The 72,089-nt window shown below is 36.1% G+C and overlaps 1 protein-coding gene across 1 annotated transcript; it reads right to left on the bottom strand.

The window, feature by feature from the left end:
- Positions 1-13,668: 13,668 nt before the first annotated feature.
- Positions 13,669-64,399, bottom strand: LOC114913798 (probable LRR receptor-like serine/threonine-protein kinase At1g56140). The gene is made up of 24 exons (XM_073251519.1): positions 64,230-64,399; positions 62,897-63,086; positions 42,997-43,068; positions 40,192-40,263; positions 40,019-40,090; positions 39,513-39,584; positions 39,348-39,419; positions 39,202-39,267; positions 38,578-38,649; positions 38,276-38,347; positions 38,110-38,181; positions 37,899-37,970; positions 37,687-37,752; positions 37,394-37,459; positions 35,838-35,882; positions 35,681-35,745; positions 35,223-35,605; positions 20,443-20,644; positions 20,192-20,359; positions 19,979-20,097; positions 15,428-15,638; positions 15,051-15,282; positions 14,732-14,882; positions 13,669-14,347 (listed from the first exon to the last, which is right to left on the bottom strand). Exons 1-24 carry the CDS (start codon positions 64,342-64,344, stop codon positions 14,054-14,056), a joined length of 3,021 nt encoding a protein of 1,006 aa, XP_073107620.1. The 5' UTR covers positions 64,345-64,399; the 3' UTR covers positions 13,669-14,053.
- Between the last annotated feature and the right edge of the window lie 7,690 nt (positions 64,400-72,089).

Genomic DNA, 72,089 nt, shown 5'->3' with positions numbered 1-72,089 from the left:
CAGAATTGGAAGAATCGGACTGCTCAGGAGTACACGCACACACTCAACCGTGAGTCTATGGCCAGTCATGTACATAGAGAGGTAATAAATTCTGACCTTTTAGTTTACAAGTTATTGAATTATTATTTTTGTGTGTTTCTAACAAACTGATTGATTGTTATAGCTAACGAGAGAGGGGGTGATGTCCAGCTATAGTGCCATCTCCCGATCGAGTCGTACGGATAAGAAGGATAGGCCAATGAATGCTGCGATCGGAAGGATTTTTGTAAGTAATAACTGGAGTATAATTAGTATGATAGCATTTTTTTATGAGATTTTATTTAAATTTGCAATTACAGGAGCAATAGATGTGCTTGCGAGCGAGGGTCTGGACACCTCTGGCCCCCATGACCATCTGTCTCAGGTCTTGAGACTGGAGCACTCTGGAAGGATTCGTTGTAGGCCTGAACATACGCCGACGAGCTACTGGTCGGAGGTGAGCGTCTCCTCACATGCTTTTGGGGTTATCATCTGGAAGCAGCTTGATGAGGCCTTAGCACAAGCAGCTCAAACTTAGGAGCACGCATCTCAGGCTGAGGAGTGCACATCTCAGCTACAGAGCATCATGTCCGCTATAGTAACACAGCTGTCCCTTCTTCTTGAAGCTGATTTTTTAAGTATTTAGGACATGTTGGCTAGCGTTTCAACTCCAGCCCCTCCAGCTCCTGCTACAACCCCTCCTGCTCTTACTACAGCCTCTTCCGATCCTGTTTCAATCCCTTTCGATGATGACAAGATGCTTGGAGAGGAGGATTTTGATTTGTCTAATTTTAGATATATTTTATTTTTATTTGAGAAATATTGTAATACAATTTGAGTAATACAATTTGAGTATTTGAGAAATATTATGCTTGTTATTGAGTTTTATGTGAATTTTTTGGTTCTTGCAAGTTTTAGTCTGAGTAATTATATTTTAAACTGTATCTATCAGATAAAAAAAGAGCAAAAATTGATAATTTTAATTTTTTTTGTTGGTCAACAAGCTATGGCAGCGGTTGTGCAACCACTGCCATAGCCGTGCCAACTGCTGCCGTAGCTCTGTGCCAACCACTGCTAAAATTTATGATAGTGGTTGATAAATTACTGTCATACATCTATAGCAGCAGTTGCAAAATCGCTGCCGTAGTTTGAAATATGACAGCAATTTCCTAATCGTTGCTATAGATGGCTATAGCAGCGATTTCATAACCGCTACTTTATCTTCTATAGCAGCGGTTATAGAACCTCTGCTATAGATGGCTATAGCAGCGGTTGTAGAATCTCTACTATAGATGGTTATAGCAGCAGTTGGATAACCGCTGCTATAGCCAATCTATAGCGGTGGTTGAAAAATTGCTGCTATACAGTTTGTTATAGTAGCGGTTAAGTAACTGCTGCTATACCCTATATATGGCAGTGGTTGTAGCAATAGCTGCAACTACCGCTGCCATAGACCTACGGTGATGACGATAGTAACAGTGGCTATGGTGGTGGTTTTTTTGGATACGGTAGTGGTTAGGACATGTATTTGATCAGAATCCTCCAATGTTACCAAACCATCCTAGTGCTGAGCAAAGAATAGCATTTGATAAATGGATGGATGAAAATAGTTGGGTTAAGTGCTATGTACTGACTTTCATATCAAATGAGTTACAGAGTCAACATGAGCATATGCCCACTGTCAGGGCCATGATCACTCATCTATAAGAGTTATATGGTGAGCATAGCCGAACTGCACACTTCAAAGTATTTAAGAGACTCTTCAATATGAAGATGCACGAAGGACAGTCGGTCCATGAGCACTGTATGATAGTAATCAAGGACCTTGAGGAGCTTGAGAAGCTCGGGCTTAATATACAAAGAAAATTGCAAGTGGATTTGATCCTCCAATCTCTTACAAGTTCATATAGTCAATTTATTATAAATTTTCATATGAACAAACTGGATTGCACTATATCCGAACTGATCAATATGTTGGTCACTATTGAAGGAACCTTAAAATATTCAAGAGGTACTATTCTTACTGTGAAGCGATCTTCTTCATCCAAGAGAAAGTCTGGTTGGAAGAAAAAAAATAAACCCACAAAGAAGTAGAAGAAGGATAGCAAGCCAAAGAAGGACGTTTCGAAGAAGGTTGCAGTGAAGAAAAAGTATTTTCACTGCGATGCTGATGGCTATTGGAGAAGGAACTGTCCACTCTATTTGGAGAGCTTGAAGATGCAAGAAGGACGACACACCTTCGGAAGGTATGTCAAATATGCTCGTAATTGAATCTAACCTAATGATTTCTTCTACTTCTAGTTGGATATTGGACTCTGATTCTAATGCTCATATATGTACTTTAATGCAAGGTCTAATAGAAAGTAGGAGATTGAGAGAAGATGATATGATCTTTCGGATTGGCAATAGCGCAAAAGTTGCTGTAGAAGCTGTTGGTACTTATCCTCTTCGATTATCATCAGGATTTAGATTAGATTTAAATGACTATTATTTTGTACCTATAGCTAGTTGAAATTTGATTTTTGTATCTATACTAGCACAGAATGGCTTTGATTTTAATTTTAATAAAAAAATTTATTTTATTTATTTACGAAATAAGTTGGTTGCACATGGTCTTTTGATTGACAGTTTTTATCACTTACATGTTAATGCGAATGTGAATATAAACAAGCAAGTAGTGAGTGTCATAGGTCAAAAAAGATCCAAAGATGAAATTAATCAGAAGTACTTGTGGCATCATAGACTAGGTCATATTAGAGAGGATAGGATAAACAAACTAAAAAAAGATGGGATCCTTGACTCTTTTGATTTTGGGTCGTACCTAACTTGTGAATCTTATTTTTGAAGAAAAATGGTCAAGTTATCTTTTGTAGGACATAGAGAAAGAGCCACTGAGCTACTTATCTTGGTACACATCGATGTGTATGAGTCATTTAATGTGCAGGTCAGAAGTGGTTATAGCTACTTCATCACCTTTATCGATGATTTATCATGGTACGGTTATGTATTTTTGATGAGATACAAATCTAAAGTCTTTGAAAAGTTCAAAAAATTCAAAAATAAAGTAGAAAAATAAATACATAAATCTATTAAGGTTCTTCGATATGATCAAGAAGGTGAATATCTTAGTCAAAAATTTTTGAAATATCTTAAGGATAACAACATAGTCTCTTAATGGACTCCTTCAGAAACACCTTAGCTCAATGGGGTATCTGAAAGGAGGAATAGGATCATATTAGATATGATCAGATCCATGATGAGCTTCATTGATTTATCTTTATATTTTTGGAGACATGCCTTATTAATTACAATATATTTATTGAATAAGATTCTATCAAAATTTGTTTCTACCACACTATATGAGATATGACATGATAAGAAGCCAAGTCTAAGTGATATGAAGACTTGGGGATATCTAGCCTATGTCAAAAAATAGATGGCTGACAAATTTGATGATAGATTTATTATAGCTCATTTTATAGGGTATCCAAAGAAACATATGATACTACTTTTATCTTTCATAAATCATAATGTGATTGTGAGTCGTCATGCCAAATTTTTAGAAAAATAGTTTATCAAGGAAGGAGGCAGTGGAAGATTAATTGAGCTTGAAGAGAAGATCTCTGAAGAGTAACGAGTTATAAATCTTAAGAAATTTATTATTAATGAGTCAGTAGTTGATGTTCCACCACCACCTCATAGATCTAGTAGAGTCTCCCATCCTCTTAAAAGGTACATGGATATGCTTATGGAGAAAGTAAAAAAAATATTTCTTATGGAAGATAAGAATCATGAAGATAATCCTATACCTTTGATGAGACGATGTCTGACATCGATTTCAAAAAATAGTTAAATGCAATGAAGTTAGAAATTGACACAATGCACTCAAATCAAGTATGAACCTTGATGGATCTATCTCAGGATATCATACCCATTGGGTGTAAATAAATTTATAAAAAAAAATAGGTGCTAATGATAAGGTAGAGACCTATAAAGCTAGGCTCATAGTAAAAGGTTATAGTCAGCGTGAAGACATTGACTATCAGAAAATTTTCTCGCTCGTAGTCATACTAAAATCCATTCACACTCTGCTTGCTATTGCAGCTTGTTATGATTATAAAATCTGATAGATGGATGTGAAAACTGTCTTCCTAAATAAATATCTTGAGAAAGATATCTATATAGAGTAGCCTTTGAATTTTACATCTAGTGATGGTGATCATCGAGTCTGTAAGCTGCAAAGATCTATATACGGATTAAAGTAAGCTTCTCGGAGTTGAAATATTCATTTTGATGATGCAATCAAATCGTCTGGTTTCATCAAAAGTGAGGAGAAATCCTGTGTATATAAAAAGATCAGTAGGAGCGTAATAACATTCCTCATATTATACGTAGATGATATTCTCCTCATTGAAAATGATATTCCCATATTGACCTCGATCAAAAGATGGTTGTCCAAAGAATTCTCCATGAAAGATCTAGGAGAAGCATCCTATATTTTAGGAATAAAGATCTATAGGGATAGATCTAAAAGGATGCTAAGTTTGTTACAAAAGCTGTATATAGAGAAAGTACTGAAGAGGTTTAGCATGAAAAATTCTAAAAGAGGACTTTTACCTTTTAGGCATGGTATTCATCTTTCCAAGTTGATGTGTCCGACCACATCTGAGGAAGTTCAGCGCATGAGTAGGATTTCTTATGTCTTGGCCATATGGAGCCTAATGTATGTCATGTTATGTACTCGACCTGATATTATCCTTACGTGAATGTTACAAGCAGATATCAGTCGAATCCAGACGAAGAGCATTGGATAGCTGTGAAGAACATCATTAAGTACTTGAAAAAAACTAAGAATTTATTCTTAATCTTTGGAGGAGGGTCTAAGTTACAAGTTGAGAGTTACAATGATTCAGACTTTATGTCTAATCCTGATAATAGAAAGTCTACATCAGGATATGTGCTCGTATGCAATAGTGGCGCAGTCAGCTGGAAGAGTTTCAAGCAACCCATCACAGTGATTCGACTACAGAAGCTGAGTACATCGCTACTTTGGATGCTGCAAAGGAAGGTTTCTAGTTTAAGAAGTTTGTCGCAGAGCTTGAGGTAATGACATCAAATGCCATACCACTGTTTTGCGATCATAATGGAGCCATAGTACTTGCCAAAGAGTCGAGATCTTATTAGAAATCAAAGTACATCGATTGGTAGTTCCATATCATATGCGACTATCTTGAAAAAATATATTAAGATGCGAAGAGTAAATTTCACGAATAACGTGACAGACCTATTGACAAAGCAATTAAGCCAGCCAAAGATGAAAGTCTACCTTGAGAAGATGGACTTAGATTAGTGGCCAATTGGCTTTAGTCAAATAGGAGATTGTTGGATGTATGTTCTAGAAGACAATATAGCTGACACATTGTAATAACTCTAGAATATAATTTTATACTTAAAATATTGATTTGATCAATAAAAAGATAAATTTTATTTTCATTCAAGTATGATGTGTCCTTGAATCGTCTATGAAATTAATACTTACGATACATATTCTCAAGATGTTAAGAATTAGAGGCATATATAATTAATTTTAAATTACTCCTGATCATAGTATCATCATAAGGATAGTGATCGATTCGGATAGACTGATACATAGATCACTTCCTTCGAATAGATGAGTCTCTGATCTATAGTGTAGAGACACTGAATGATAAATACGGATAGTTGTTAGAGAACAACTAGTACTAAACGTGAACATACGAGAGATCACGTAGATTTTTACTCAATTATCAGTGATTGTCTCGATGTTGTAGTTGTGTGAATGATTCTTTGACCTGTGATGGCATGGTTGCTCACAATGAGGCTGTTAGAGTTTGACTGATACATAAATATTGCCTCATTGAGTCTTTGTAATGGATGTTGACGATAGTTGATCTATTATAGAAGTAGGGTGTGTATCTAGATAGAATCTATCGATCTTGATAGATAGGAGTAGTTTTATAAAATTTGAGAGGCTAAGTCCATGAGTCTATAGCCACAGCAATATGATTGATAGAAAAGAATTTTTATGAGGATCACAATTAAACTTGAGCTAATGAATCTATCACATGACTAATGGTGAGGTTTAACGATTTATCCATAACCTGCCATCTAATCAGAACTCACGATAGAGAGACTGAATCACATGAAAACTACATCTTAAGATTTTTTTTTGATTCTACTGGATTGCCACTACATACTGCTAGGTGTCACTGATGGATTGTGAGAGCTCACTAAGGTTGTTCAGAATTGATAAGCCTTATTGAGTTAGAGTGGAATCATTTCGATCCATTGAAAAGAGTTTCAATGATATTGTGATAGAGATCATGGTATATCTTATTATCAGACAGAATTAAATCTATGGGATCATATAATAAAGGAATTAGATCTGGATTAAGCAATTGGGTTTATCAAGTCTCAATTGGGTTTATAGAAATCCTATTGGATTCAGGATAACTTTGCTAGCACAAGATTGAACCTATTTTTTTTTTATACTTGAATTACTTATTTAATAAAATTAATTCAAGATAATTACCTACTAAAGATCTAAATAAATTAGATTCATTAGGCTCCAATTATTGGGTACCCAGGATTTTGGATTATATGCATTAGGGGTTCAAACCTTTAATCAATTTCTTGATTGAATTTCATGGGGCACCACTTGATTTGATCAAGTTGGGCATGCCCATTAGGTTGATGGCGTGGTGGACCAAACTAGGGCAAGAAATGGCTCTACCTACTATACCAATGGAGCAAAGCCCTTTCCATACGCTATACCTTAAGCCCTAGTTGGCATGTGAGAGAGAGGGCTAGAGGGTCCAAGTGTTGGTGCGCCATGGTTCTCCTATGCATGGTCAAAGATAGGGAGCAACGAGGATTCCTAATGCGAGTTGGACTAATATTAAGGGATTGTTTGGTTTTGAATAGGATTTATACCTTTTCTTTATTTAGGTCCTTCTTTAAGGGTCTTAGCATCAGAATTCTAGCAAGCTTCAAGCCTCCAAAAGCCTCCCTCTCTTCTCCCTCTTAGTTCCAATGCCCAAGCATTGTTGGGCATCCACCATCTCCATGCCTAAAGGCTATTTGGGCAGCCATCTTTCATGCTGATTCTCAAGTCTTTGGTTGCTGCAAAATCAATGAAAGGAGATCAAGAAAAGAAGAGAAGAAATAGATCAAGAAAAGGATCAAAAAGTTGATCACGATCCAAGCTTCATTCAGATTCGCAGGATGATCATTCTTGGAGAAGAAAGATCTACATCAAAGAAGACTGTTCTAGACTGATCCTAAGTAGATACCCATAGAGGCTGAATATTTGCATGACTAAGGAAGAACCTATCTTCTTTCAGATCTAAATTTGAAGAAAGAAAAAGTGAAAAAGATATGTGATTCGATCATATATTTAATTTCAATATAAAATTCAGTATATATTCAATTTCAGTATATGAAGTAGATCCATGTATTCTATATTTTATGCATGCATGAACTAAATTAAAAGATATTTTAATCTCTATGTTGTTTAGAAAAAAATCTTGAAACACATATGCATGCACTCTACACAAAAATCCAACACCAATTTCCCTACTCCCATCTTTTCCTCCACAAGATCTAGGGTTTCTTCTCGCCAGTGCCAGCCCACAACCTTGCTACGGCTAGCTAGCAACCTCACCACCTTGCTGCCTCACCATGCCCATCAATCTCATCAGTCATCGCCTTATTATGCCCATCAACCTTGCCAGTCGCCACCTCACCATACCCATCAAGCTCGTCAGTCGCTGCCTTACCGTGTGTCCAGCAACCTCGTTGCTTTATCATGCTCATCTACCGACTGTCTAAGATGAATCATTACCATTCTACCACCCAGTGCTGTCGATATCCCCTCCTTTCCACCTCGATTATCTCATCATCGATCAACCACTATCGGTCGCCTCACTGCCTCTCCCTTTTCCTCGGACAGCCACTATTACTCATCGCCATTAGCCACCATTGGCATTTTTAAGGTCATTGCCAGCTACCACAATACCACCAAGAGTCGATTCATCGGATAGTCCCCTCCTTAAGGTTATCAGCCTGCTTCTCATGGGTGTGACTAACCCTTCCCCTTTCCTCTTCATCGTCGTTAAGAAATCTAGAGAGTCAAGATCCCTTCTGAGCTTTCCATTCACAGCACCTCCCTTCTGTTTGGACTTTGAAGCCACTGCTTACTAGCGTGCGGTATTGAGAGGCCTTGCTCCTCCACTCACTCGATAGATCGAGTAGCATGATCTACAATTAGTTCAGATAAACAAGCTTGCATTATAGTTTTGATTGATATGCTGCATATCAATCAAAACTAGAAGGTAGAACTTTTGAAAGCTAGAAGGTTGGCCTAAGGCAATGTGTTAAGATTGCATATCCACAACCCATTTCCTATCTGGCAATGTGATAATGTGATAAGATTGCAATGTGATAACGTTTGCTTTAGATGTAGGTGGGTTTGGAATTGGAATATTGGATCCATTGATATAGGTGTTTGGCACATATTATTTTCTTCAATATTAAAATTCTAAAAATATGGATAGAAAATAAATTTTGAATCCGATATCATGTTTCATGGTTTTATGAATGTAGAAACCTTTTTATTATTTAAATCATTTACATGTCATGAATGATAGTCAAGTTATTTTTCATTTTATATGAAAGTTAAATTATTTTTCCTTAGAAGTTAGAATACTATACTTATTGTCTTATTTTACCATATTTTTAAGTAATTTTGAATAAGCCAAAGCTCGAATTCGAGCTCAAGTATGGCTCGATTGACAATTGAGCCGAGCCGAGTTGAGCTCGAGTATTACCTTTTTCTTGTCGAGTTGAGTTTGAGCCTGAAATATTAGGGCTCGATCGATCTCGAGTCGAGTTTCGTGTCCGAGTATTTTGAGCTGAGTCAAGCTTGAGCTTCTTGATACTTGACTCAACTTAGCTCTTTTGCACCCCTAATCACCATCTCTCTCTTGGTCTCTTAGAGGAGTTACCAAGTTAAAATGCTTGGAGGATCCTTGGCTCCTTAATTTGTCTTGGTAGCATTCTCTTCAAATTGTAGAGCTTGAGAGAGAGAGAGAGAGAGAGAGAGAGAGAAAGAGTGGGTTTGGGGAGAGATGAGTGGGTTTCTGCTTCCTTCATCATAGTGGTTGTTATTAAAACTCTACCCTGTATGCTCTCTCGATTAGTCTACCTTCTGGAACTATTCCTAACATGGACTAGACTAATGAAACTTTGACCAAGTAAAACTAAAATCCAATGCGACCGAACCCTTAATTTTTGTAGCATGAGTCTAGTTGGATTTAGTTTTAAAGATCAATCTACCTATTCAATTTTGAGTACTTGTTTTTCTCTCGACATCATATGATTGATATTTGGCCGATACTTTTCTTAACTTAACGTCACCACACCTGAAGCAAGCTAAGGGTGGCAATTTAGCTAACCTGTTGGATATTCGATCTGAATAGGATTGGTTCTATCCAACCCATTTAAATTTAGAGACGGATATGGATTTTAGATTAAAAAATTTGAAGTAGATTTAGATCAGATGTAGGTAATAGTATGTCCAACCCAATATATATATATATATATATATATATATATATATATATATATATATATATATATATAGCCCTCAATCCTCCAATCTCATTTGTTCTTCCCAACCCACCCCGAATCCTCTTCTCCTCTCTTTGCCCATCTGTTTGATGCAGTTCCATCAGAATTAAGAATTATCTCTTCAATTCTTTTCTGTCCTTCCATCCCTCGCTGTCCTTCCATCCGATGCCATATTCACCATCCTTTCAAATACAAAACCCTAGCTGTCATCTAAACTTTCCTATTCTACTGCTCCAAGCCTCCGACCCGATTAAGACTCTCGAGGATGAAAACAATGGAGGAAAAATTGTGGGAAAATATAGGAAAAAAATCAACAAAAACAAAGGAAGATAGAAAAAACTTAGAAGGTAAAGCCTTTTCCCACATAGCTTGATTATTTTTTCTTTTCACTTCTTTTTCTATTCATTTCATTCCGTTTTTTGGAGATCTACGATTTTGTAGGGAAGGAGAGCACCTGAGGGAGATTGGAGGGTTTTCTTAGGTTCTGGTTGGGGGTTTTTCTCAAGCATATGGGATTTTGTGTGAGTTGTGGCAGTGTGAGTTGGTCCCTTGCGGATTTGAGAGCTTAATCTTGGTAGAAGCAAGATAGTTTGTGGGGTTTGGGGGATTTTTGATTGAAAGGATTTTCTTTGGCTACAAAATTTTCAATTTATGAAGTTCTCTTCTCATGATAATATGAACATAATACCAAATACATGGTGGGAGACCTGACCCAACTGGACCCCAGGTAAGATGGGTATATCTGACCAACTCGATCTAACCTGCACCCTTTATTTTATCTGACCCATCTGACCCGACCCAAGATGGGTATAAGGCGGTATGGGTATTGGATGACCTGACACATATCTAAACCATTGCCATTCCTAATCTTGACATGTTTTGATCCAACTTGACTTGGTGAAAATAATTTCTAGGTTAGATTATATGGAGTCTACTCAAGTTCTATCGGGTTACTAATCAGATTATTGCATTGCATTAAGCTTAGCTAGTTTAGAAATTGAATAGGATAAGAATAATACTATCCTAAGCCAATTAAACTAAATGACAGACCTTTCTTTTTATTGCTACATGTTCAATCTTCTATAGTCAAAGCTCGCGAAGGCAAAGACTTACGAGCCTAATCTTGACAATCTTTTTATCACCATGAGAAAGAAACTTTCATAAATTATTTTCAACTTTGCTATTTTATTGAGTATTTCTCTCAATATCAATGTATGATTTAAGAAATTTAATGAAGTAAATATCAATTTGAATTAGTCAAGCTCCATGAGCATGAGACTGTTCGAATCAACAGTGACATATGAAAAACACAAGAAAAGTCTAATATTAAAATATGAAGAGAAATTCCATGCCAAAAAAATAGACTGATCAAATCAACCTTGACATATGAAAAGCACAAGAACAAACCTACCAATATGGGGTATTCTTATTGAGGGAAATTTGAAGGTACTGACTTTTTGGTGCATAGGTTAGGATGTTAGCATTCCTAATTACTACCAGTATTATAAATAATCACTACTCTAATAATGTAGTTACAAGAAATTTTTGTTTTTCCTCTGATAAGAATTCGAATATCGATCAACAAAGAAATGGCCTGAGTAATTACGCGCGCGCATAGACACACAGAGAACACACACAGAGAGACGTGGAAGTGTGGGGTAGAAAATCCATTTGAATACGTTTTTACAAGATAATATATTTTATATTAACTTTTTTGTTTTTAGAGTGAAAGATTGAAGTCAGTCCACATTACAATACTATAGTCAATACCACATTACACTATTATATCCTTAGTGCTCCAACAACTCAATAAGAAGTTCCAATTTACATTAGCTATAATCTGATAGCTAGAACAAGTTTTTCCAATATCTTGTTTCTCTCCAAGTAGATTGTCCACAAAATTACCACTACTGCTAGATCCCACCTTTTCACCACCTCAGTTGAAGATTGCTTTCCCTCTAAGGCTATTGGAGGACTGTTTCTCTTTGAAAAGAAGAAAGTGGTTATGGAGTCAAAGATTTATCTCTTATGAACTAACCCTTTCTAGCCAAATGGGGATGGACATACCTCAAGAACGAGCAAGGTTGATGGAGAAAAGAAGCACATTGGCATTATTACAAGAAAAACATGCTATCTCTATGCTGGAAGCCTAATGGGGATGGACATACCTCAAGAACTAACCCTTTCTATGAACTAACCCTTTCTAGCCAAATGGGGATGGACTAACCCTTTCTAGCCAAATGGGAATGGACATACCTCAAGATTTATCTCTTATGAACTAACCCTTTCTAGCCAAATGGGGATGGACATACCTCAAGAACGAGCAAAGTTGACGGAGAAAAGAAGCACATTGGCATTATTACAAGAAAAACATGCAATCTCCATGCTGGAAGCCTAAGAGGACGTTCAAAACTGGTGTGATATTGTGATCAATTCCCTCAAACCCTTTTGGAACAGGTTCATTATGAAATTGGGAACGGACATGAAACATTGTGTTGGAAGGAAAATTGGCTTTGTGAGATACCCTTTAGGACACTCTTCCCCACTCTATTTAGCTTGAATCATAAGAAACCAGGACGAGTTATTCAATTCTACAGCTTTCATACCAAGAGATGAAGTACTTGCCCCCCTCAGCTTCACTAAGTGCTCAAGATGAACTGACAGATCCATAGAGACTTATCAAATTTTCTCTCCACTTAAAGTGATCAAATCATCTGAAAGAATGATACCAAGGGCCATTTCACTTTAGCTTTGCTCTACAAATTCATCAATAAAAGAGTTATTGAATGTGTTTTTGCTAAATCCCTCTGGAAGATGCATAGGCCACCAGAAATCATATGCTTCATATGACTTTGTTTGAAAAAGAAATTCACCATCCATAGAATGGCATGTTATCTGGAGATCGATTGTGCCGACCCAAGATTTAGAATAAACACCAAATACAATATATATATATATATATATATGTATATATATATATATATATGTATATATATATATGTATATGTATATATATATATATATGTATATATATATATGTATATATATATATATATATATATATATATATATATATATATATATATATATATATATATATATGTATGTATATGTATATATATATATATATGTATGTATATGTATATATATATATATATGTATGTATATATATATATATATGTATGTATATATATATATATATGTATGTATATATATATATATGTATGTATGTATATATATATATATATATATATATATATATATATATATATATATATATATATATATATATATATATATATATATATGTATATATATATATATATATATATGTATATATATGTATATATATATATATATATATGTATATATATGTATATATATATATATATATATGTATATATATATATATGTATATATATATATGTATATATATATATATGTATATATATATATATATATATATATGTATATATATATATATATATGTATATATATATATATGTACATATATATATATATGTGTGTATATATATGTGTATGTATATATGTGTATATATATATATATATGTATATATGTATATATATATATGTAGCAAAAAGAAAATAATAGTGGAAGAAGAAAAAAATAGGAAATACTAAATTTATTCACATGAAAATAAAAGCCGAAACAAAAAAAAGTGACTCCTCTCACAAGGATACCTCACCAATGAGTCTCCTAAATTATATTGCATCCTTCTAGTAATTTTATTTTACTTTAGTTTTTCTTCCCTCAGGTTCTTCTAGATTTCATGCAACAAATGAAAGCATCTGCGTGGGCTTAGTCATCCCTTTTCTCAAAAAAAAAAAAAAAAAAAAAAAAAGAATCATATGGTTCCCCTTTACTCCCACCTCTTGCTACGTGCCACGTACGCAATGCAGCAAAAAGTTTTCTTACGAGCATTTGTCCCTGTAGCATCACTTGGTGAACAAGCTAGGCAGTTGAGAGGCATAAAATTTCACCTTAATTTTTGTTAACAAATTCATCTGAAGGTCTTTCACATATGAAATCCACTAAACAGGATCCACCCACGTAAGACAAAAAACAAGCCCAATGTATCTATCGACAAAACAAGATCACCATATACCAGGATGACAATAATTCACATAATACACATCTTACCCAAAAAAAGAAGAAGAGGAAGAAGAAGAAGAGGAAGAAAAGAAAAAAGGAAAGCAATAAGGGAATAAATAGCAGAAAACCTCTTCTACAGGGCTTCAGTGGTATTTTAGATTTCTATATCTACCAAATATGATTATAGTGTATAACTGCAGTATGAAAAGTGGCCTAGTGGAATTTACTTCCAGATCAATGGGCCAACGGCTACTACCTTCCTCCACTTAAGACCTCAGCCGACATTGGGTCGGAGCATGAAGCCATGTGCTGTTCTTGGTTGAACCGCCAGTCTGTCAAATAACCAGGCTTTGTGGTGACTTCACCCACCTCAGTATCACCTGCCAGCATGGCCACCACCCTTGACATTGGTGGGCGCAGCATCGGCGATGCTTGAGTACACAGAAAAGCTACATTGATGATGCGGATGGCTTCTTCTTGGTTGAATGATGACAAACTTGGGTCCACCATCTCCAGCTCGCGCCCGTTCTCCCGTAAATTCCAAGCCTATGGAAAAGATTGATAAGAATCATATGAGGATATGGACTCATGCATTGGTGTCATTTGATCTTTGAAATGTACAGATGGGAAAATGATTTATAACTATGATCAGGGTTAAACAATACCAAGTGAAAATTGAGAATTACATGGAGCAGTACCAAGTCATCCCTGATAACCAAACTGAGAACTATTTTCTTTTACATAGCTATACTCGTTAATGCAAATTGAGAATTAAATATATTTAATTTAGATTGCAAACTGGCTGTATATAATCATTGATGGAGTGCTATGGGAACTGCAGGGTAGAACCTACCCATTCGAGTTGATATATTTAATTTAAAATGACTCCATTTGATATGATTTGCAAGGAACTTTAAATCGTCAACCCACCCATTCGAGGAGAAAAACTCTCTCTTCTTCAAGTCTCCGATCTGAATTCGGCCTTCCAGACACGACCTCCAAAGCTACGACTCCAAATCCAAAGACATCGGCTTTTTCTGTGAGATGCCCTCTCATTGCATACTCCGGTGCAAGATAACCACTTAAAAAGAGTAATAATCGTGGCTTTAGTAATACATCATATTAAAAATGCTATAGAAACACAATGTTCAGTCGGTGCACACAATTTAAGTAGGTAGCGATCAGTAGATAGCAAGTGAATGCAGATGATATCCAGCAATTTAAGGAGTAATGATATAGGCATCCTTACATTGTACCAGCAACTCTCGTGGTGATATGAGTCTTCTTATCATCATAAAGCTTGGCGAGACCAAAATCTGATATTTTTGGGTTGAGATCGGCATCAAGCAGAATATTGCTGGCTTTGATATCTCTATGTACAATTCGCACTCTTGACTCCTCATGAAGATATGCTAGACCTCTTGCTGTACCCAAACATATTTCAAAGCGAGTGGGCCAATCAAGGTGCAAGTTGCTCTTACCTGAAATGTAACAATGATCACATGCATGACTTAGCGGGTCTAAAAAGCCTTGTTAATAAGGATTATGCACCTTATTGCTTGAAGTTTAAGAACTCTATATCAGAAAAATAGATGATTAATTTTGAGTGTGTCTACTAAATTGTACCAAAGAGTGCCTGATCCAGGCTCTTGTTTTCTAAGTATTCATAGACCAGGAGCCGGTTGCCTCCCTCGATACAGCAACCACACAACTTCACAAGGTTTCGGTGCTGCACTGCAGATACAGTTGCAATTTCTGTCATGAATTGGAGCTTTCCTTGGCGAGATGCTACTGATAATTGCTTCACAGCCACAGTTCTTCCATCAGAAAGTTTACCCTGCAAAATAGTAAATAATTTTTGTGGAAAAATTACTCAACTCAACTCAACTAAGGCTTGACCCCACACTAGTGGGGGTCGGCTACATGAATCTTTTTCATCCACACCGCCCAGTTTAAGGCCATGATAATTTTTTGACAAAAAATATAAGGTATAATGTTGCAATTATAATGTGCTTCAACGAACCTATCCCTGCTCAATTGTCATGGTAATGTTCTGTCAATTTAGTATTAATGTACTGGTCAATGAGGTCACTGTGTTAGAAATAAAGGTTTCAAACATACCCATGTATTCCTGCAAAGGAGCAGCAATACAATTTCGAGAAGCTTTTTGGAAACTAAAAGATATAAAAAACCTAATAAGTTCATTCCAATAAGGAATGATATTTACCTTAATATAGAAGGATATATGAAGTGACTAAAATAAAAAATCTCATTGATGCTAAGTGCTTCCCATGATAATCTATTGATCAGGAGACATGGATCTCACCAAGGTATACGTATAAAGTTTTGATGCTCATTTATATGCATACTTACGTGAGGCTCAGTATATAAATATTGAGCAATTCGGTGGTTATCTGCCATCATCCCCGATTGAATCTGGTATCTCTCCTATGGCAATTTGGCACGCCAACCGGTTGAGATTGCAACGCTCGACACCAGACCTTTTTCAAGGACTAATTTCTAGTTTATGGATCTTTGATCATCATATTCCAAATTGTGGATACATTGATGGTTGATTTTGTAGATAACTAGATATCATCTCTCTGAGTTTGAAAAGTTGTCGGCCATGATTGTATCGCTATGCATATTTCTGCTGGGCAAAACAAACGTATGGTATTTGACATGCATTACAAATACATTGACATGGAGTACTTATGGACCCAAACTGGTTTATAAAGTGTATAGTCCTACATTGGTTGTATACTGGGAGGATTTGTAGGGGCATTTAAATAGTGCCAAAGACCTCAATTGACAATTTCTAGCTAGCCTTTTTGGATGAATCTTCAATCCTTGAAATGGTATTAGAGTTGATTAAGCCCATGGCCCATGCGTGACTAGGAGACGCTGCAAAACAGGCCCATATGTTGGAGAATGGGATAGTTTAACATTGGGTAGGAACATAAATTTAGGTGGCCCTAAATACATTGTCATACCCCCGAACTAAGATTATAAGCTAAGTATTGCGACAACTATCGCATACTCATGAAGAACTCTCCCCATAAGTACGCAAGGTATTCTAACACAATATCAATGTATCACAACTAAATTAATTTAAATAACTCAAAGTTGAAATTTAATCATTTAACCAATCCAACTAATAATCAAATTTAAAAGTCTTACATTAAATAAATCTCAAATAAAAATTTAAAAATAATAATAATAGATCTCAATCCAACCATTTTGATGTTATCAAATCTCCCAAATAATACGCATGCTCAAAATTAAGTATATGAATCTGAAAGAAAAGGAGCAGTAATGAGTTTGATAGCCTAATAAGTAATGAATATCCCAACTAGATATTTTAAATATTATCATAAGATATAATATTCAAAAAAAAATACTATGAATGAATATAAGAATGTAATTCATGCAATCAAATTCTTTTAAACATATTTTGCACATATATTCAATGATCCAATTCGAAACAAATCCATTTAACTCATATACCCTTTAGCTATGACCATACTTGTACTTTACGTCGTGGCCAGAGCAGAAGCAATGACCTCAATAATAATCAGAGTACCAATACATAACTCCAATTGATAGGGTTAAGAAAACTAATATTTAATCTCCATTGGCAGGGTCCAAAAGATCAATGCATAACCTCTGTTGGTAAGGTCTAGAAAACCAATGTATAACCCTCATTAACAGGATTTAAAGAACATAGTTATGTTAAGAGCTCAAATTCAATATGTGCTAAATATTTTTGTAAGATAACATAAATATCATAATTCTAATCAATATATACATATTTCATAATAAATCAATAAACTATAATATTCCAAAAATCTCAAATTTGAAAATCACTCTCTACCCAAATATAGTTTTATAAATCACACATAAATCAAAGATGAATTATTTTCTTTCAAAATAAAATTATTTTAATGAAATATGATCTCAAAGATTATTAATTTTGCAGAAACAATAAACAGACAAATTCAATCAATCTTGAAAGAATCCTTCAGAATCTATTATTCAAAATATAGTCTTTTATCAAAATTTAACTATGAATATTTAATAATAAAAGTCTTAAGTTTTGATATTTTCACAAGACTGAAAAATGGTAGTACTCGACATCCCATTTGTTCCAATCAAGATGATTTATCTTATCATGATTAGACTAAGATATAGGTAATTCAATAGAGATTGAGGTTGATCAAACTAGTAGTATCTGACAAGTGCCAAGGTGGAGGCTAGTACACCATCCGACGATCAGAGGTCTGTTCAATCAAGTAACTTTATTTAATTAAAATAATTATTCGACAGAGATCAATAAAGACTATATCTTATAATATTTGATAAAGACCTAGATAGTGCAGATATGCTATCTGACTAACAGGATTGTTTAAAGTCCTTTTAGTAATGTCAACTCAAATTTAAAGCAACAAGACTCGGGACCTTTCAATAGATTCATAGATCAAGTAGAGAGAATGATAGAGAAGAAGAGAAAAAAACTAAGAGAGTGGAACAGCATGGACTAGACGGTAGTGCTTGATAGCACAAGTCAATCCAAACAAAGTAACTATATCTGATCAAAAGTCTGGCTAGAATATAGGTGGTTCAATAAAAAATTAGGATGATCAAATATAACAATGTTTAGCAATGATTAAGGTGGAGGCTGATACACTGTCTAGTGGCCATGAGTCGGTCAAACCATTAAAAGAAGGCAATTGCTGGATCAAATAATAGTAAAGAGACAAAAATATTCTAGAGAGAGAAGGAAACAATTCTAGAGAGGAAGTTAAAGAGAAAAACTTATAAAGAGAGAAACTAGAGAGAGAATCTAGGAAAAAGAGAGAAAGAGGAGAGAGAAAAAACTCTCTTTCCATTTTTTTTCTTTTTTTCTTCTTTCCTATTTTTCTTTTTTCTTTTTCTTGCCTTGGTCTTTGGCAAAATAGGGGACCTTTGGTCACCCTTCTTCCTGAAACAGAGAACTTCATGGTCGACATTGCTGTGGTCGGCGATGGCTGAGGCCACGATGCAATAGTTGGGTGTTCCCTGTCAACGATAAGCAATGATGGATAGCACCAGAAAAAAGAAAAAGGTAAAAGAGAAAGAAATCAAAGTTGGAACAGGGTCCTTGTTACCATTCAAAAATTTTAGCAATGGCCTGCCGAAAACCAAGCTTTGGTGACCAAGGAAGAGGAGAAGAGGGTGAGAAGGATTTTTACCTTATTTCTTGCGATGATTGGATGTGATTCTAATGAACTCGTTGGAAACTCTTGGAAGAAGAAGAAGATGAAAAAGAATTTCTTCTAGCAATGTTTAGCGGTGGGGATTGAAATTGGCATGGAAGGGGAAATTGGAATGAATTTAAATAGGATTAGAATCAATGTTTGAGAGGTCTCTAGGCATCAAAATCCTCAAACTCAACTTCTAGTTGAGGAGAAAAATGAGTCCTAATCAGGCTCATCCCTCTTCCTAGCATGTGCAAAGCACATGCTGGCTAAGAATTTTCCTTTTTTTGTTCATAATTTAAAATCTATGCAAATTGCCCCTTTTCCTTGGTGGTTGGGTCGGTCAAGTGGACCAAACCCAGTTCAATATTGGTTTAGGCCAAGGTATTGCATACACATCAGCCCATCCCACCATCAGAGTATGCTTTTAGGATCAATTAGTTACACAAGATGGTATCAAAGTTGAGGTTTGCTCGAGGTCACAAATTCAAGGCCCCTCCATGCTAATCATTTATTTAACTATCCCATTGTTGTCTTAGGACGAGATTGCTAACACCTTGGTCGTCCCGTGGTAAAGATATCAAGTCTTAAACATCAAGGCTTCAATAGAGAGTTAATGTAAAGTTCCATGTTGGCTTGTATTTAGTTCCACAATAGTTGTATCTTAATGAGATCTTGGGTACATAAGTAGGACTGAGAATCCCAACTAATAACTTGTTACTAACATTTTTGAATGACCACTTGGATGAGGTCCTGGTTCATTATAGGTTGCACCCTTCTTTTGTTTGGAGGAGGCTCCAATGTCAAACATCAGAAAGTGTCTCTTAGATAATTCTTGCATTATTTCTTTGATATGAGTATTGACACTATCGTCAATATTCTCTAAAAGAAGAAAATAGAAAAAAATAAAAAAGGAAAGATGTCATGGACTGTAACTCACCTTAAACACGCGACCAAATCCACCCTCTCCTAGCTTATTACTAGGACAGAAATTATCTGTAGCAGATTTCAGTTCCATATAGGTGAAAGTGTTTGGTCTAGCACTAATTTCGAACAGATCTGCATTATAAAGATAAAAACAAGTTATTACCATCATCAGTTCACTTCTAGTACTAGTCAATACATCTCTGCAGACTATCGAAAGAAGTTGCACCTTCATCATCATCCTTGCCTAATCTTCTCCTCTGTTTACGTATTAACATGACAAGAAGAGTAAATAGGACTAATGCCACAGCACCAGCTGCAATGCCAACGACCAGACCTATCCTCTTATTTGTTGAATCAGTCGATGGTGGTTTATTGCTGACAGTAGGGGTAAAGTCTGGACGGTAAATTTAAAAATAAGAAGCTGATATGCACATTTTAAGTAATAGTTAATTATTAAATTTGAATTTTTGTAATTACCGAAAGGATATACACTGATAGCTGATATGGATGGGCCATAATAGGCTGGAGGGGGCGTATAGCCGGTACCCTTTCCAGACCAAAAGAAATGAATTTCCAGAAAGTTATTTGTCACTGGTGCAGTGAACCCTTTCACGATGGCTCTAAAGGATTTCCCCCCGGCTTCCTTTCTAATATCAAAGTCCTTCTCCTTTAGATTACCCTGAAATAATAGCAAATTTCACAAACTCAGATAGTAATTTCGTGTAACCATCCACAAGACAGATACAACAAATATCAAGATTTGCAATCACTTAGATTGATAAATATTGATTTTTATGATAGTTTAAATATGTCTGCTTGATAGATCACTGGGAACTAAGTAATGCTATAAAATGCTGTGCTATTTGTTGGAAGACGAGTGATTATCTCATAGAATCAAGCAAAAAAAGGATAGAATCAAGATAGAATCAAGCCAAGATCTCGACAGTCAAAGATCAATTATGATCTCAGCAAATAAGAAAATCTATCACAAAATTTATCATAACCAACGGTACTATCTTTGAATATTTTTCTATAATTTTTCTTCTTTTATTGTATAGTTATTTACTTTTTTATATAGCTACACTTACCACTTTTGTATAGTCATACTTATCTTTTCTTTTTTATAGCTCATTGTATTTAAATTTTGACCCATACATATTGGAAGAAATACAACTTTTGAAATTGAAATTATTCCCTCCATTTTTTTTTTCTCAACATCGTATTAGAGCCGTGATTCCTGTTCTGCTATTGATCATCTCCGATCTATTTTTTTGTTGCAATCCGATCTTGGTTCAGCAATATTTTTTGATCTAAGATGGTGAAGATAGCGATGACGGGATCAATCAGAGACAAAGGAGATTCCACATCCAGAGCCACAACAGAGAGGAGTAATATTATTGTTGGCACACCTCTCGAGGTAGATTATTCTACTGGATTTGCTCTTCCACTTACCATTCACACAAAACTGAATGGTATAAATTACTTGGAATGGTTGCAATCGATCAAGTTGGTCGTGAAAGGTCGGGCCAAGTTTGGATATTTGACAGATTGTATCAAAGAGCATGTTGAAACTGATCCTAACTTTTAGACTTGGACAATGGAGAACACAGTGGTTATGGCATGGCTCCTTAATTCCATGGAGCCGACCATTGCAAAAACCTATTTATTTCACTATCAGAAATCAGCCTTTCAACGAGAAATATCACCAAGGGATCTATCCCTTAGAAAATCATGGAGGGATTAGAAAGAGATTTTCAAAGGATGTTAAGTTATTTTCAAAATCAAATTTTACTGAGGAATCTTTAAGCAATTTGTGAGGGATTTATTGCCCTCGGTTAATCTCTTGAAAATCTCTCAGTAATCTGCAAGGGATCAGTAAGTGATTACTTCAATAATTTTCACTAAAAGATTTGTAAGAAAAGTTATATCCCTTAGAGATTTACCAAGAGATGAATCCCTTGGTGCTGCCAAGATTTTTTTAAAATTAAAAAAAATATATTAGAGAGGGATTTTTTCTTAGAAATCTCTTAGTGATATTGAAATTTAGTATCAAGCAAATATCACTTGTAGACACTATAAAAATTGAGAGTATTAGTGATGACATAATAGTGATGATATAAAAATTGAGGCATTCAATCCACTATCATAACATGCATTCATATAAGACACAAAGCAAATGAGGACCATCATGTGGCCGTTCATGGCCATCGAAATCAAATTTTAATGACTGACATACCTAGGACTGTCAGATTGAGGTGGTCTTTTATGACGATACTTTAATGATAATTATTTAGATGATGAATAATGAAGATGGACTTTAAATTTTAAAGATATATCATATTTAGAGAAAAATAAAAAAAAATTATATTATGTCTCTATAGCATCATTTTGAAATTTAAAATCTATCTTCACCATTCATTATCTAAATAATTATTGTTAAAATATCATCATAAAAGATCATCTCGATCTGATAGTTCTAGCTATGTCAATTAATAAAATTTGATTTCAACAGCCATGAACGACTACATGATGATCTGAAAGATAGAGACCATCAATTGATCTAAAAATTTATAACAATGATCTCGATGATATTTGTAGCATACTATCAAAATTTTACTTCAAGCAAACATCATTATCATGATCAATTTAGCATGGGATGATTTTAGTCGTTAAATAAAAAATGAGTAATCAAAAGGCCAAACGACGTTCGATTAAGGTGATATTTTAGATAAATGATCTTTGCTACTATTTTGATCATTTGTACGATGGTGATCATAAAATTCGAACCGTACGTATATGAACCATTTATATTAAATAGATCTTACAAAAGCACAAGTATAATTACTTAAAGACTTTAAGAATGAGAATCAAGAGATATATAGTTTTAGATCGTTCATATATATGATTTAAATTTTATGATCACCACTATACAAATGATCAAAGTAATAGTAATTATTATTTATCTAAAAAATTACTTTATAATCAGACGTCGTTTGGCCTTTTGATCATTAATTTTTTACTTAACAATCCAAATAATCTCATACTAAATTAATTATGATAATGATGTCTGATTGAAATAAAATTTTGATAGTGTAATATAAATATCATCGAGATTATCGTTGTAAATTTTTGGATCGATCGATGATCTCTATCTATCGAATCATCATGCGACCATTCATGATTGTCGAAATCAAATTTTAATGATCGACATACTTAGGACTATCAGATCGAGGCGATCTTTTATGGTAATACTCTGATAATTATTTAGATAATGAATGATGAATATGTGCTTTAAATTTCAAAATGATACTATATTCAGAGAAAAATAAGAAAAAAATTATATTCTATCTCTATAGTGTAATTTTTAATCCACTATAGAAAAAATTATATTCTACCTCTACAAAAAAAATTAAAGTATTTAATCCACTATCATAATATAGATTTATATAAGATATAGAGCAAATAAGGTATTTAACCCTTTGCTAAAGAAATCTTATGATCTAATTAGGAAAAGAGAAAAAGATACAAGAATTGACAAAAACAAAATTTTTATATCCTCTTTAATTTTATGGTTCATTTATAATTAAGTTACATAGTTATATTTATAATAATAAGATATGTCCTCACTTAAGCTTGGTTAGATTTATCTTCTCAATTTCAATATGGCTCATGTAGAGATGTCCTGCATTTATATTAGCATTGGCCTATAGAGTTAATTGAGGCATTTCTATTTTGTTGGGTGGAGTTAGCACTACTCAATTTTAGTAACCTAATAATGTGGATGGAAATAAAATTAGGTGTCCATGTTCAAAGTGTCGTAATCTAAAGTTTTATATTAGAGATGAAGCAGTTTTGCATCTTTATTATAAAGGTTTTAATGAGCACTACACCGTGTGGACTTCGCATGGTGAGGCTTATAGTGAGATCAGAGAATCTTCAGTAGGTGATATTAATCCATATAAAAGGTTGGTAGTAGAAGGGTTTGGTCCAGAATTTACAAAATACAACCAAATATGGAGATCATCAATAAGGAGGGTTATAATGTGCATGAATCCCCAAATCCACATGCTGAGAAATTTTATTCTTTGTTGAGAGCAGTGGACGAGTCATTGCGGGAGGGTTGTTGGAAGTATACCAAACTATTTGTGATGTTGCAACTCTTAAATTGTAAGTCTAAATTTAATATGAGTGAAACTTGTTATGATTGTCTCTTGTCGATTGTCAAGGGTATGTTACCAGAAGATGAGAGCTAGTAAACAATTTCTATGAAATGAAAAAAATGATGGAGAAGCTTGGTCTTGGCTATCTAAAGATTGATATGTGTCCTAATATGTGTATGTTGTATTATTTGGAAGAGGAGGTGAAGACAAAATGTGGTGTTTGTGGTCATGCTCGGTGGAAACCTAAGAGAAATGATTGTGGTAAGAGGACAAAGAATGTTCCTTTTAAAGTATTACGATATCTTCCACTAACCGATGGGCTTCAAAGGTTACTTTTGTCATTAAAAATAGGACAACATATGACTTGGCATGCTTCAAATAGATGTGCAGATGGTTTTATGGCACACCCGTGTGATTGTGAGGCATGGAAGCATTTTGATAGAATCCATTCTGACTTTGCATCTGATCCAAGGAATGTACATTTGGGATTATGTACCGATGGGTTCAATCCTTTTGGATATTTATCAACATCTTATTCATGTTGGCTTATTCTGATTACGGTATACAATTTACCTCCTTGGATGTGCCTTAAGTGGCAGTATATTTTTTTAAATATGGTGATACCAGGTCCAAAGAGTCCAGATAGGAATATTGATCTATTCCCAAGTCCTCTAATTGAGGAGTCGAAGTAGTTACGGGGAGTGAAAGTGAATACTTACGATGTGAGTAGAAGGCAGAATTTTTAGATGAAAGCAGCACTTTTATGGATAATTAGTGACTTTCCTGCATATGACATGTTGTCCGGATGGAGCACACATGAGAGATTATCATGTCCTTATTGTATGGAGCGTACTAAGGCATTCATCCTGAGAAGTGGTGGCAAAGCATCATTTTTTGACTGCCACCGTCAAATTTTACCCCTTGATCATCAATACAGGAGACAATGGGATGCTTTTTCTTATGGTCAAGTTGAGAGAGATGTGTCCCCTCCTCGATTATTTAGCAAAAAAATATTGAATAGAGTATGCATGCTTCCAGATATCATATTTGGCATACAACATATCACAGAAAAGCTATCTGGATTTGGTCTTGAACATAATTAGATGAAAGAAGTATATTTTGGGAGTTGCCTTATTGGCACACAAATCTAATTAGACATAACCTTGATGTTATGCACATAGAGAAAAATGTGTTCAAGAATGTCTTTAACATGATAATGGACATTAAGGACAAAATCAAAGATAACGCAAAGATGAGAAAAGATTTGGAAAGATATTGCAATAGACCTCATTTGCACTTGAAGTTATATAATGACAGACTTTGCAAACCAAAAGCCTCTTATGCAGTAACTATTGAATAGAAAAGAGATGTTTGTAATTAGTTGAAGAAATTGAAGCTTCCCGATGGCTATGCCTCAAACATATCTCGATGTGTGAATATTGATGATTGTAAGTTCTATGGCTTAAAGAGTCATGATTGTTACATACTTATGCAGAGATTGCTCCCTATTGCTTTTCGAGATATAGTGCCACCTCTAGTGTAGGATGCGATAACTGAGCTATGCCATTTTTTTCAAGATATATGCTCCACTGTCATTCAGGTTAGGCATATAGAGATCTTAAAAAAAAATATTGTTGAAACCTTGTGTAAGTTGAAGAAAATCTTTCCTCTTGCTTTCTTCGATTCTATGGAACACTTACCTGTTCATTTGGCTTATGAAGCAAAAGTTGGAGGACCAAATTAATTTAGATGATGTATTTATTTGAGAAGTGCCATTCTTTATTCCCAATATATAGTTTGTTAGATTCGTATTTTATATTACTAAAATATTTGTTCTTCAGGTACATATTGTACTTAAAGAACATGGCACGAAATAAGTCTTCTATCGAGGGTTCAATATGTAAGGCTTATATCATTGAGGAAATTAGCTCTTTTTACTCATATTATTTTGAGCCTGAGGTATAAACAAGATTGACTCGTGTCCCACAAAATGATGATGGGGGAGATGTGGGGCTTTCAGGATGTCTTTCTATCTTTTCACATCCTGAATGACTGATGGAAACAACTGTCTTATAGGTTAATGTCTGATGAGCAGTATGATGCTGCACATATTTATGTGTTGCTTAACTATGAAGAACTTGGACCATTTATAGAGTAAGTATTCTATTTTTCTTATTTATAATGTATATCAAATATTAAATTATTTGGATTAATTATATATGACTAACATTAGTATAGTCGATATGAGTTGCATGTCAGGGTATGTTCACCTTATATTACCGATGCAGAAGTTGAGAGACTACGTGAGCAAGAGTTTGCAAGATGGTTGAAAAATTTGGTTAGTCGACAATGTACTCTATATAATATATTTTTTTTATTATTGATCATTAAGTTAGATGAACCTAATAATTATTTCTTGAAAATAGGTAAAGAGTGAGAGGCATAGAATTGATCGATGTATTATGGATATAGCACAAGGCCCAAATCCAGGAGTTACAGCTTTCAAAGGATATTTTGTCAATGATTTTAAATTCTACACATTTGAATATGGCATCAATAAATAAATAATGAGCAGTGGCATGTATGTAAAAAGAAGCTGTTACAATGACTTTGAACGTGATTATTATGGCATGTTAACTGGGATATTGGAGTTAACTTATTATAGTGCTGAAAACAAGGTTGTGTTATTTAGATGTGATTGGTATGATACTGAGAGAGGCATATGAGTGCATCATGATCATGGTCTCATGGATGTACGTCATAGATCATGATTGAATATTAATGAGCCTTTTGTATTGGCACAACAAGTATAACAAGTATATTACACCACTTATCCATGCAATAGTAGAGAGACACGTAATTGGTGGGCTGTATATAAAACTAAAGCTAGAAATTCTTTTAATATCCCTTCAATAGATACAGATGATGATAATGTATCTTTGGCTATTGATGTGTATCAAGATGATATCACAAACCCATCTGTAGCTCAAGCTAATGAAGAACTTGATGCACCCAATTTGTTAGTTAATTTCTCTTAGTATGAAATGCTTGATAATGACGAGATACATAAGTTGTGACAAAGACTAGAAGAAGCAATGATAGAAGAGGAAGAGGATAAAGAAGATGTAGTGGATGAGGAAGAAGAATTTAAAGACGATGATGACTCTGAGAGGAGAAAAATAAGTTTGAATTGTTTGATAGCGATAATGATTGATTTGTACAATGTTGCTTTTTATATTTAAATTTTGTTGCAATGAATGTGCTATCAAATTGGACTATTTTCAATTATAGATATTGTGGATAATTTTGATCATAATTTATCAAATATTTGTTTTGACTATTTCATTTGTACCTATGTTGTGGGTTTGCATTATATTATTATAAATAATATATGTGATCTTCAGTTAGATTCATGATATATAATATATGCATCTAATCTTTGTATATGAATAAAGATAATGACACATGGTGGTGCATATAGACTTAGTCGAAGAGGTGGTAGAGGAAGAGATGCATCCCGATAATAGCTTCAAAATGAACATGATGGGGATAGTGGGAGACACCCACAATGATCTTTCTGTAGGCTATTTGACACACCTTCGCTTGCTAAAGGGCATGGCTTATTGCCCGTGGTGGAGCCTTCTGTCAATCCTTCATCTCATGTGTCTGACGGTATGGGTTCGATTGATTCTATATGTACAAGAGGTCTGAATTAGTCGGCCCCTGAGCCAACCATTGAAGTAGATAAAGTTTCCATCATAGTAGAAATGAATAAGTTTTATAATTATCTATTCTTATTTAATATCTATTTTTGTTGATATTTTGTATGATTAATTTGGTTGATAGCTTATGGAAAGATTCGTCGAGCCTGAGGTATCACGTCAGATAAGTGTTTGATTGAAGCAGTGCTTTAAAGAAGCTTGGCCTTTGTGAGGAATGGTAGAGCATAAGTCTTTGATGTGTATTGCAGGCAAGATATAGATGATCTCCAGTAGAAGATTATAATGTCAGAAAATACTGGATGAGTACCAATAGATATCTACTTACTAGTATGATGAGTGAGGCATGAAAAAATATATTAATAAGTTAAAAGAGACAAATTTGCAAGCCACACTTGCAGACACAATTGGCAAAGTTCATCCAAGTTAGATGAAGCAAGAGATATGGGATGAGTTATATCAGAGGCATTGGCTTAAGGAAAGTGGCAGTAGAAGACTGAAGCTGATAGAAAAAATCGAATGAAGCAAAAGGAGGGGTCGATTACCAAGCATTCAAGGGGTTCTGTTCCTTTTATGATGCACAAGAGGATAGTAATTTATTAACTATTTATTATTATTATTGATATTTATATTTAATTATATATTTATGATATAATAACTTGTTGTAGATGCAAGAAAATGGTGCAGAACCTACTATTGTCATGCTTTTTGATCACACCCATAAAACAAAAAGGACAGGGGAGTTTGTGGATACAAAATCCAAGAAAGTTAACGTAGGTTCTTAATTTTTTATCTAAATATATCTATATATTAATATATATTGACATATGCATATACATAAGTATATCAATAAGTATTGAATGGTTGGGCATTAAATTGAATGGTTAGTTCGTATTATTAACATGTTATGTATTTGTTATTTTGGAAAGTCATAATTTTAAGATAAACTTTGTCAAATTTTTTAAGAAATATCTAATAGATTTTAGATATTTAGATTTATAAATTTAGGATGTTATATTAACAGATAAATTACTATTATTCTGTTTGTCTTATTTTTATGTATATCATTCATAAAATAGAGATATTTGCTTATTCATTTTTTTTCAAAGGTCTGAATCTTTTTAATATATGGTTGCAGGAGGCATATAAGACTGCTTTTACAGAGAAGTATGGGTCAGAGACTGATTCACAACCTTCATTTGATGCTAATATATGGATGGAAGCCATGGGAGGTGTTTTTAAGAACAAGGCATATGAATTTGGGCCGAATATACATTCATCCAGCATACTTGCAAGGACTCCTACATCATGCTCTATTTCTCAAGCAGGTGGTCCTTCAGGAAGTGCATCTACTGCCTACTCTGCTGCTCCAGGAGCTATGGAGATGACACAGGAGCATATTGTAGTGGCTTTGATGAATTCTCAATATAGAGAGATGCTGCGATCTCTTATTTCTAGTCTTGATTTTATATCATTTGAGTAGTTGTTATCTCCTCCACAAGAAGGAAGCCAGTCAGATATCCCTCCAACTGATCCTCCATGTGATTGATGCTTGGTTATGAACTTATTAGATGCAGTCTTATGTTTAATGTTGGATACTAATTGAAGTTAAATTGTTTAATGTTTTGATGCGTTGTGTTTATTTATAGATTGAAACCTTGATGGATGCTAAATTTATGTTTTATGGAAGTTTTATGAAAATGTGTTTGCTCAAATATATTAATATATTATTTTGTATTATAAAATATTGGGTTGTGATTGATATGTTGAGAATTAGGATATGTACAAGCCTACTAATGTATTTGTAAAATACTCTTCCAAGTGGAAGTTTTACTAAGAGATTTGTAATAAAAATAGAATGCTAAGTGAAAGCTTTACCAAGAGATTACCAAGAGACCTTTTGACGAACCTCAAACCATCACTAAGGAATTGTTGAGAGTTATTACTAAGAAATCTGCAAGAGATAATTTTCTCACAAATCATCCAATTGGTCAATTTTTAGCAAGGCATATTCCCTCGAAGAATCTCTTGGCAATTACGAGGGATTTTCGAGTGCATTTTGATTAGTGAATTCCTTGGAAAATGGTCGGTTTTTGGTAAATGGACTTTAGTTTCACCAAAAAAATTCCCTTGTCGAAATTTTTCGATCCCTTGGTAATTACCAAGGGATTTTTGAGGAAGACTTTTACTAACATCATGTATTCCAAGGAATAGATTTTCCTTGAAAATTTCTCAGTGAATCTCTTTACCAAAGGATTTTTGACTTTCACCAAGAGATTTTGTCCCTCACATAAAGGATAATTTCTGATAGTATCTCTCTCAACACTGAAAGAAATCTGGTATGCTGTTAAGGAGACATATTCTGATCAAAAAAATTATTTTCAAATCTTCGAGTTGAAGTCTAAGCTATGGTGATTGACACAGAGAGATCGAGATGTTACCACCCATTATAATGAGATAGTAATACTGTGGTAGGAGTTGGACCTACATCACATAGTTGAGTTAAAAGGATCTAGAGGAATGTGTAAGGCACAAAAAGGGTGAAGATGCTAATAGGATATATATGTTCTTGACTGATGTGAACCAAAAATTTGATGAGATAAAGGGGACAATCTTGAGTCGGAAGCCACCGCCCTCTATTAGGGAAGTGTTCTCTGAGATCCGACTAGAAGAGAGCTGGAGGAAGGTTATGCTTCATTCATCCTCATCTCGTATTACTTCAGGAGCTGAAAGTTTAGCCCTTGCAATCCGAAAATCAGAGGCAGAAGGAGAAAAGAAAAAGTGGCTATGGTGTGACCATTGCAAGAATCTAGGGCATACTTAGGAGACTTGCTAGCATATTCATGGCAAGCCTCCTAATCAGAAGAAGAAGCCCAATAGAAGAGCTCTTCAAACCACCACTGATAATTCTTAAGAGAAATTGATCGAATCTGACTCGGCTAACTTCACGAAAGAACAACTGGAGTAACTATATCAGTTGTTTAAATCTTCACAATTTTCTATCACTCCTTGTTCTCTAGCCCACCAAGGTAACTCAATTGTGTCATTCAATACCTCCTTTGATTTTTAGAATCCTTGGATTATTGACTCTGGGGCAACAGATCATATGACTAGTTGCTCTCAATTATTTTCATCTTATAGTCCCTATGCAGGCAATCAAAAAATTAAGGTTGTTGATGAATTTTTTTCGACAATTGTCGAAAAGGACTTGTCATGGTCTCACCCACACTGACCCTCCAGAATATCCTTCATGTTTTCAAATTATCCTGTAATTTATTGTCCATCAGTAAACTTATCTATGATCTGAATTGTCGTGCTAATTTTTATTATTCTCACTGTGAATTTTAGGATCTGGCAACGAGGAGGATGATTGGTATTGCTAGAGAAAGAGGAGGACTTTATTTCCTTGAAAATGGATCACGATCTAGTAAACTTGTTCAGGATACCTATTTAGAATTTGTTTATTTTTCTATTGATCATGAAATATTATTGTGGCACTCTAGATTAGAACATCTGAGTTTTTACTATTTAAAACATTTGTATCTAAATTTATTTTTGAATCAAGATCCATCGTCATTTAAATGTGAAATTTGCACTTTGGTAAAATTACATACGGCTGTTTTTCCCTCACAACCATATAGGCCAACACAATCTTTTTCATTAGTTCATAGTTACGTGTGGAGACCCTTAAGGATTCCTATAGTTTCAAAAAAAAAATGACTTATATCTTTTATTGATGATCATACTAGAATTAGTTGAGTGTACCTATTAAAGAAAAAAATTGAAGTTACTAAAAATTTTAAAAATTTTTACTCTATGGTTCATACCCAAATTAATAAAAAAATTTAGATTTTTTGAAGTAACAATGGCAGAAAATTTTTTAATTCAACTTTAGGATAATTTTTCTTGAAAAAGGATATTGTTCACCAAAGTTCTTATACTAATACCCCACAACAAAATGGGATTGCATAAAGAAAAAATAGACACTTTTTGAAAATTACTAGAGCTCTTTTTTTTGCAACTAATGTTCCTAACATCTTTAGGGTGAAGCAATTCTTATAGCCATGTATCTCATTAATCGCATGTCCTTAAAAATTTTGAATTTTAAAATTTCCTTATATATTTTCACAAAATATTTTTCTAACTCTTGAGTACCCTCTGGTTTGCCTATTCGACTATTTGGTTGTATGATTTATATCCATAATCATGACCAAAATCATGAAAAACTTGACTCGAGGGTCATTAAGTATGTATTTATGGGATATGCACCTATCCAAAAAGGATATAAGTGCTATGACCCCATTTAAAAAAAAAAAATTATAACAATGGATGTCTTCTTTTTTGAACAAACTCTATATTTTAACTCTCATCTTCAAGGGGAGAGAGAGAAAGAAGATTTGAGAAATTCTAGCATATTTGAAAATGAATTCATTTTTTTCTTTATTTTTCATCATGTGGATGTCTCTATACTTGCATCCAAAAATGAAATTATTGTCGAAAATAAAAATCCAAACCAGCAAAATAATACTGAAAGTAAAAATTTTGTAATAAATATTGATAAAAATCTTTCAAATATTTTAAATAATAAAGAACTTGAAGGTTAACCTGTGGTTCTACCACATATTTATGATCAAAATGAAAGACAAGTGAACATAAACAGGTGCTTTAGAAAAGTCTACTCTATAAAGGATGTTCTTCAAGAAAAAGAGTTCGAGGCTTCTCTTCAAAGTCATAAGTCTGAACCAGAGCTGGACCGAGATTCTTCAAGTAATTTTAATTCCAATTCTGATTCTAATTCTAATTTTTCAATTGTGCCCAATGAATTAAATCTTCCTATTGCTGTTCATAAGGGTATTAGAATATGTACCAAATACCCAATGTCCAAATATATATCCTATACTAATCTATCACCATTTTTTTCAGCCTTTTTCCTCTCATCTTTCTCTTGTGGAGATTCCAACAACTGTGTAGGATACTCTATGAGTTCCAGAGGGGAGGGAAGTCATGTTAGAAGAGATGCGGGCACTTGGGAAGAACAGAATTTGGGAAGTAGTGGATCTCCATAGAGGAAAGAAGATAGTGGGTTGTAAGTGGATGTTCACTATTAAATACAAATCCAATGGCTCTCTTGAAAGATACAAGACGAGATTAGTGGCAAAAGGGTTTACACAAACCTATGGTATTGGCTACATGGAGACTTTTGCAGCTGTGGCCAAACTAAACACTATTAGGAGTTGTTCTCATTAGCCGTTAATCTTGATTGGCCATTACAGCAGCTGGACAATAAAAATGTATTCTTGAATAGGAATTTAGAAGAAGAAGTTTATATGGCTGCACCTCCTAGCTTTGCGACAGACTTTGGTTCTTGAGTTTGTAGATTCAAGAAGTCTTTATATGGCCTTAGACAAACTCCAAGGGCCTGGTTCGATAAATTCACTAGATCAATGAAGAATCAGAGATATTGTCAAGCACAATAAGACCATACTATATATGTTCTATAAGCATGGAGATCAAAAAGATTACTGTTCTCATTGTGTATGTGGATGATATCATCCTAACCGATAATGATATTGCTGAGATAGAATGATTGAAGAGTAGCTTAGCTGAGGAGTTTGAAATCAAAGACTTAGGGACGGTGAAATATTTTTTTGGAATGGAAGTTGCTCGCCCATAGAAGGGGTTAGTTATGAATCAGAAGAAGTACATTCTTGATCTCCTCAAAGAAACTGAAATGAGTGGGTGTAGACCTGCAGATACTTTCATTGACTCTAATGTCAAATTAGGGGATAGTGAAAAAGATGAGGCGGTTGATACTTTCAGATATCAGAGACCAGTGGAGAAGCTGATTTATTTATCTCACACAAGATTTGATATTGTATTTGCCGTGAGTAGAGTAAGTCAGTTTATGCATTCTCCTTGGAAAGCATATCTTGATGCGGTTTATAGGATCTTGCGGTACTTAAAGAGTTCTCCTGGGAAGCATTTATTTTTTCAAAAATATTCTCAAAGGAATATATAGGCTTTTATGGATGCTGATTGGACAGGTTCTTCAACAGATCGAAAATTCACCACTGAGTACTGTACTTATGTTTGGGAGAATCTGGTTACTTGAAGGAGTAAGAAGCAGAATGTTGTATCTAGAAGCAGTCCTAAAGCCGAATATAGAGCCATGACAAATGGTGTTTGTGAGTTACTTTGGCTACAGCGAATTCTAGGTGAATTACATCTTTCTATAAATTTACCTATGAAGTTGTACTACGATAATAAGGCTGTAATTGGTATTATCCATAATTCAGTTCAGCATGACCACACCAAATATATGGAGGTTGACTGACATTTTATCAAAGAGAAGATTGAAACTGGAGTTATTTGCATACCGTTTGTTCCCACTTCGCAACAAATTGCTGACTTACTTATCAAAAGACTGTCCTCTCATCTTTTCAATTTTTTCATTGACAAGTTGGGCTTACTTGACATCTATGCACCAATTTGAGGGGAAGTGTTGGAAGATGAGTGATTATCTCATAGAATCAAGCTAAAGAAGGATAGAATCAAAATAGAATCAAGCACGACAACCAAAGGTCAACTATAATCTCAGCAAATAAAAAAATCTATTAAAAAAAATTATCACAACCAGTAGTACTATCTTTGAATATTTTTTCTATAATTTCTCTCTTTTTATTGTATAGTTGTTTATATTTTTTGTATAGCCATATTTACCACTTTTGTATGGTTATACTTATCTTTTTTTTATGACTCATTGTATTTAAATTTTAACCCATACATTGGAAGAAATATAACTTTTGAAATTAAATTATTTCCTCTATTTTTTTTTCTCAACACTAATGATTGAGAAAACTCCATCTCTGCTTTTCCCATCTATTAGTTTAAGTGTTTAACTAATACATTTTTTGATCATTGATGTGCTTGAATTTGACTAAAGACCATTATACAAGCCATGCTTTAAGGAGCCGATTTTTGATCTCAAGTGAACCATTACGGTTGATAAAAAATGAGAAATTTCATCATCAAAAGTTTAATCTAACATATTGAAGTGTTATTTGTAGAAAGGCCCATGCTTCCTAATGCTTCCTAAATTAATGGCACATATATTATTTTTGCTTTTTACCCTGATGCTATTGAACAGATGAATCCTCCGTCTATGAAGACAAATGATTAGAAAGATCGCTATTCTTACAAAGTTTTCATGAGTTCCGAGATGTCAAATAAGAATGTTAAGCAGTTGCGCTTATGAAATATATTATTATTATTATTATTATTATTATTATTTTCATTATTTAAATCACTCTGGCATGATTTTCTTGTCACATTCATTATTAGTGTATATTTGAAATACAAAAGACTTGAGCACACTTACCTGTATGTAGATGTCAAAAACCCTCCTCCCAACACTTGTCCAATTAGGTGGATCAAGGAATTTTGTCTCGGCAAAATGCAACTTTATAGTGTAGTTTCCATTCTCAAGCCCAAGACCATAGTATCTTAATGATGATGGAGACATCCTTGCAGTCTGGTACAGCTCTGGTTCTCGAGTGTTTGAGAACTGAGATGTACTCCTCAGTATATAATCATCAGCATTTGGGTTGTCCACAAAAATTCCAACACTGCTAACTGCCCATTTCTTTTGGTCGGTCACATAATAAGATGCCGATTTGAAAGATTTGCTGTCTATTTCATACACAGTTCCATCAGAGGATGTTATGGGTTTATAACCACCACACGTTATGGCAAAGGAAGAATCTGCAAACCAGTGGATGAAACAATAATTATATTTAGGAAGCAACTAATGATAAAGAAACAATAAGAACAACTTACAAATTGGTGATCCACGATTGCAAGGTATATCTTGCTGAAGGCAATTCAATCCTAAAGGCAGAACACTGTAGACACAGCAATGCAATGGCAACAATTCAGAAGAAAAAAGATTTCGTGCTGTAGAAGTTCTAATGGATATTTTATCAGTGGAAGGTACCTGTTATTAGAACTATCAAGCACAAAGTTGTTGGCCACCAAGTTCCTGTACGATACAACAAAGGGAGTCCACAATCAACAGCGTGTGGAAAAAGAGGTAGTGTCTCAACTACTACCTGAGTGATGATTAAATAATTTTGCTTTAAATGTTCTTGTCCCCCACTGCTGAAGCAAGAGCATGTATGCATGCACACACAGGAACGTGCATGTGCGCGCACATACAGACAACCATACATGTGTATGTATGTATGTATCTACATATATATATATATATATATATATATATATATATATATATATATATATATATATATATATATATATATATATATATATATATATATATATGTATATGTATATATGTATGTATGTATATATATATACATACATACATACATATACATAAATAAATAAATAAATAAATAAATAAATAAATAAATAAATAAATATATATATATATATATATATATATATATATATATATATATATATATATATATATGTGTGTGTGTGTGTGTGTGTGTGTGTGTGTGTGTGGAGAGAGAGAGAGAGCTGAACTTGATTTTACTCAAATGATTCTCCACTCATATCTAGTTTGGTATGTACCGGACTTAAGGGTCCCACATTGATGGTTCAATTAGTTGGCTATGATCATATTTAATGGCCCGAATCATTGATATTGGACAAGATGTGACTGGATCAGAGTGGACATCCACTTGAGTATTGCTAAGTCTATATATATATATATATATATATATATATATATATATATATATATATATATATATATATATATATATATGTACATATAGCACCAATCAAGAAAGAAACATTGAAGGGATTTCTTGAGATCATGGAGCTCACAATTGCAAGATTTTGTGACTAATAGAAATCACTATTTTAAATGGATTTGGCTGATCCATATTCAGATGGATTGGGGACGTTGATAGGAATCCTTACCCTCTAACTTCTCCTTTCTGCTGCCTCTCTAAACTGCAACACACACCAGTGTGGCAGGTCTCACCTTGATGGCATATTTTGGCATCCTAAATGGTCTAGATTAAAATAAAGCTGTTTCTAATTATAGAAGAATGATCTTGACAATGTGAAGTTATGGTTCCACAGTTGAATAGTTTATTATGATGTCATAAATATGGATCCAAACTTAGATCTATACTCCCAAGGTTTGTCATCATGATAGTGGAACCCATACCTGTACTATCCTTTATAATATTAGTACATCCACTATGGTATTTGCCAGTTCGGCGTACTGAGTGATGATATGTCATCTGTATCATACCGATCCGGTACCAATACAATCAATATGCAATGGTACTAATCAGTACGGCAAACCTTGATATTTTTGATGTTTGGTCAGATTATTCATATCATCTCGGTCTTGCTTCTTCACAATATACTCATGAATATTTGATACCATGAATAGCAAGAGAGAGTATCCTGGTCCTTCAAGAAGGATTAAGCTGTTATAATTAATACTCCTAAACATTGTATTACAACTAGATATTAAAATAGAGGTTTTCTGCTTTTCCAACATACAATTCCAAATTTTGTTGGGTAACCCAAGAAGGAAAGCTTCCTGATAGTTGATTATATGATAGATCTCTGCAAGGAAAGACACAATTTGTAGTCAACAGCATGAAAACAGCAAAAAGAAAAGCCAGCATATTGTAAAGTCATCGAGATACATTAGTCTAAATTATCTAAGGAATCGTAAAATAATATCATAACCAATTAATGGAAGAAAAGGATCTGAGATAAGATAAGAAAGATCAAAATATTCTGTTATAATCAGATTTGCATGCAAATTAGGAAGAATTAGAAGAACATACATATTGAGAAGTGAGGTGCTTATGCTAGCAGGCAAGCTACCAGATAGGCTATTGTTCCCAAGAAATCTGCACGAGAAGACATTAAAAAAATAAAACAGAACTTTTTTTTTTTGTTAAGAAATGAACAAGGAAAAAAAATCCATAGGATATGCATTTTTTTAGGGAAAAATGTAAGTATATAATTATTAAATGAAGACATCTATTTTTCTTACAAGTACTGGAGTGAACTCAAATCAAATAGAGATGGAGGAAGGTGGCCTGTTAAATTGTTAAAGCTCAGATCCCTATAGAAGTAAATTTAGAAAAGAACAAATAGATTTGTTAGTAGTACACAGACTGAATTATATGAAGTCGTATATAGAAGGTATCGTCAATTTAACACAAGTCATCAACGTGAATTACAAGTGACTGTAGCTGACTTACAATATCCGCAAATTAGTGTAGCGGGAAAAGTTTGGTGGAATAGTATCAGATATCCTGGTATTCCTCAAGACTCTGTCAACATTATATGATGATGTTAACTGGCAGAATGTCATAGAACAAAATGAAACATGATGGCAAATTGTTCAGTTGAGATGCATGAACTTACAAGGTGTCTAAGGATGTTAAATTACTAATAAATGCTAAAGTTGAGCTTCCATTTGATATGTCGCCTAACCATCTGCATTGCCATGTATATAGATAATCATGAATGAAGTAAGCATTTTTCAACAAAGGTGTGGATGCATATCAAGTCAATCAATGTCTAATGACTATATGTTGTTGGCATCATTTAAAAGCATTTTCACAATGATGCTACCAAGACATCACATCATCTTATACTATGGGTCACAAATTAATCTAATATATTGCTAAGGGCTAACTGAACTAGAGATAGATGAAAAAGCTTACAAGTTTTTCAAACTCGTGAGACTAGAAAAACTTGAAGGTATTGGGCCTTCAAAAGAGTTGCCATGCATCTTCCTATAATGAAGATTCAAGAATTAGTGGCTAAAAAGAAAATTTATTGTATTTCCAGATAAAGATATGTTTCATAGGCAATGTTACTCCTGCAGCTTTCAAAAAATTAACTAGAAATATGGAATGTAACATGTGACAATTTTTTGTTGCTTTTTTTCACCAATGAAGCATAAAAAGTCTTTCACACAACCCCTTCTGCAATTTAACCCCTTCTGCAATTTAACAACACATCTAAATATGTAAATGTCATTTGTTATTTAATGAAATCTTTCGGCTCATTTTCAGCACAACAAATATAAGATGAGTCTTCCTTTTGCCTTCTTGAGGCATGCTGTTGCTCTTTCTTGTTTCTTTAAAAAATTTGCGTACCTTCTGCCCTCCCTTCCTCTCATCACCCCCCGGCCCCCCTAGGGGCAAAGAGGGAAAAAAGAAGAAGAAAAAGTAGAAGAAAACATGGACAAGCAACATTACATGACATATGATATAGACATCAAATGAAACAAATTGATATCAGATTTCAAGGGCACCCAATGAAATCTCATTTCTTAATCTTACAACTGAGTTAACTTTGTCTCGCTAAAGTCCGGTATTTTGCCAGTGAAATTATTGTCTGATGCCAACCTGAAATTACAACAAAATTGGTCAAGGCCAATTTGAATTTGTATAGGCAATTTTTCCACTCATAGCATAATGGGTCTTACAAAGTCTGCAACTTCTTGAGACTTGATACGGTCAATGGGAATTCACCACCTACTCCACAACTATCTACGTACCTGTTCAGGAAAGCACAAAGCCGTAAGGCCCATGTTAATAGTTTTCCATTTACAAACATAAAACATGGTGCTTAATGGTAATCAGAAGCTGACAATGTCTGAAGATTGGTCAAGTTCCCAAGCTCAGAGGGGAGTGAACCATGGAAGTTATTGTTACCTATGCCCCTGCAGAAATTTAACAAAATCAATCGCCATATTCTTGGCCATCATTTTCTTGCCAAAACAATTTAATATCGCAAAACACTAAAATATATCACTGGCCTCCCTCCTTGTCATGGCACCCCTCTCCACTTGGAGAGCTCCAGGGTTTGAAAACTGGAGGTGGTACCATATTTCTCAAGAAGAAGAAGAATGTCTCTTCAAAATTTGTCCATAACTTGATTTGCTTATTGATATTCTTACAGATATTACATGAAACATGTTGTTCTACCTCATAGTCTAGGAGTAGTTAGAAACACGAAGTTCAGACATCTCAACCAACAAAGAAAAGATCTACATGCAACAAAATTATCAAGACTGGGTATTATGTTAGTCACTTAGTACCTGACCAGTATAAATCGGACAATAAAAGCATAAATAATTTGTTGTTTGTTTCTTACAAAATGCTGAGGTTTTGAAGCTTTCCAAGCTCCTTTGGAATGGTCCCTGATAATGCATTTGCACCAACATACCTGGTGATGAACAAATGGAAACTAAATATGGTGAGGACAACAGAGAAACCATAGATGCTTTAAGAAATCACTACTTCAAATGAGCTTGTCACTGATCTTACAAGGATTGCAACTCAGTCATATTCCCAATGAAGGCTGGCAACGGACCAGTCAAGTAGTTCTGAGACAAAGCCCTGTAAAAATTGTCATCTCATCAAAATCACTAGATTTGACACAAATGAATACTATCACATGGTTCTTGAAGTATTTCTTTTTTTTTCTTGATGATGAATTGTGGAAGAAGTAAGGTACTTCCCCCACATAATTGATTAATTTAAAGTGAGTATATGTACGAAAGGAAAGAAAATCTGAGAGATACAAGGAGAAAGAGAATAAGAACTTAAGATGGAACTGAAGGTGATCAACTTTAACAATATCCTTCAGTCATTTTCTTGGATGTTTCAATGGATAAAAGAAGTTGAGGATCCTTTGTAAAACTGAATCTGACTGCTTGCCAATGAAGGAAGATTCCTTTGCGTATCTTGGAGTCAGTTCTTGAAAAAATGAAGGGGAAGAAGGCAAGTGTAGATGATGGTAACAAGCCCAAAATCCAAATCCAATTAGGATTTCATTTTTGGTTGGTCATTAGTTTTAATGATTTTGTGGTTCTATTCCTAGTGTTATCTTATTTAATTATTTTCTTTTAAAAATTATTAGAATTTGTGTTCTGATGGATCTTTGGTTTGTGAGTCAAGGTAGGAATCAAACTCTCACCTATGTGGTGGTCTATTTAAAGGGAACTTTAGTATCTCCCTAACATGTGGAACCAAGTAGGGAATCGCGTAGAGAATGGTATAGGAAGAAAGAGAGAAGAGAGATTATTTGTGTATGCGGAGACTTTTTCGTGAGGTATTTTTATAAGATTCTGGTATCTATTTTTTTTTAAATAAATTATTTTTTCTCTCTTAATTTTTGTTCTTCCAAAATTATTATTTTTTTCTCGTAATTCTCTATAAATATTTTTTTTGTTTGATACTTGTTTTAGATCTTACATTGGCATGATCGAGACTTGATACGGTCAATGGGAATTCACTACCTACTCCACAACTATCTGTATATGTACCTGTTCGGAAGAGAATAAAGCCACAAGCCCCATGTTAATTGTTTCTCAATTACAAACATAAAACATGGTGCTTAAAGGTAATCAGAAGTGAACAATTTTTGATGATTGGTCAAGTTCCCACGCTCAGAGGGGAGTGAACCTTGGAAGTTATTGTGATGCAGGATCTTTTATATATGGAAGATATCCACCTAATAAAGGATCTTTTATATGAAAAATATCTATGTGATACAAGATCTTTTATATAGGGAAGATGTCTAGCTGATACAGGATCTTTTATATATGAAAGATGTCTATTTGATATAGGATCTTTGATATATAGAAGATGTCAATTAGAGATTAACCAAATTATTTAGCCAATATTTAATTTTTTTATTTAGATTTTTTTTAAAGAAAAGCTAGTTAAGAGTTTCCTTATTTATTTTTTCTTTTATCTTCAAGCACTAATCATTGTGCTTATAAATTGTTACTTCTTGAGGGTCTTTAGCATCAATAAATTGAATCACCTTTCTCTATTCTTAGTTATTTTAGAGGTTTTATAGCTTCAGCTTTTATTTTCTTCTCAAGTTATTTAAGAGCCCCGAATGGTGCTTCTGGTTGTCTTTTCTACGCTTCGAGCTGCATCATATTGTTACCTACACCGATGTAGAATTTTACACAAAATCAATCGCCTTATTCTTTGTTATCATTTTCATGCCAAAACAATTTAATATCGTGAAACACTAAAATATTCCATTGGCCTCCCTCCTTGTCTTGGTGCCGCTCTCTACTTGGAGAGCTCCAAGGTATGAGCACTGGAGGTGGTACCATATTTCTCAAGAAGAAGAAAAATGTCTCTTCTAAATTTGTCCATAACTTGATTTGCTTATTGATATTCTTCTTACAGATATTAAATGAAACATGTTGTTCTACCTCATAGTCTAGGAGTAGTTAGAAACATGAAGTTCAGACATCTCAACCAACAAAGAAAAGATCTATATGCAACAAAATTATCAAGACTGGGTATTCTATTAGTAACTTACTATCTGACCGGTATAAATTGAACAATAAAAGCATAAATAATTTGTTGTCTGTTTCTTACAACAAGCTGAGGCTTTGAAGCTTTCCAAGCTCCTTTGGAATGGTCCCGGATAATGCATTTGTACCGACATACCTGGTGATGAACAAATAGAAACTAGATATGGTGAGGACAACAGAGAAACCATAGATGCTTTAACAAATCACTACTCCAAATGAGCTTGTCACTGATCTTACAAGGATTGCAACTCAGTCAAATTCCCAATAAATGCTGGCAACGGACCGGTCAAGTTGTTCCCAGTCAAATCCCTGTAAAAATTGTCATCTCGTCAAAATCACTAGATTTGACACGAATGCCAACTAAATACCATCTCATTGATCTCTAGGTATTCCATTTTCTTGTTCTCAATGTGGTGTAGCACTAGATCATCTGAATAGAGTCTTTAACATTTTCTCACTTAAAATTTGATTTGACACTAGCATATAATGCCCGATTGTTTAACATATAAGGGCACTTGAGGAATGCTAGCTCTAAAAACTTGCTTAGGTGCAAGTCATATACATATGATGCACACCTAGCGTATCCCTGATTTTTTTGTAAGGTCCACACCAAATGGACGATACCATAGACCATCTGAATGCAACAAACACCACCAATGTGCACATTATTGGAGAAATAATTAGATGTTTATGTTGCAACTTTTACCTACACTAACTTGTATATGCAGCATTTCTTAAAAAAATCACCCCTCTAATTTGATTGGAAGTTTGAGATAGGAAGTGACCATACAAATAGTTGAGGTATGTCAAGTTTTGCAGCTCTTCCGGGATTGTGCCTCCCTTGGCTAATGCATATACTTTTCTGCATACAACATATTACCAAAAATAAGCATAAAAGGGTGTTATAGCAAAAACAAAGCAACCTGTTAATTTGGAGAATGAACAATTTTGCTCTCTAATACATCTAAAACAAGAGTCCTTGAGAAATCTAGAAGCTAATTTTCCACATTTTTTTTAATACAAACTATTTAGATGTAGTAGCTTTACAAAAGCCAATTAGATTGCTTGGTCTATGTTATGAGCTATCTTTGTGGAATAAAGATAAGATGTTAATTGGGAAATAGCCCAATGGTCGCACGCTCACACCCTTTTGTCCCAACTCTCATGGCCTCCTTCAATTGGAGGAGGTTCATTGTTGAATGTTGGTTGACAAACAGCGATATTTAAGGCTATTTAAGCTTTCAAGGCAACTGGAGATAGCTTAGCTGCCTTTGTTAGTTCTTATCTCTTCTTTATTGTTGTTTGTATTTTCTCCCTCTCGAGGCTGAGCTATAACACTTTGGACTTCACCTGCCTTGAAAAACTAATTTTTTAGATTTTTTTAATGCAAACTATTTAAATGTAGTAGCTCTACAAAAGCCAGCTGTCTTTGTGGACTGAAGATAAGATGTTAATTGGGCCATAGCCCAATGGTCACACACTCACACCCTTTTGTCCAAACCCTCGTGGCCTCCTCTAAATGGAGGAGGTTCCTTACTAAATGTTGGTTGGCAAACAGTGATATTTAAGGCGATCTAAGCTTTCAAGGTAATCAAAGGTAGCTTAGCTGCCTTTATTAGTCCTCATCTCTTCTTTGTTGTTGTTTGTATTTTTTCTCTTTCTTGAGGCTAAGCTATAATACTTTGGACTTTACCTAGCTTTAAAAGCTAATTTTTTAGATTTTTTTATACAAGCTATTTAAATGTAGTAGCTCTGCAGAAGCCAATTAGATTGCTTGGTCTATGTCTGGTAGAATGGAGATAGGACGTTAATTGGCAATAGCCCAATGGTCACACACTCACACCCTTTTGTCCAAATCTTCTTGGCCTCCTCCAAATGGAGGAGGTTCATTATTGAATGTTGGTTGACAAACAATGATATTTCAGGTTGTCTAAGCTTTCAAGGTAACCGGAGATAGCTTAGTTGCCTTTGTTAGTCTTGATCTCTACTTTGTTGTTGTTTGCATTTTCTCCCATTTGAGGCAGAGTTGTAAAACTTTGGACTTAACCTGGCTTCAAAAGCTAATTTTTCAATTTTTTTTTTATATACAAACTATTTTAATGTAGTAGCTCTATAGAAACCAATTAGACTGCTTAGTCCACATCCACTATCTTTGTGGAATGAAGAAAAGATGTTAAATAGGCAATAGCCCAATGTCACACACTCACATCCTTTTGTCCAAACCCTCGTGGCCTCCTCCAAATGGAGGAGGTTCATTGTTGAATATTAGTTGACAAACAGTGATATTTAAGACTATCTAAGCTTTCTAGATAACTGGAGATGGCTTAGCTGCCTTTGTTAGCCCACATCTCTTCTTTGTTATTATTTATATTTTCTTCTTCTTGAGGCTAAGCTATAACACTTTGGACTTCGTGTGGCTTCAGTGTCTCTTTTCATTTCTTTGTATTTATTTTCTTATAATAAAATTGGGTGATGTTGGAATTTCATAGTATGCTCATGCATGTAGATTTCAAAAACTCTTTTCGAAACAATGCAATAGAATTATAGATTAAAACATCTTTTAATCTAGAATATGCATACATAAAAATAAAGCATCTAAGGATCTAATTCATATACAGAAATTAACATTTGCTGATTTATGCTAAAAATAAATATGTGATTATATCACATATCTGTTTTATTTTTTCTTTCTTCAAACTTGGATCTAAAAGAAGATTAGGTTCTATCTTAGCCACACAAACATCTGGTCTCTACGGATATCTACTCAGAATCAACCTGGATTGATCCTCTTTGGTACAAATCCTTCTTCTCTAAGTTGAATCTTCGCTGTGTATCTAAATCAAGCCTGTGATCCTTTGGTCAACCTTTGATCTTTTCTTGATCTTCTTCTTTTCGATCTTTCTTTCTTGATCTTGGAGCAATCAAGAACTAGAAATTAGATGGAGGAGAGGGGATGCCGAACCAATCTTAGGCATTGGATGGTGGGACATCCAAACACTTTTGGATGTGAGGACGTGATGAGCATGAGGGAGGGGGCATGGAAGTAGTGAGGTGCTAATTTGGGATCTGAAATTTTGCATGCAAAGATCAAGAGTTGGGTCCTTTAAATAGATGGTTAGTTTGAGTCCTAACCAAAAACAAATCTGGTTTAAAGGACTAATCCTAATCGCATTAAGATTACTTTTTGATTTTAACCAAAACACCATCTAATTCATGCCAAAGAAGGATAAGGGGGCTGCCAACTCTTGGCACCCTCTTAGGTGGTTTCTTGTGTGGTAAAAGGGAGGAGAATGTGCACCCCTCATTTTTCTTTCTTTCTTAGATGCCATTCCACCACAGGCGCACCCCATCTTGATCATATCAAGTGGTGCCCCTTATATTTAATCTAGACCAAGGAGTTAGCTAGTTAGTTAGGGGATTAGGCCCTTTCTTGACTTGATCCAAACCACTTGGGCACCCAATATTTAGAGCCCAATGAATCCAATTTAATTAGGTTTAATGTAGGTAATTGACTCGAATTAATTCTTATCAAATAAGCAATCCAAATCTAAAGAGGAATTGAGTTTAACTATATGCTAGTAAGATTTTTCTAAATCCAATATGATTTCTTCTAATCCAATTGAGACTTCATAAGTCCAATTATTTAATCTAGATCAAATCTCTTTGTTGTGTAACCCTATAGGTTCAACTCTATCTAGTAGTGAACCATGATCTCTATCATAGTATCATCGAAACTCTTTTCAATAGCTCAGAACGATTCCACTCCTGCTCAATAATAATTATCGATCCAGAATAATTTTAGTAAACACTCACAATCCACCAGTGACACCTAATAGTATATAGTAGCAATCAAGTAGAACCGAAAAAGAATATATAGGTATAGCTACTGTATGATTCAATTCTTCTATTGTGAGTTCCGACTTGATTGCAGGCTAAGGATAAATCGTTAAACCTCAACATTAGTTATATAATAGATTCAATTAGCTCTAATCTAATAATGATTCTCATGAAATTTTTTTTCCATCAATCACATTGCTATGGCTACAGACTTATGTATTTAGCTTCTCAAATCTTATAAGACTACTTTTTTCTATCAAGGTTGATAGATTCCATCTAGATGTGTATTTTGCTCCTATAATGGATCAACTATCATCAATATACACTACAAGATCTCAAATAGTTAAGAGGCCATATTTTTATATAGTCAAACTCCAACAGTCTCACTGTGAGTAGTTGTGCTACCACAAGTCAAAGAGCCACTCATACAGCTACAGCATCGAGATGATCATGATGATTGAGTAAAAATCTATATGATCTCTCGTATGGTCATGCTCAGTACTAGTTGTTCTCTAACAACTATCCGTACTTGCCACTCAGTATCTCTACACTATAGACTAGAGATTCATTTATCTCGAAGAAAATGATCTGCACACTAATCTATCCAGATCGATCACCATCCTCATAATAATACTATGATCGAAAGTAATTTAGAAATTAATTATACATACTTCTAATTCTTAATATCTTGAGAATATGTATCGTAAGTATTAATTTTTTGGATGATTCAAGGACATATCATACTTGAATGAAAAATAAAAAACTATCATTTTATCAATCACATCAATATTTTAAGTATAAATTTGTGCCTTAGAAAAATATAATGTGTCTGTCGTATTGGTTTCTAGGACATACATCTAGCAATCTCTCACTTGGACTAAATTAATCGGCCACTAATCTAAGTCCCATCTTTTCAAGGTGGACTTTAATCTTTGGCTGGCTTAATTACTTTGTTAGTAGGTCTACCACGTTATCCACAGTGTTTACTCTTCGCATCTAGACATATTTCTTCTCGAGGTATATCACATATGATGTGGAAGTGTCGCTTGATGTGCTTTGATTTTTGATGAGATCTGGACTCCTTAACAAGTGCTATTGCTTTATCGTTGTCATAGTATAATAGTATAGCATTCGATATCATTACATCAAACTTTGCGATGAACCTTTTAAACCAGAAGCCTTCCTTTGCAACATCTGAAGCAACGACATACTCAGCTTTCATGGTTGAATCTACTATGATGGGTTGTTTAAAACTCTTCCAGCTAACTGTACCATTATTGCATACAAATACATACCCTAATATAGACTTTATATCATCAGGATCAGACATGAAGTCTGAATCAGTATATTCCTCGACTTGCAACTCAGACTTTTCTCTAAAGATCAAGAATAAATCTTTATTTCTTCTCAAGTACATAAGAATATTCTTCACAGCTATCTAGTGCTCCTTATCTGTATTCGATTGATACTTGCTCATGATACTCATAATAAACATAATATCAGATTGAGTATGCAGCATGGCATACATGAGGCTCTCTATTGTTGAGGCATAAAAAATCCTAATCACGAGCTGAATTTTTTCAGATGTGGTCGGACACATCATCTTGAAAAGATAAATACCATGCCTAAAAGGCAGAAATCCCCTTTTAGAGTTTTCTATATTGAATCTCTTTAGTACTTCTGTATATACAGCTTTTGTGACAAATCTAGTATCCTTTTAGATCTATCTCTATAGACCTTTATTCTAAGAATATAGGATACTTCTTTTAGATCTTTCATGAAGAATTTCTTAAACAACCATCTTTTGACTGAGATTAGTATGAAAATATCATTTTCAATAAAGAGGATATCATCCATGTACAGTACGAAAAATATTATTACGCTTTCACTAACCCTTTTGTATACATAGGATTCCTCCTCGTTTTTGATAAAATCAAATGATTTGATCGCTTCATTAAAATGAAGGTTCCAACTTTGAAAAGCTTGCTTTAATCTATATATAGATCTTTGCAGCTTGCAGATTCTGTGATCTCTATCATCGAAAGTGAAACCCAAAAGTTGCTCTATATAGATATCTTCATCATGATATCCATTCAAAAAGATAGTTTTCATATTCATTTGTTAGATTTCACAATTATAATAAGCTGTAACAGCAAGCAGAGTGCGGATGGATTTAAGCATAGCTACAGGCAAGAAGATTTTCTGATAATCAATGCCTTTATGTTGACTATAATCTTTTACCATGAGCCTACCTTTATAGATCTCTATCTTACCATCTGTATTTATTTTTTTTTATAAATCTATTTACATCCAATGGGTACTATACCCTCTGGTGGATCTACTAAGGTCCATATTTGATTTGAATGCATTGAGTCAATTTCTGACTTCATAACATCTAACCATTTCTCAAAATTGATATCCGACATTATCTCGTAAAAGGTATTCAGATCATCTCTATGATCCTTATCTTTCATAAAAAATATTTCTTATACATCCTCTATAAGCATACTTATGTACCTTTCAAGAGGATGGGAGATTCTACTAGATCTCAGGGTGGTGGAGGAACATTAACTACTGGCTCATCAATAATGATTTCTGAGGATCTATAGCTTGTTGCTCTTCAAAAAAATCTTTTCGAGCTCAATTGACCTCTCACTGCCACCATCCTGAATAAATTATTTTTCTAAGAATATGGCATGATGACTCAAAATCATATTGTGATCATGTGGAAAGTAAAGGTAGTATCCTATGGGTTCTTTCGGATGCCTTATAAAATGAGCTATGATAGATCTATCCTCTAGTTTGTCAGCCATCTATCATTTGACATAGGTTGGACAATCTCAAGTCTTTAGATAATCTAGACTCAACTTTTTATTGTGTCATATCATATAGTGTAGTAGGAATAGATTTAGAAGAAACTCTATTTAATAGATATATTACCGTTAATAGGATATCTCCCCAAAGATATGAGGGTAAATTAGTGAAGCTTATCATGGATCTGATCATATCTAATTGAATTTCATTCCTCCTTTTAGATATCTCATTAAGTTGAGGTATACCAGGAGGAGTCTATTAAGAGGATATGCCATTGTATTTAAGATATCTTAGAGATTTTTGACTAAAGTATTCATCTCCTTGATCAAATTGAAGAACCTTAATAGGTTTGCCTATTTATTTTTGCACTTCATTTCTGAATTTCTTAAACTTTTCAAAGGCTTCAGACTTATGTCTCATCAAAAATATATATCTGTATCATGACAAATCATCAATAAAGATAATGAAGTAGTGATAACCTTCTCTAGCCTACATATTAAATGGCCTACACACATCTGTGTGTACCAAGATAAGTATTCCAGTGGCCCTTTTCCCATATCCTACAAAGGGCAGTTTGATCTTTTTTTTTTTCAAAGACAAGATTCACAAACTGGGTTATGACTCATAATTAAAAGAGTCAAGGATCCTATCTCTTTTTAATTTATTTATCCTATCCTCTCTAATATAGTCAAGCCTAAGGTACCACATATACTTCTAGTTAATTTCATCTTTGGTTCTTTTATGACCTACGACACTTATTATTTGCTTGTTTATATTTACATTCTCATCAACATATAAGTGATAAAAACTATCAATTAAAAGATCACATGTAACCAATTTATTTCATAAATAAATAGAATAAAAATATTTATTAAAATAGAAATCAAATCCATTCTATGCTAGTGCAGCTACAGAAATCAAATTCTGGCTAGCTATAGAAATAAAATAATGATCTTTTAAATTTAATCTAAACCCAGATGGTCATTGAAGAGGATATGTGCCAACAGCTTCTGCAGTAATCTTTGCTCTGTTGCCGATCCGAAGGATCATGTTATCTTATCTTAATCTTCTACTTCTTATTAGACCCTACATTGAAGTATATGAGCACTAAAACCAGAGTCCAACATCCAACTAGAATTAGAAGAAACTGTTAGGTAAGATTCAATTATGAGCAAATTTGACATACCTTCCAAAGGTGTGTCACCCTTTTTGGTTTTCACATTTTTCAGGTATAGTGGACAGTTCCTCCTTCAATGGCTATCAGCGCGATAGTGAAAATGCTTTTCTTTGTCCATGACCTTCTTTGGAGTGTCCTTCTTTAGTCGGTTCTCCTTTTTCTGCTTCTTCACGAATTTTTTTTTTCTTCCAAGTAAACTTTCTCTTGGATCAAGAAGTCTGCTCGACAGCAAAAATAATACCTCTTAAACTTTTCAAGATTTTCTCAATAGTGATCAACATATTGACTAGTTAGATGTAGTACAGTCTAATTTATTTATATAAAAATTTATAATAAATTAATTATATGGACTCATAAGGGATTGCAGGATCAAATCTATTTGTAATTGCTTTTGCATATTTAGCTCGGGCTTCTTAAGCTCTTCTAGGTCTTTAATCATTATCATACAATATTCATCAATCAACTGCCCTTCACGTATCTTCATGTTGAAGAGTCTCTTGGATATTTCAAAATGCACAGTGTGGTTTTGCTCACCATACACTCTTGTAGGTGAGTGATCATGGTCCTGGCAGTAGGTATATGCTTATGCTGACTCTGCAACTCGTTGGACATGAAAGCCAGCACATAACACTTAACCCGACTGTCACCATCCATTTATTTATCAAATACTGATCTCTACTTAGCACTATGATGGTTTGATAAAACTAGAAGGTCTTGGTTAAGTACACGTCTTAATTTTTTTGATATCAAGATAATCTTAAGATTGCGAAGTTAGTTTTTAAAATTTATTTCTGTCAAATGATTGGACTCAAGGATGTGGGCTGAGGGTTCAAAGCTGACATGATTTAACTGTGAGAGTAGAGATTCAAGTTAGAAATTGACACTTAAAATTTATATTTGCTCTAGAAACTTTAAGAAGTAAATAGACTCCCACTATTTTTTTGGATCTTTATACTCTTCAGTTGGAGAAGCAAAAATTCTAATGCGATGACTAGATTTTTTATGAATGCTACGGTTCCATCGATGCCATGCACTTGACCTGATAATTATTGATAACATATACACCAATGTATGGATAATTTTTTACTCAGATTCTTCTCTAAGTATATTGCAGTGATTTAGTTTCTAAGTCATGTGGGCTCACTTGATAGTTATTGACCACACTTCTTAGTTAAGCCTGACCCACCATTCACAAATAGATGCAAAGCTGTCATTGGATCCCTCACCTAATAGTTATTGGGTCCAATCCATCTTTATCCTGAAATAACTCTTTGCTAATAGAGTGGTTGCATATTTTTGATGCAACTAAACTACTGTTATCAGTCAAGAACAATCAACACCAGTAGCATGCCTGCACATCTACAATAGTGAAAGATCTCTAGACTTAATATTCATTGAGAGATTAGGTTCAGATCTCATCTAATCAATCATCAAATGACTAATCTAATTGTCCTGGACTAAACCAAATTGTCAAGCAACCATATTCAAGACTCAATCTTCTAAATTGACCAGATAAGTGAAGATTGGTGGGATGCTCCCCCTTGATAGATCAAGGGTCCTATTTAAGTAACTACCTCTCAATTACTTGCTTTAGACATCAATTGATCAATTGGTCCAAATAGATTTGCTTAAGCGAATCAGGCTCAAGCCATCAAATTGAATTAGGATCTTAGATTAATCGATTCTATACATGGGTGTCAATCGATTCGATCAATAATAATTGTATGATCTAAATCTCTATTGATCTAACTCTAATCAACATTTGACTTAATTTAACAATTGCTAAATAAGTTTAGACCCATTATGTTCAAATCAAAATTCTAAGTATAATCAATTACATGATCTAATTTGATCTACCCATGATCAAACTTTCAAGCACAAATATAAATTTTAGATCTTAAAACTAAAATTTAGATCTAAACTCTTTGCATAAAAAGTAAGTTTTTAATCTTGAAACTAATTTTTGGATTATAACATACCATCATATATCTCATATATAAATTTTAAATCAGATTTAAAATATTTTGTAGAACTTAATATGCAATCATATATTTTATTTATGAATTATAAATCAGATCTAATTTAATTTTTATATTTATGCATGCATCTATATATCACATATATGAATTAAAATAGAACTAAAATAATTTTTAGATTTACGCATGCCTTCATATATCTCATATACAAACTAGAAATCAGATCTAAAATAATTTTCAAATCTAAATCAAACATCCATACATCTCATGCATTAGAAAAAATCAGATTTTGAAAACCCTTTTCAATATATATATGCTAATCTCATGCATATGAAATCCGTGGCTCTGATACCACTATTGAAATTTTGTAGGATGCTCATGCATGTGGATTTCAAAAATTCTTTTCGAAATAATATAGCAAAATTATAGATTAAAATATCTTTTAATCTAAAACAAGTATGCATAAGAACAAAGTATCTAAGGATCTAGTTTATAGGTAAAAATTAACATATGATGATTTTATGCTAAAAATAAATATGTGATTGTATCACATACCTATTTTATTTTTTCTCTCTTCAAACCTGAATCTTAAAAAAGATTAGATTCTATCTTAGCCACCCAAACGTCTGGTCTCTATAGGTATTCACTCATGATCAACTTGGATTGGTTCTCTTTAGTGCCAATCCTTCTTCTCTAAGTTAGATCTTCCTTGCGTATCTGAATCAAGCTTGTGATCCTTTGATCAATCTTTGATCTTTTCTTGATCTTTCCTTTTTTCTTCTTTTTCTTGATCTCTCTTTCTTGATCTTGGAGCAATCAAGAACTCAAAACCAGATGGAGGAGAGGGGATGCCTAACCAATCTTGGGCACTGGATGGTGGGATGTCCAAACCCTTTTGGATGTGAGGATGTGAAGAGCATGAGGGAGAGGGGGCGTGGAAGTAGGGAGGTGCTAATTTAAGATCTAAGGTTCTGCATACAAAGATCAAGAGTTGGGTCCTTTAAATAGATGGTTAGTTTGAGTCCTAACCAAAAACAAATCTGGTTTAAAGGACTAATCCTAATCGCGTTAAGATTACTCTTTGATCTTAACCAAAACACCATCTAATCCATGCCAAAGAAGGATAAGGGGGCTGCCAACTCTTGGCACCTTCTTAGGTGGTTTCTCATGTGGAAAAAGGGAGGAGGATGTGCCCCCCTCATTTTTCTTTCTTTCTTAGATGCCATTCCACCATAGGCGCACCCCATCTTGATCATATAAAGTGGTGCCCCTTTTATTTAATCTAAACAAAGGAGTTAGCTAGTTAGTTAGGGGATTAGGCCCTTTCTTGACTTGATACAAACCACTTGGGCACCTAACATTTAGAGCCCAATGAATCCAATTTAATTAGGTTTAATGCAGGTAATTGACTCGAATTAATTCTTATCAAATAAGCAATCCAAGTCTAAAGAGGAATTGAGTTTAACCATATGCTAGCAAGATTTTTCTAAATCTAATAAAATTTATCCTGATCCAATTGAGTCTTTATAAGTCCATCCAACTATTTAATTTAGATCAAATTCTTTCATTGTGTGACTCTATAGGTTCAATTCTGTCTAGTAGTAAGATATACCATGATCTTTATTATAGTATCATTGAAACTCTTTTCAATAGCTTGAAATGATTCCACTCTTATTCAACAAAAATTATCGATCCAGATTAATCCTAATAAACTCTCACAATCCACCCGTGATACTTAGTAGTATGTAGTGACAATCCAACAGAACTAAAAAAGAATCTCTAGATATAGTTACCGTATGATTCAATCCCTCTATCATGAGTTTTGACTTGATGGCAGGCTATAGATAAATCGTTAAACCTCAACTCAGTCATATGATAGATTGAATTAGCTCTAGTCTAATAATAATTTTCATGAAAATTTTTTTCTATCAATCACATTACTGTGGTCACAGACTTATGAATTTAGCTTCTCAAATCTCATAGGACTACTTTTTTCTATCATGATCGATAGATTCTACCTAGATGTGCACTCTGCTCCTCAATGGATCAACTATCATCAACATACACCACAAGATCTCAAATGGTTAAGAGGTCATATTTTTGTACAGTCAAACTCCAGCAGTCTCACTGTGAGCAATCGTGCCATCCCAGATCAAAGAGCCACTCATATAGCTATAGCATCGGGATGATCATGATGATTGAGTAAAAATCTATATTATCTCTCATATGGTCATGTTCAGTACTAGTTGTTCTCTAACAACTATCCACACTTACCGCTCAGTATCTCTACACTATAGACTAGAGACTCATCTATCTTGAAAGAAGCTATCTGCACACTGATCTATCCAGATCGATCACCATCCTCATGATAATACTATGATCGAAAATAATTTAGAAATTAATTATACATATCTTTATTTCTCAATACTTTGAGAATATGTATTATAAGTATTAATTTTTTAGACGATTCAAGGATACATCATACTTGAATGAAAAATAAAAAATTATTCTTTTATTGATCAAATCAATATCTTAAGTATAAATTTATACCTTAGAAAAATATAATGTGTCTGCCGTATTGGCTTCTAAGACATACATTTAACAATCTCTCACTTGGACTAAAATCAATTGGCCACTAATCTAAATCCCATCTTCTCAAGGTGGACTTCAATCTTTGGCTGGTTCAATTACTTTATTAGTGGATCTACCATGTTATCCGTGGTGTCTACTCTTCGCTCCTCGACATATTTCTTCTCGAGGTATATCACATATGATGTGGAAGCGTCACTCGATGTGTTTTGATTTTTGATGAGATCTAGACTCCTTAACAAGTGCTATTACTTCATTGTTGTCATAGTACAATGGTATAGCATTCGATATTATTACGTCAAGTTTTGCGATGAACTTTTTAAGCTAGAAGCCTTCCTTTGCAGTATCCAAAACAGTGATATATTCAGTTTTCGTGGCCGAATCTGCTATGATGGGTTCTTTAAAACTCTTCCAGCAAACTGTGCCACTATTGTATATAAATTCATATCCTGATATAGACTTTATATCATCAGGATTAGACATGAAGTTTGAATCAGTATATCTCTTGACTTGCAACTTAGACCTTTCTATAAAGATCAAGAATAAATCTTTATTTCTTTTCAAGTACATAAGGATGTTCTTCACAGTTATCCAGTGCTCCTTATCTGGATTCGATTGATACTTGCTTGTAACACTCACAGTAAAGATAATATCAAATCGAGTACACAGCATGGCATACATGAGACTCTCTATTATCGAGGCATAAGGAATCCCACTCATGAGCTGAATTTTCTCAGATGTGGTCGGACACATCATCTTGAAAAGATGAATACCATACCTAAGAGGTAGAAATCCTCTTTTAGAATTTTTTATATATGCTGAATCTTTTTAGTACTTTCTCTATATATAACTTTTGTGATAAATCTAGCATCTTCTTAGATCTATCCCTATAGACCTTTATTTTATAAATATAAGATGCTTCTTCTAAATCTTTCATGAAGAATTTCTTAGACAACTATCCTTTGACTGAGGTCAGTATGAGAATATCATTTTCAATAAGGAGGATATCATCCATGTACAGTATGAAAAATATTTTTATGCTTCCACTGATCCTTTTGTATACACAGGATTCCTTCTCATTTTTGATAAAATCAAATGATTTGATCACTTCAACAAAATGAAGGTTCCAACTTTGAAAAGCTTGTTTTAATCCATATATGAACCTCTGCATCTTGCAGATTCTGTGATCTCTATCATCGGAAGTGAAACTCAAAGGCTGCTCTATATAGATATTTTCATTATGATATCCATTCAAAAAAGTAATTTTCATATCCATCTGCTAGATTTCATAATCATAATAAGCTGTAACAGCAAGTAGAGTGCAGATGAATTTAAGCATAGCTACAGGCAAAAAATTTTTTTGATAGTCAATGTCTTTGCGCTGACTATAATTTTTTACCACGAGCTTAGCTTTATAGATCTCTACCTTACCATTTGTATTTATTTTTCTTTTATAGAACTATTTACATCCAATGGGTACTATACCCTCTGGTGGATCCACTAAGATCCATACTTGGTTTGAGTGCATTGAGTCAATTTTTGACTTTATAGTATCTAACCATTTCTCAAAATTGATATCAACCATCATCTCGTCAAAGGTATTTAGATCATCTCCATGACCCTTATCTTTCATAAGAAACATTTCTTATACATCCTTTGTAAGCATACCTATATACCTTTCAAGAGGATGGAAGATTCTACTAGATCTATGAGGTGGTGGAGGAACATTAAATACTGGCTCATCAATAATGATTTCTAAAGATCTATAGCTTGTTGCTCTTTAGAGATTTTTTTTTCAAGCTCAATTAACCTCCCACTACGACCATCTTGAATAAACTATTTTTCTAAGAATATGTTATGATGACTCACAATCACATTGTGATCATGTGAAAAGTAAAGGTAGTATCCTATGGATTCTTTTGGATACCTTATAAAATGAGCTATGATAGATCTATCCTCTAGTTTGTCAGCCATCTATCTTTTGAGATAGGCTGGATATCCCCAAGTCTTTAGATGATCTAGGCTCAATTTTTTATTATGCCATATCTCATATGGTGTGGTAGGAATAGATGTATAAGGAATCCTATTTAATAGATATATTATAGTTAATAGAGCATGTCTCTAAAGATATGAGGGTAAATCAGTGAAGCTCATCATGGATCTGACCATATCTAATAGGCTTCTATTCCTTCTTTTGGATATCCCATTGAGTTAAGGTGTACCATGATGAGTCCATTGAGAAGCTATGCCACTGTATTTAAGATATCTCAAAAATTTTTGACTAAAGTATTCATCTCTTTGATCAAATCAAAGAATCTTAATAGGTTTGCTTGTTTGTTTCTTCACTTTATTTTTGAATTTTTTAAACTTTTCAAGGACTTCAGAACTATGTCTCATCAGAAATATATATCCGTATCATGACAAATCATCAATAAAAATAATGAAGTAGTGATAATCTCCTCTAGCCTGCACATCAAATGACCCACACACATCTGTGTGTACCAAGACAAGTATATTAGTGGCCCTTTCTCCATATCCTACAAAGGGTAATTTGGTCATTTTATCTCGAAGATAAGATTCATAAGCTGGGTTATGACTCATAATTAAAAGAGTCAAGGATCTTATCTCTTTTCAATTTATTTATCCTGTCCTCTCCAATATGGCCAAGCCTAAGGTGCCACATATATTTCTGATTAATTTCATCTTTAGATCTCTTTTGACCTATGACACTTACTATTTAATTATTTATATTTACATTCACATCAACATGTAAGTGATAAAAACTGTCAATTAAAAGATCACATGTAACTAATTTATTTCATAAATAAATAGAATAAAAATCTTTATTAAAATGAAAATCAAATCCATTCTATGCTAGTACAGATATGGAAATCAAATTCTGGCTAGTTATAGGAACAAAATAACAGTCCTTTAAATTTAATCTAAACCCAAATGGTAATCAAAGAGGATAGGTGTCAATGGCTTCTACAGCAATCTTTGCTCTATTACCGATTCGAAGGATCATGTCACCTTGTCTCAACCTCCTACTTTCTATTAAACCCTATATTGAAGTATATGAGCACCAGAACCAGAGTTCAATACCCAACTAGAACTAGAAGAAACTGTTAGATTAGATTCAATTATGAGCAAATTTGACATACCTTCCAAAGGTGTGTCACCCTTCTTGATCTTCTTATTTTTCAAGTATAGTGGACAGTTCCTCCTTCAATAGCCATCAGCGTGACAGTGGAAACACTTTCCTTTGTCCACAACCTTCTTTGGAGTGTCCTTCTTTGGTTGGTTCTCTTTTTTTTGCTTCTTGATGGATTTATTTTTTTTTTCTAACTAGACATTCTCTTGGATAAAGAAGTCTGCTCCACAGTGAAAACAGTGCCTCTTAAACTTTTCAAGATTCCCTCAACAGTGATCAATATAAAATTCTCTCAACAGTGATCAATATATTGACTAGTTTAAATATAGTACAGTCTAATTTATTTATATAAAAATTTATAATAAATTGACTATATAAACTCATAAGAGATTGCAGGATCAAATCTATTTGTAATTGCTTTTGTATATTTAGCCCGAGCTTCTTAAGCTCCTCTAGATCTTTAATCATTATCATACAATGTTCATGAGCTGACTACCCTTCGTGTATCTTCATGCTGAAGAGTCTCTTGGATATTTCAAAATGCGTAGTGTAGCTTTGCTCACCATACACTCTTGTAGGTAAGTGATCATGGCCCTGCAGTAAGCATATGCTCATACTGACTCTGTAACTCGTTTGACATGGAAGCCAGTATATAGCACTTAATCCGACTATCATCGCCTGTCTATTTATCAAATGCTACTCTCTGCTCAGCACTAGGATCGTTTGATAAAATTAGAAGGTCTTGATCAAGTACATATCCTAATTTTTCTGATATCAAGATAATCTTAAAGTTTCTGAGCCAGTCTTTAAAATTAATTTCAGTCAAATGATTGGACTTAAGGATGCAGGTTAAGGGTTCGAAGCTGATATGGTTTAACTGTGAGAGTAGAGATTCAAGTTAGAAATTGATATTTAAAATTCATATTTACTCTAGAAATTTTAAGAAGTAAATAGACTCCCACTATTTTTTTGGATCTCTACACTCTTCGATTGGAGAAGCAAAAATCCTAATGTGATAATTAGATTTTTAGTGGGTGCTACAGTCCCACCGATGCCATGCACTTGACCTGACAGTTATTAGTAACACATACACCGATGTATGGACAACTTCTTTCTTAGATTCTTCTCTAAGCATGTTGCAGTGACTTAGTCTCTAAGTCATGTGGGTTCACCTGATAGTTATTGACCATACTCCTTAGTTAAGCCCGACCCATCATTCATAAATAGGTGCAAAATCATCATTGGATCCCTCACCTAATAGTCATTAGGCCTAATCCCATCTTTATCTTGGAGCAACTCTTTGCTAACAGAGTGATTGCATATTTTTGATGCAACTAAACTACTCTGACCAGTCGAGAACAATCAACACCAGTAGCACGCCCGCGCATTTACAATGGTGGAAGACCTCTAAACTTAATGTTATGAGGAGATTAGGTTTAGGTCTCATCTAATCAATCATCAAATAACTAATCTAATTAGCATGGACTAAACGAAATGGCCAAGCAACCATATTCAAGACTCAATCTTCCAAATTGATCAGTAAGTAGAGATTGTTGGAAAGCTCCCCCTTGATAGATCAAGGGTCCTAATTAAGTAGCTACCTCTCAATTATTTGCTTTAGACATTAATTGATCAATTGATCCAAATAGATTTGCTTAAGCAAATCAGGCTCAAGTCATCGAACTGAATTAGGTTCTTAGGTTAATCGATTCTATACATGGATATTAATCGATTCGATCAACAATAATTGTATGATCTAAAGCTCTATTGATCTAGTCCTAATCAACACTTGACTTGAATTAACAATCGCTAAATCAATTTAGACCCATTATGTTCAAATCAAAATCTTAGGTATAATCCAATTACATGACCTAATTTAATTTACCCATGATGAAACTTTTCATGCACAAACACAAATTTCAGATCTTAAAATTAAATTTTAGATCTAAATTCTTTGCATGAAAAGTAAGTTTTTAATTTTGAAACTAATTTTCAGATTATAACACACCATCATATATCTCGTATATAAATTTTAAATCAGATTTAAATATTTTGCAGAACTTAATATGCAATCATACATCTCATTTATGAATCATAAATCAAATCTAATTTAATTTTCATATTTATACATGCATCTATATATCACATATATAAATTAAAATAGATCTAAAATAATTTTTAGATTTACACATGCCTTCATATATCTCATATACAAACTAGAAATCAGATCTAAAATAATTTTCAAATCTAAATCAAATATCCATACATCTTATGTATTAGAAAAAATCAGATTTTGAAAATCTTTTTCAACACATATATGCTAATCTCATGCATATCAAATTCGTGGCTCTAATACCACTATTAAAATTTCATACACTCTCATACATGTGGATTTCAAAAATTCTTTTTGAAACAACACAACAAAATTATTGATTAAAATATCTTTTAATCTAGAAAAAGCATGCGTAAGAACAAAGCATCGAAGGATCTAGTTTATATGCAGAAATCAACATATGCTAATTTTATGCTGAAAATAAATATATAATCGTGTCATATACCTATTTCATTTTTTCTTTCTTCAAATTTGGATCTAAAAAAAGATTAGATTCTATCTTAGCCACATAAATATTTGACCTCTATGGGTATCCACTTATGATCAACTTGGATTCATCCTCTTTAGTGCAGATCCTTCTGCTCTAAGTTGGATCTTCCTTGCGTATCTGAATCAAGCTTGTAATCCTTTGATCAACCTTTGATCTTTTCTTGATCTTTCTTTTTCTTTTCTTCTTCTTGATATTTCTCTCTTGATCTTGGAGCAATCAAGAACTAAAAACCAGATGGAGGAGAGGGGATGCCTAACCAATCTTGCATGTTGGATGGTGGGACGTCCAAACCCTTTTGGATGTGAGGATGTGAAGAGCGTGTGGGAGAGGGGGCATGGAAGTAGGGAGGTGCTAATTTGAGATCTGAGGTTCTGCGTACAAAGATCAAGAGTTGGGTCCTTTAAATAGATGGTTTGTTTGAGTCCGAACCAAAAACAAATCTGGTTTAAAGGACTTATCCTAATTGCATTAGGATTACTCTTTGATCTTAACCAAAACACCATCTAATCCATGCCAGAGAAGGATAAGGGGGCTGCCAACTCTTGGCGCCCTCTTAGGTGGTTTCTCATGCAGAAAAAGGAAGGAGGATGCATGCCCCTCATTTTTCTTTCTTTCTTAGATGCCGTTCCACCATAGGCGTGCCCCATCTTGATCATATCAAGTGGCACCCCTTATATTTAATCTAGACCAAAGAGCTAATTAGTTACTTAGGAGATTAGGCCCCTTCTTGACTTGATCCAAACCACTTGGTTACCCAACATTTGGAGCCCAATGAATCTAATATGAATCTAATTCAATTAGGTTTAATGCAGGTAATTGACTTGAATTAATTCTTATCAAATAAGCAATCCAAGTCTAAAGGAGAATTAGGTTTAACCATATGCTAGTAAGATTTTTCTAAATCCAATAGGATTTCTTCTAACCCAATTGAGACTTCATAAGCCCAATTAATCTAGATCAAATTTCTTCGTTGTGTGATCTCATAGGTTCAATTCTGTCTAGTAGTGAGATATATCATGATCTCTATTATAGTATCATTAAAACTACTTTTAATGGGTCGGAATGATTCTACTTTTGCTCAATAAAGATTGTCGATCCAGAATAATTCTAGTATACTCTCACAATCTACCAGTGATACCTAACAGTATATAGTGACAATCCAACAGAATTGAAAAAGAACTTCTAGGTACAGTTACCGTGTGATTCAGTCTCTCTATCGTATGTCCCGACTTAATGACAGGCTATGAATAAATCATCAAATCTCAACATTAGTCATATGATAGATTTAATCAGCTCAAGTCTTATAGTAATTTTTATGAAAATTCTTTTCCATCAATCACATTGCTGTGTCCACAGACTTATGGTCTTAATCTTTCAAATTTCATAAGATTACTCCTTTTTATCAAGGTCGATAGAGTCTATTTAGATACACACTTTGCTCCTATAGTAGACTAACTTTTGCCAACATACACCATAAGGTCTCAAGTAGTTAAGAGGTCATATTTCTGTGCAATCAAACTCCAACATCCTCACTGTGAGCAATCATGCCACCATAGATCAAAGGACCACTCACGTAACTATAACATCGAGATAATCACTGACAATTGAGTAGAAATCTATATGATCTCTTATATGATCATGCTCAGTACTAGTTGTTCTCTAACAACTACTCATACTTGTTGCTCAGTGTCTCTATACTATAGACTAGAGACTTATCTACCTCGAAAGAAGCGATCTGTGTATCGATCTATCCAGACCGATCACCATCATGATGATACTATGATCGAGAGTAATTTAAAAATTAATTATACATGCCTCTAATTCTCAATACATTGAGAATATATATCATAAGCATTAATTTTTTAGATAATTCAAGGACACATCATATTTGAATGAAAAATAAAAATAAATCTTTTATTGATCAAATCAATATTTTAAGTATAAATTTTTATTCTAAAAAAATATAATGTGTATGCCGTATTGGCTTCTAGGACATACATCCAGCAAGTGACATTTTTTGCTTCTCCTTTCCTCAAAAAAGATATTTAAGGCATATCTTTGGAGTGTAAAAACCTTAGCCGGGAACATATATTTTCTTGGATACATATTTTTCAAGCAATATTTAGATATAAAAATAATTTATTTATATTCTTTTATGCCTTGGAAAGTGGCTTTGTAATCTGTTATCCATATTCTTTTTTATTATTACTTTCCTGGATAAATTGCTATATAAGATCTGTCCACATTTTCTATAATACCCTTCATTATATAAATATTATTATATAATTATATTATACTATATTATATAATATGATACATAATATAGGATATTATATATCTAATTAATATATTAATATGAACCGATCTGATCCATACCCGATATATAATAATAATAATAATAATAATAATAATAATATTATTATTATTATTCAATATATTTGTTTACACATTTACTAAATTAACTTAAATATTCAATACATTTATTTACATGTTTACTAAATTAACTTAGGTCCCCAAAGAGAGAGAGAGATGTTTGGGCATACAATTGGGTGATGTGGCAGGTGGTCCCATTGTTGTAGCTGCAGTCACATTTGATGCCAGGGTTAAAGTTGGAGTTTTTGATATCGGTGGAGTCGATGGCAGCACCGCTGCATGGCTCGCCACTGATGTTCCATGCCGGCGATGTCGTCGCGTTCTTCCCCCACCTCCCTAGCATCACGTTCAATGCCTCAACTAAGTTGCCACAAAAATGGATCTATATTAGCATGACGCATGTACACCATCCGATCTTTGGAACATGTTTTTCCCGAATGTTGGTGTGGTAAGTTGAGCAAAATTGTTTGTTTATCTACTTTAGATTTTTCTCTTTTTTTTTTTCCGAACACTTTGGCTTGCCCTGGTGAGTGAAAAAGTAATAAAATAAATAGTAATAAGAATTTAAAAATTCAACTGTAGCCTTTTGTCCCATATCAATTTAAGGCATAAGTCTTTTTACATGGCCTGAAGGATTCACCAAACCCTTTCCAAATCGATGGGGCACAAAACAAGTTCACTGCACTCGATCCAATTCAACAAGCGCTGAACCATTCCTCAAGCGCCACGTGCAATTGAAGCATGTTTGTGCTAATCTGGTTGGCTTTGGACCAAGAAATTAGATTGGATACAAATCGGACACCAATATATTCATATCTATATTTATTTTATTTGATATATATAGATATAGATATTACTCTGATGCATAAATTTATATCGCTATTTATTTTAAATGGATATAGATATAAATTGGATATCAAAAATATGAATATAGATATGGATATAATTTAGATAATTAAACTTTTATAACCGCATTTAAAGATATTATTAAGTGGATGATAAATCAAGTTAATAATATATTAATTTAATAAATTATTTTTCTTAAAAATTCATAAATATTATATAAAATTAAATATATTATAAATAGAATTGAATATTCTTATCCAATCCATTTCCACCCTTGCAACATAGAGACATGAAATTATCTATCAAATAATATATATAAAAAAAAAATTCCAACACGATAAGATTGATCAACAGGAATATATATCCGTACAAATATTGTCCGGCCAAAAGATATGAAATTATCTATCAAAGAATAATAACATATTCATGTACCAAAAAAGAAGTACCAAAAATAGAGAGTAATAAGATATTCTTTTGTAGTCTCAACCTAAAGTTGATCCTCTTATCTAACATTGGAGAATAAATAGACAAGAAATCCTAACGATTTCTTTCTTTTAAGTTGTTAAAATTTTCTACTTGAGAAGTGTTCTTTAGATCGTTTTTCATCTAGAAAAAAGAGATCTTTCTTGCAGTGTTCTTTTGAATTAGCATGCATACCTTCAGATGGGTCCGTTGTAGCTTGAGCTCCAGATCTCTCAACACAGAGGAAAAGATAGAGAAAACTAAAAACAAACGCTGATAAATAAAATATTGAACCTTTCTTTGGCACCATCCCCGTCTCTCCCTCCCTCCCTCGCTCTCCCTATCTTCCAGTGGAGAGGCCAAGTTAAAATTCTTGAAGTATTCTTGGCTCCTTAATTTCTCTTGGTACCACCCTCCTCATTTTATAGAGGTTGATATGGGGTGAGAAGAGTGGGTTACGGCTTGCTTATGAAACTTGGACCGAGTAAAACCCAACCAACACGGGCCAACCGTCAGTGGTCAATGTTCATTTCCATCAAAAAAAAAAATAGCCAATGTTCATGAAGGCAAAGACTTAGGGTGGTCGCGCATTATGGGCAAGATAAAGTCTTGAAGTTCACATTTGTATAGTGACCCTTTCTTTTGAATAGTTCCTGCAAAGATTCTCATCAGGTAAGTGTGTCTATGGACGAGCTCTTATCAATCAACCTCCGAGGCCGCCGTCTCAAATCTACTAGACACAAAAGCCTACCGTTTTCAAGAGAAATTTTGGAGCAGGGCAAATTTTCCAGGCATACCAATTGTTGGGTATAAAATACCCTCAGCCGAAGTTCTCAGCAGGATTGATCCTCCCAAGACTCATCCGGCTTTCGACTGCAGATGGTACCTCTCCGGACATCTCCAACAGCCGGATTTCCATGGCGCTGACTGAACTCCCCCGACGGACGAACTCCCACTGCACCACCGCAAACTCTTTCAACATGAGTTCCCCCAGTCGTCTATCAAGCTGCCCCAAGCGCTCACTAAGCTCTGTCGCCAGCCGACCTCCTACGGCCATCGGCTGCTCCCCAAATCCCTTCCAAACTCATTCCAGCCAGGTTCAACTCCAACCCGAACTGCCTCGGACCTCACCAGTAGCCGAACTTCACCAACGGTAGATTTTTACAGCTACCGGACTCCTACGGGAGCCGAATCTCGTCTCCAACTCCATCTACAGGCAGACTCCATCCGGACTCCTACGGGAGCCGGACTTCGTCCCCAACCTCAACGGCTGGAAGGCTTTGCCCGGACTCCCACGGGAGCCGGGCTCCATCCTCGACCTCGACCACAGGTAGACTCCGTCCGGACTCCTACGGGAGCCGGACCTCGTCCCCAACTTTAATTACAGGTGGACTTCGATCGGACTCCTACGGGAGCCAAATCTCGTCTCCAACTCCATCTACAGGCAGACTCCGTCCGGACTCCTACGGGAGCCAGACTTCATCCCCAACCTCAACGGCTGGAAGGCTTTGCCTGGACTCCCACGGGAGCCGGGCTCCGTCCTCGACCTCGACCATAGGTAGACTCCGTCCGGACTCCTACGGGAGCCGGACCTCGTCCCCAACTTTAATTGCAGGTGGACTTCGATCGGACTCCTACGGGAGCCGAATCTCATCTCCAACTCCATCTACAGGCAGACTCCGTCCGGACTCCTACGGGAGCCAGACTTCGTCCCCAACCTCGACGGCTGGAAGGCTTTGCCCGGACTCCCACGGGAGTCGGGCTCCGTTTTCGACCTCGACCACAGGTAGACTCCGTCCGGACTCCTACGGAAGCCGGACCTCATCCCAAACTTTAATTGCAGGTGGACTTCGACCGGACTCCTATGGGAGCCGGACCTCGTCCCCAACTTTAATTGCAGGTGGACTTCGATCGGACTCCTACGGGAGCTGAATCTCGTCTCCAACTCCATCTACAGGCAGACTCCATCCGGACTCCTACGGGAGCCGGACTTCGTCTCCAACCTCAACGGCTGGAAGGCTTTGCTCGGACTCCCATGGGAGCCGGGCTCCATCCTCGACCTCGACCACAGGTAGACTCCGTCCGGACTCCTACGGGAGCTGGACCTCGTCCCCAACTTTAATTGCAGGTGGACTTCGATTGGACTCCTACGGGAGCTGAATCTCGTCTCCAACTCCATCTACAGGCAGACTCCGTCCGGACTCCTACGGGAGTCAGACTTCGTCCCCAACCTCAACGGTTGGAAGGCTTTGCCCGGACTCCCACGGGAGCCGGGCTCCGTCCTCGACCTCGACCACAGGTAGACTCCGTCCGGACTCCTATGGGAGCCGGACCTCGTCCCCAACTTTAATTGCAGGTGGACTTTGACTGGACTCCTACGGGAGCCGAATCTCGTCTCCAACTCCATCTACAGGCAGACTCCGTCTGGACTCCTACGGGAGCCGGACCTCGTCCCCAACTTTAATTGCAGGTGGACTTCGACCGGACTCCTACGGGAGCCGAATCTCGTCTCCAACTCCGGCTACAGGCAGACTCCGTCCGGACTCCTACGGGAGCCGGACTTCGTCCCCAACCTCAATGGCTGGAAGGCTTTGCCCGGACTCCCACGGGAGCCGGGCTTCATCCTCGACCTTGACCACAGGTAGACTCTGTCCGGACTCCTACGGGAGTCGGACCTCATCCCCAACTTTAATTGCAGGTGGACTTCGATTGGACTCCTACGGGAGCCGAATCTCGTCTCCAACTCCAGCTGTAGGCAGACTCCGTCCGGACTCCTACGGGAGCCGGACTTCATCCCCAACCTCAACGGCTGGAAGGCTTCGCCCGGACTCCCACAGGAGCCGGGCTTCGTCCTCAACCTCGACCATAGGTAGACTCTGTCCGGACTCCTACGGGAGCCGAACCTCGACTGCTGGTAAGCTTCGTCCGGACTCCTAAGGGAGCCGGACTTCGCCCCTGACTTTAATTGTAGGTAGGCTTCGACCGAACTCCTACGGGAGCCGGATCTCGTCTCCAACTCCAGCTACAGGAAGACTCCGCTCGGACTCCTACGGGAGCCTGACCTCGTCCCTGACTCTGGCCACAGGAAGACTTCATCCTGATTCCCACGGGAACCGGGCTTCATCCCCAACTCTGATTGAAAGAAGACTTCATCCAGACTCCTACAGGAGCCGGACTCCGAGCTCCCCTCAGACAGGTGGCCAGCCGCCTCTCTCCGCCAGACACTCCAGCCGAACTTCGATCGACAGGCCTGGGCCCACTGGTGGGCCGCAGCAACGGCCACGATACTGCTCCACCTCCTGCGATGGATTCCGTGCGGCTCCATCACACCCTGGCAGATCGCTATAATGACCATGATTCTGCTCCACTCCCTGCGATGGATGTCGTGCGATTCCTCCCACCTCCTGGCAAGTCACGACAACGGGCGCCGTTCCACTACTCGTAACAGACTCCACATGTCATGTTTCGGTGGTGGCCACGATCCCACTCCACTACTCTTTGCAACAAACTCTGCCTGACTCCGGGCAGTCCACTACCAAACGGTTACAGATATCACTATCAGCCTACTGCCTCCTTTTCGCCTATAAAAGGGGACCCCAGATACGTTATTCTATAAGCTCTATTTTTTATCCCAAAAACTCTGCTAAAATTTTCATTCGAGCACTCCATTCTTGTTGAGGCAGAGAACTGACTTGAACATCGGAGGGTCTTGCCAAAGCAACCCCACCTCTGGTTTAGACTTCTTTTGCAGGTCCCGGCGGCGACCGCGACTCCCTCGACTCCAGCTTCTCCGGCGCAAGCGGATTTTTGCACCAACAGGATTGGCGCTAGAGGAAGAGCCCTGAACCTTCACAGTACCCTTGTTCTTAAAGGAGCGCTCAACGGGACCACCTCTGGTCATCTTCTCCGACATCCACTCCTCCTTCCCCTTACTAGATCCTCGCTCGATGCCTCCCCACAGGGCATCCACACGGCGATCTACGGCCTCCGCAGCCAGATCACAGGCTCTGACCTCACCTCCAGTCTCCCAGCCTCTGCCTCCTCCTCCGGCGACGGCGGTTGGCACGGAGCAATTCGACCTACTGGTGCAGCAGGTCAGAGGCCTAACTGAAGCTGTGCAGGCTATGCAACAGCAGCAGCAGCCACAAGCATCGGTGCAGCCGGAAAGAGCATCGCTGGAACTCCAAAACCCGACGGCGGGATGCGCCACTTGGGCCAGCCACCCAGCCTTTCCCGGAAAGATGAATCCAAGGGTGGAAAGCCCCCGGTCCGACCACGACTCCATCCCTGGAAGATCTCTACCCCCATTCTACCAGAGGACCCTCGAGACCCGTAGTCGAGAGAATTTTCTAGACCGGAGGCTCTAGGAGATGAACCGACGGATCGAAGAACTCCGCCACGTACCCCCCGCTTATGGTGAGGATATTTGCACTGACCCTCTCTTTTCTCAAATGATCATGCAGGAACCCATCTCGCCGAACTTCAAACTCCCCCAGTTCGAAAGCTACGATGGGACTTCGGACCTGGTTGATCATCTGGAGGCCTTCCGGATGATGATGCTGCTTCATGGCACACCCGACACTATTCTATGTCGAGCCTTCCCATCCACCTTGAAGGGAGCGGTGAGAAACTGGTACTCAGCGCTGAAGCCAGGTACCATCTTTTCCTTCGATCAAATGAGCCACCAATTTGTGGCCTATTTTGTCAGCAACCGGCGCCCCCGGAAGAGTTCAGAGTCCCTCATCAATTTCAAGCAGAGGGAGGGGGAGTCCATTCGAGCCTACATCAACCGCTTCAATATCGCCGCGCTGGAGGTCCGGAACTTGGACCAGTCAGTAGCAATGGCCGCTCTGAAGGGCGGCCTTCAGAAGAACGACTTTTTGTTCTCCCTGGAGAAGAAATACCCCAGGGATTTTGCTGATCTGTTGGCTCGGGCCGAGGGGTACGTCCGAACGGAAGAAGCTTTCAAAATGAAGGACGAGGAGACTGCGAGAGAACGGCAGGCGGGAGACTCGGGTAAGCCCGCAGTCGAAAAAGGATCGAGAGAAGCTCGGCCACGTTCTCGATCCCCTCCTGGGCACAAGCGTGTCCAAACTCCATCTCGGGTGCATAGGTAGAGAAGTCCGGATCGTGGGGTTCGGTGGAGTTCTCCATCGAGAAGATTCCGCAACTATGCCCCCCTCAATGCCTCGAAGACCCAGGTACTGATGGAGGTCAGGGAGCAGCTCCCCAGGCCTGAGAAGATGCGCACACACCTGGGAAGCGCAACCCCAACAAGTTCTGTCTCTACCATCGCGACCACGGTCACGACACGGAGGAATGCATCCAGCTCCGAGACGAGATCGAGGAGCTCATCCGGCGAGGTTGACTCGATAGGTTCATTCGACGTTGGCCTGAGGGTAGAGAAGATCGGCCAAGGGCCCTACCGCAACCCGAACCGCCAAGGAGGGAGGAGCAGCCCGGAGATCAGCCTCCAATCGGAACCATCGACTCCATCACCGGAGGGCCTCAAGGAGGGGCGGACCTTCCGTGACCGCGGAACTCGAGCAACCTGTAAATGTACTGCTCACGACTTTGCTCTGAATCTAAATTCCTTTCGAACTTTGCATGTCTTTCCCTTTTGGCATGGATCTGTCACGATTGGGGATGACCCCTTCGAACAATTGACACAAGGTCATGTTAGGAACAGGAGGGGAACCTCATCCTAACATGAGCCAAATGAAAGTCCGATTATTGTAAGATCGGATCGGGGGAAGGCCCGTTTAACGGCTCTCGAATGCCCCCTGAACCATGTTAGGGACAGGAGGAGAACCTCACCCTAACATGAGCAAAGTCAAAGACCCGATTCTTTTAGACCGGATGGGGGGAGAGGCCGAACAGCGCCCACATGCACCCCCACAGCCTTGTTAGAGATAGGAGGAGAACCTCGCCCTAACATGAGCAAAGTCGAAGGCCCGATTCCTCTTAGACCAGATGGGGGGAGAGGCCGAACAGTGCCCACATGCACCCCCACAGCCTTGTTAGGGATAGGAGGAGAACCTCGTCCTAACATGAGCAAAGTCGAAGGCTCAGTTCTTCTTAGACCGGATGGGGAGAGAGGCCGAACAGCGCCCACATGTGCCCCCACAGCCTCGTTAGGGACAGGCGGAGAACCTCGTCCTAACATGAGCAAAGTTGAAGGCTCGGTTCTTTTAGATCGAGTGGGGGGAGAGGCCCTTGCAACGACCCTTATGTGCCCCCACAGTCCTGTTGGGGACAGGATGAGAACCTCGTCCTAACCTAAGCTGAGATCGACTACGTCAAGAACAGAAGGAGAACCTCATCCCGATGATGACAAAAACTCGACCGCCCAACAAAATTGGGTAAAGAGAAAAGTTCCCTCAATGGCACCTCAACACTTCTACGTGACCCCTCAAAAAAGCAAGAGGAGGATCCTCACTTGAAGAGAGGAGAAAAACTAAAAAGGAAAGCGGCGAATAACACCGGCAACAGACGAAAAACAAACCGCACCAAAGATCTAAGGAGACTCGCCTCAACAAAGACGGGAAGTTCCTACCAAACATCCCCGGCCTCTAAGAAGGCTCTCGACACAGGTCAAGAAAGCAGCGATGCCTTCGAGGTAATGCAGAGTTCGGACCATCAAGCTCGAGCCTATGGCCATGGACGACAAGAAAAACAAGTCAGCGTAGCGACGGCTGGACACCTCCAAGCGACGTCAAAGTCAGACAAGTCAAAAGACGAAAGAAGTTCGACGGGCGATGATTCAACACAGTACGTGGACAAGATAACACGAAATCCCCTTTTCATTCCATTTGCGAAATATACACCACGAAGCCCAGAAGGCCAAAAGAAGAAAAACAAAACGACGAGAGCAAAACAAAACAACAAAAGAGAAAATGTATGCATAGAAAGATGGAAGGCCAAAAAGAGCCCTAGGGAAGCTCTGCTCCTTTCGATCTCGAATTATCTGCTTCACCCCTTATCCAGGACTGCCTCAGATTTTCAACTTCTTCTTCTAGCTCTCCCTTTTTCAGCAGCGCATCCTGGAGCACCCGACGGAGTCGCTGGTTTTCGTTCTCCGCCTCTCGATGCCTCTTCCTCAAGACCTCGGATTCCGCCTCAGCATCTTTGACAGCCTGCTGCTCACACACTAGTTGGATCTTCAACTGCTGCAGCTCGGCCTTCCCCTCTCCAAGGGCGACAGAAAGCCCTTCTGCAGTTCTTCTTAGGGATTGGAGTTCATTGGAGTCCCGAGAGGAAGTGAGCTGAGCCCTGTCAGCCAACTGCCTTTGAAGACGGGCGACTTCGTCGGTCGCCACCCTGAGTCTCCCTTTGTATTCATCCACCTGCCTGCGCCAGCCGGCCCGATGCACGTCATAGCTCACCTCGACATCTTGAAGCTGCTGCTGAAGGTCAGAGACCTTCTTCGACCACTCCCGATCACCGTCAGCCCGGGCCAAGAGTCGAGACGAACTTCTCTCCAGCTGACCGATCCTCTCCTTCGCGGCCGACAGTTCCACCCTAAGAGCACTGATCTTGGCAGCTTGAGCCCAAATTCGATCGCTGGCACTCTTCTTGCATTCCTCAAGCTCCTTTGCGAAGTCTGCCTTCCTCCGGCTGTACTCTATGATCCCTTTCACGTGGAGATTTCGAAAGCGGGTGGCCTCCGCAGTGGCTTCAGAGTGACCCTCTCTCAACCTGCGAAGCTCGCCTTCCATCTTGTTCGCCCCTTTTGTCAAGTGAAGAACTTCCTTCTTCAGTCGTCGGATCGTGGACTTTAGCGGGATCCCCAGGGGCAGGGGAAGTGCTTCGACAGGGCACTGCCATCGGGAGACAAAAGCGTCAAGGCGCGTCTCATCACAGAAAGAAAAGCAGAAAGGGGAAAGGAAGAAAGGAGAAGCCATCCATGACAAGAAATTCAACTTTATTGATTGAATATTTCTTAAAGACAAAAAGAAAAGAAAAAATTACAGTAAAAGAAAAATACAAGGTCGGAGGTCTCAGACCTCTGTAGTAGGGGTGGGGGAGCTCGGTGTCCCTGGAAGGGGGGCTGCG

The sequence above is a fragment of the Elaeis guineensis genome, chromosome 2 (genome assembly GCF_000442705.2).
Source record: "Elaeis guineensis isolate ETL-2024a chromosome 2, EG11, whole genome shotgun sequence".
NCBI lineage: Eukaryota > Viridiplantae > Streptophyta > Magnoliopsida > Arecales > Arecaceae > Elaeis > Elaeis guineensis.
This window is presented reverse-complemented; position numbering and strand designations above follow the sequence as displayed.

Coding starts and splice junctions, on each gene's coding strand:
- LOC114913798 (XM_073251519.1), bottom strand. CDS start 64,344: ATGGTGCCAAAGAAAGGTTCAATATTTTATTTATCAGCGTTTGTTTTT. Junction 40,264..42,996: donor TTGACATACCTCAACTATTT/GTATGGTCACTT, acceptor CAATTTTTACAG/GGCTTTGTCTCAGAACTACT. Junction 20,360..20,442: donor TATCAGTGTATATCCTTTCG/GTAATTACAAAA, acceptor TTTACCGTCCAG/ACTTTACCCCTACTGTCAGC.